This window comes from Zootoca vivipara, chromosome 15 (assembly GCF_965207765.1).
Source record: "Zootoca vivipara chromosome 15, rZooViv2.hap1.1, whole genome shotgun sequence".
Classification (NCBI taxonomy): domain Eukaryota; kingdom Metazoa; phylum Chordata; class Lepidosauria; order Squamata; family Lacertidae; genus Zootoca; species Zootoca vivipara.
The window spans coordinates 1,405,251-1,476,200 of NC_142598.1; the positions used below are offsets into that span (position 1 = coordinate 1,405,251).

Genomic DNA, 70,950 nt, shown 5'->3' on the forward strand with positions numbered 1-70,950 from the left:
GGGGATGCTTTCTCCAAGCCATGGGTAGGCAACCTAAGGCCCAGGGACCGGATGCGGCCCAATCACCTTCTCAATCCGGCCGACGGGTGGTCTAGGAATCAGCGTGTTTTTACATGAGTGGAATGTGTCCTTTTATTTAAAATGCATCTCTGGGTTATTTGTGGGGCATAGAAATTTGTTCACCCCCCAAAAAAAATATAGTCTGGCCCCCGACAAGGTCTGAGGGACAGTGGACCGGCCCCCTGCTGAAAAAGTTTTGGTCTAAGCCCTCACTGGTGACATAAGGATGCCACCTGTAGAAAGAGTGGGTAGCACCCCCCTCCCCCAACAAATCTACATCCATCAGCTATAAAAATTCAAGACTCTGGACTTTTGAGAGATCTGTGGTCATGACGGCCCTGCACCTTGCCTTCCTCTGCCTACTCATTTTAGCACCCGAGTCCAAAAAGTATCTAAAATGTGAGCTGCATGATGAATTAATACGACGAGGACTGGATGGTTATCACAACATTGGAGTAGGACACTGTGAGTTCTGATATTTAGGTGCTTGACTCCCTTTAACTTCTTTGAATTAATTTAGGTCCAATTTAACTGCCACTTGCTATGGTTTTGTTGAAGGCTTTTATGGATTGAGTTTGTTGTAATTCATTATTTTCTTGATGTTTAGAGCGTCCTTTAAAATGTTTATGATTTCTCTGACATTGTTTAATATTTGCAGATGTGCCACCTTTTCAAAATGGGCCCTGGTAACACATAGAAACAAAATTGGGCATTGAGAACATTTTCAAAAAATGTCCTGTTATTTTCAGAAGTTGTGATTTTTACTTTTTGGGGTGGGAGTGTAACAAAGCAAAACAGTTCTGGTACTATGTGGCTAACATAAAAAAGGGTTTTCAGGTTCTAGTCCCATTGTGGTTTGTCTATTAAATGTTATTAAAGGTGAACATCCTCAAATATGGGTTTCAGATTGTGCATTTATTGAGCTTTGCAAAGGTCTCTATTGAGAACAACATGGAAACAGTTGAATCTGATGGGAGGAATTCAGTGCAGCACTAAGCAGTTCTTTCTACTTGCCTGATGTGCACTCCCCGCAGGGTTGTTGTTGTTGTTGTTGTTTTGCCCCACGAAAAACTTGGGGGGCATGGGAAGCCCAGCTGTGCTAGAGAAAGTCCTTGCTCAGGCATTTGCTGGTGGTACTACTCCGTCAAATCTGCCCTGATTAAATTAACAATTATTCTAAAAAAAATAGAGAAAATTATCATGAGGAATTACATAAAGCAAGTATGGTAACAGGTTACATAAAAAATGGAATTGGGAAGTGTTAAGAGTAGATTATTTATTCCTTTAAAACTGTGATCAATTTGTGAGGAAGCTCCGTTAGTGGAAATAATCAAGTTTTCTGGTTCTCATGTTAAAACTAAGCATTTATAAAAATAAAAAACAAATAACATAATTAGCATATCTATTTTGTATGTATATGTGTTTCATGCTATGAAAAACAAACCTTTATGTGTCCTGTGCTAGGTGAAACACTGAATCTTGAAATGGTTAATGTCAAATTTGAGAATGGTTAATGTTTAGGGCTGCCATACATCCTGGATTTCCCAGAGATATCCGGGATTCCACTCCTGAAAATGGTGTCCAGGGGAATTTTCAGAACTTGGCAAATGTCCAGGGAACAAACATTTCTTTCTCTGCGCGGGGCTGGCTGAGCTGCCTCCCTTCCTGGTGCGCTCTCTCTCTCTCTCTCTCTCTCTCTCTCTCTCTCTCTCTCTCTCTCTCTCTCTCTCCTCCCTCCCTCCCTCCCTCCTTCGCCTGATGAAGATGTGCGATGGTGGGAGGAGGAGGGGCCCCGGTGGTGGTGGTGGTGGGTTGTCTGGTTTTTGGCTCTTTGGAATATGGCAACATTCTGTAAACATTTAGATTACCTGAAATGTTGAGTCATAATATGAAATTTCCTGTTTTGAAGTTTTGCACTTGATATGTAGGAAACAAAATGCATTCTACCTTTCTAATCTGTGCTTTCCTCCCAGGGTTGTGTTTGGTCCTGTTCGCAAGTCAGTTTGACACGCAACACTATGAGTACACAGATGGTCATCCATACTACGGCATGTTTTATTTGAGTGGTCTGTTATGGTGTGACAATGGGAAGCACCCCACAAAGAACCTCTGCAGTATTGACTGTGAGAGTAAGTGGCGACTCTTTGCTTTTGCCTTCTGCAACTCAAGGAGAACTATTTATTTCAGGGGAGGGAATCTGCTCCCTGGGGGTCGCCAGCTTGGCATGCCACGCCACTTCCCCTGAAACAAGGCTGCAGAAGCCCCACGCTGCTGTCACTTGCTTTTTTTAAAAAAAGAAGAAAAAATGAGTTTGTGTGTTTATTTCTTTTCTTTTTTGCCATATAATATTTTATTGATTTTTAATTAATCAAATTCAACTCATTATTTTTCACATTTTATCCTTTTGGCTTTTTTAAAGCCTTGACTTCCGTCCACCCCTTTCTAATGGTTTTCTAACATTTATTCTAACATCTATACTTCACTTATCAATCATTGAATTAAATTATAACAAATACTTATCACTAAAATCTATTTTACAATGATTTTTCTCTTCTATAACTTACAAAGCTTCTTGCAATCCTACCAACGTAGTACATTGAATGCAACTATCTTTCAAATAGTCTATAAATTTAGTACAGTCTTTGATGAACTTCTGGTCATGCTGTTCTCGGATTCTTCCCGTCATCTTGTCCAATTCCACATACTCCATCAATTTCACTCTCCATTCTTCTTTTGTCGGTAATTCTTCTTGTTTCCATTTTTGTGCAATTAATATTCTTGCTGCTGTTACTGCATATTGGAAAAGTTTTATATCTTGCTTTTTAATTCTTTGCATGCTCAATGCCACCCCTTTTTTTGTTATTTGTATCTTTCAGTATTCAAAAAGGGGTTTTGTGGAGGAGACTTAGGGAACTTTATTACTGCAGTTTCTTGTTCTTTGCAGTATGACTAACGGGTGGCACTGTGGGTAAAACCACAGAGCCTAGGGCTTGCCGATCAGAAGGTTGGCGGTTCAAATCCCCGTGATGGGGCGAGCTCCCGTTGCTTGGTCCCAGCTCCTGCCAACCTAGCAGTTCGAAAGCATATCAAAGTGCAAGTAGATAAATAGGAACCGCTACAGCGGGAAGGTAAACAGTGTTTCCGTGTGCTGCTCTGGTCCACCAGAAGCGGCTTTGTCATGCTGGCCACATGACCTGGAAGCTGTACGCCGGCTCCCTTGGCCAATAACGCGAGATGAGCGTGCAACCCCAGAGTCGGTCACGACTGGACCTAATGGTCAAGGGTCCCTTTACCTTTACCTTTAAGGTTGCCATATTTCAGAAAGTGAAATCCGGACACAAAAGTTGTTGAGCTTATAATTGCATATACATGCCTAGACTGGTTCACATCATTAAAGCCTCATTCATCACAATGAAAGAGGCATTTTTCAAAGACCAAGCAGAGCTTTGATAGACTCACTTGTAGCAGTGACAGGAGACAGGAATGGGAGGCACTAGGAAACTATTTGGATCCATCTGTTTTGGGGGGCAAACCAATTTAATGGGTCCTTCATTCCTGAAGATTTTTCTGAGGCCAAGTAAGTCTCAATCCCATCAGGGATGAAGGACCCATTAATGGAGCAGGAGTAACTTGATGCAGACTCATGATTGAGACAATGAGGTGGGCTGAAGTAGCTGCCACAGGGCATTGCCCCTGCAACCCCCCTGGCTGCTGTGGTTGTGGCTTCCAGTGAGATAGAGATGACGCAAATGTTGAACCATGAGCCTGGAGGATTTCAGCACTGCTGCTGAGACCACGGCTAGCTCAGGAAGGCAGATGGTAGGTAGCAGGGTGGAGAATACACCAACAGAGGCCCCTCTTCTATCTTGATTTGTACTTCAATGCCAACTTCAATAACTTTCCTGGCAGAGTTTCTGGATGACAATATTGCAGATGATGTTGAGTGTGCAAAGAAAGTTTCTGCAAGCAAGAAGGGGATGTTAGCTTGGTAAGTGGCATCAGCTTGGCAATGTCTAAGAATGAAAATATAAATGACAATATCATATAATCAAATTGAGCACAAACTTTTTCTGGCAGAGAAAGGCAGAGAAAAGAGAACTGCTTTCAGCCCCATACCCTTTGTGTATTAAGTACATTTCAAGAGTCCTTTACAATAGGACAGTCTATTATGAAAAATGGTGGAAGAATTAACTCAAGACTAAATGAAGAACTAGTTGATCACCAGGATGGTCTGCTCAGCTAGTACATATCAGGCAGAGATGCTGCTTAAAGAGTTTAGAGGCGGCTGCTGTTGTTTTTCCTTGTGGGGAACAGCAGAGTATCTATTGATCAAAAGTTAAGATAACGGGTGCATTCCAATGGTGCAAATTCAGCATAAAATTAGAAACATAAAGGAAAGGATGTAATAATGAAAGAGAACAGTGTGAAGCTCATTCTACACTTTGGTGCTTTAAAAAAAAGCCTCTTAAGGCAGTGATGGGAGCCTCCAGTTGACAGGCCTCATTAGACCCCCAGGCCTCTCCATTTGTCTTAAGAGGGCATTTGGCCCAAGTCATGCCCACCTGTTCATCTCTTGATACCATAAATAGAAATATGACATCAGGTGTGGGACATGTAAAGCAACTGCCTTATTTTTAAAAGGAAGAACCTGGAGCTCACTTTAAGTGTGCTCTCAATTCTTCCTTTTCAGCCTCTGCTGAACTTGGTGCCGAATCCAAAGCACTTTGCAGTGCTGGAATTATTTTTTAATTCAAAATGCATCTGCAAAGGAATAATCTTTTTTTGAAACTGTGGCTGAAATTTTAAATCGCCTGATATAATTGTTGGGAGATAATGCCAAGGCCTTGTGCCTTCCCCCAATGCAGCTTCACCGGGCATTATTCACTCTGGTCTCCCATCACACTGATGCAACCCAGACCCTCCTGGGACAGAAGCGTTAGCCTTGAGGTGTAACATCTAACCCTAATTTATTGCAATGAAATCAAATATGGCTCCTCTTTCTCTCTCTTCCTCAGAGAGACCACTGAAACAAAACATCATTGTGAGAGAGCAGTGGGAGGAAAGGAGCAAACAGTGTATCTCCCTTTCTGCTTATATAGCTCTAACAATCAGCAGCTGAAATGCATTACAATAATCCTATATCTGCAGCGTAGGGAGGGGTGAAATCCTAACAATTATGTGACAGCAGGTGATGTCCAAAGTGTTTCTGTCCAAAGTAGGGTTGACCATTTCTGGATCTGGTCATCCAGCTGGTAGCATAGATGGTTAAGGCAAATGCCAACAGCCCCAACCTCTCTCTCATAAATGTTGTTTCTTTTTCTCTTCTCTTTTAGGAAGCCCTTTGAAGAATACTGCCGTCATCCTATGCCTTCCATACTCTATTGGGAATGCAATAAGCCTTGAAATACAGGGATACATTTATTATTATTTTCACCACAAGCTGTTCTGATTGGATAGGGTAGTTAGTGGTACTACCACATCTCATTCTGGGTCAGCTGTTTGATGAAGGCGGCAGGCCCAAAACCTGAGGACCATTTGATCAAAAGTCAAGATAATCTTCAAAATTAACAAACACCTTTAAAGAGAGAGAGAGAGAATCTTCCTGAAACCCACAACTTGGATGAATCCTATAAACATGTCTCAATTGATTCCATTCAGACAAAAATTATATGAAAATTTTACATCAGAACCAAGTCAATATAGTTGGCATAGAGTACTCTTCTGAACTTGAAAAAACAACAACATTGGGATGGATCCAGGTTAGGTTAGTTACACTTAATTCCCACTGAAATAAATGTGACTTCAGTCAGCCATGACTAACGTCTTGCACTGATTTCAAGGTGACTGCTTCAGCTAGGTTAGCTGGGGGCAGCTCTGCATAAGCAGGTCCCATTCCCCTCTGCAGACACAGGCCAGGACCACAGAGCAGGGCCTTGGCTTGTTTGTTTTAGCCAGGACATTCAGTGGTGCAAGGATCCCTTCTCGCTGCTGCCCATCCCATGTGATTCCCTAGGTTCTGAATTGTGCTGCTAGTCAACCTCTGAGTAAGATGAACTCACATCTTCTATGATTCCACGCCATCTAGTTTCTGCCATGGCTTCCAGCCAGGAAAAAACAGGCTACTGCCATCAACTAGGTCTACCTCTTGCTTGGTCCACAGTCAACCTGCAGCAGCCCTCACCCTCTGCAGCCAGGTGCCAGTTCCTTTTTCTTCCTGCCTCCTCCTTAGCCTTTACAGCACCCTCTTTCCCTGACTCCCTCATCATTCCAATGATTAAATTCTATATTTATAATCTTCACCTCTCCTCTCCACCCCAATCCCCTATTATCCCTCCTCTGTTGGATAGCCCCTGTCCCAGCCCCATTCTAGTGTAGTATCTTCAGATTCTCTTATTTACAGTCCGCAAGATGCTAAATGTGACTAACAGTCAAATCCAGTGCTCCCATTCTGCTTGCAAAATGGCTTTTGGCTGAATAGAGGTATCTGATAACACATGAGAAGAGGGTTTTCAGCCCCCTTGCACCCTGAAAATGTGTTTCTGAGGTTTGGGGGGCCCTCCAGAACAGCATGGAATACAATATTAGTTAGCAACATCATCACTATTCATCTTACAGTCATCCACAAGTATCTCCAAGTATGGCTATAATGGTTACCGTATAAGGCAGTTACCGTAGGCCAATCAGAGTGATGTAGAGAGTATGCTGAACAAAGGGTATGGAATATGGAAGACCCACACTAACACAAGAGCCAACTCCTGGGGCCGCCCCAATAAAATATTTGAGGGGGCCGCCCCCCAAGTTGTTGGACATTGCCATTCAAATGGCATGCTTGCTCTGTGTCATGTGATCAATTACGCAGGGCAGGGCTTACTTGGGTCTCATTATTTTATTCAAGTTGGCACCCCTGCACCCCACACTCCAAGTGTTCTCAGAGCTATGGCATGATATAAATGGGCCTCAACATTGGGGGGGGGGACTCTCTAAGGAGAGGACATGAGATTCTGAGCAGCAAGCTGGATCTGAGTCCGGCCTGCCAGCATCAGTACCATTCTGCCAGCCACGTCAAAAGATGTGTAGCACATGATACAAAGCTAATCAAGAATGGGATCATTCACAGACTGACTCTGTGGATATGGCAGATGGTGATTAAGGCAGGACTCACACCTTTTTAAGGGACCATCCCAAGTGAAGACACCTTCAAATGTGGGGAAAGGAGAGGACTTCAATGGCCCTAAAACTCTACTTCCTCTGTCTTTCTTACCTATTTTGGCCTGCACGAAATGCCTCTTGCCTACAAGAGATGTCAGTTTTCCAGACATGTAAGGTGTATCTGCCCTCATGAAGCCGAGCCCCTTTCCCCCTAGATTATTGCTTATTACCTCCCTGAACCATCTGACCTTGGGGAACCAGAGAAGGGGTGACTGTCTCTCTCTACAGAAGGAACACTCCTGCCCTAATTACATATGCTCCTGGCACAAAAGCCCTTGAAGCTATACTTTTAGGGCAGCAGGCAGGGTTCAACTGCTCCCACCCTGCGGACTCAAGAGGCAAGTGTGCTAGTGGCTGGCAGGGCAATAATAAGCTCACTATCAGTTCCATCACCGTGAATGGGCTAGACAGGAGTCATGAATGGCAATCATAGCTCAGGCGCCTCCCCAAATGTATAACATCAAAGGATCAGAATAACCCCACTTGTCCACGTCTTCAGTTTGATTAGCAGCATCACCCATGCCTGCTTCAAGAGAAAGGCACTGCTTGTGTTCTTTCACCTCTTCATTTGAGTGAACAGCAAAGCTCACACTCTGTATGAGAGTTGTTGTTGTTGTTGTTGTTTAGTCGTTTAGTCGTGTCCGACTCTTCGTGACCCCATGGACCAGAGCACGCCAGGCACTCCTGTCTTGCACTGCCTCCCGTAGTTTGGTCAAACTCATGTTCGTAGCTTCGAGAACACTGTCCAACCATCTCGTCCTCTGTCGTCCCCTTCTCCTAGTGCCCTCAATCTTTCCCAACATCAGAGTCTTTTCCAAGGATTCTTCTCTTCTCATGAGGTGGCCAAAGTATTGGAGCCTCAGCTTCACGATCTGTCCTTCCAGGGAGCACTCAGGGCTGATTTCCTTAAGAATTGATAGGTTTGATCTTCTAGCAGTCCATGGGACTCTCAAGAGTCTCCTCCAGCACCATAATTCAAAAGCATCAATTCTTCGGCGATCAGCCTTCTTTATGGTCCAGCTCTCACTTCCATACATCACTACTGGGAAAACCATAGCTTTAACTATACGGACCTTTGTCGGCAAGGTGATGTCTCTGCTTTTTAAGATGCTGTCTAGGTTTGTCATTGCTTTTCTCCCAAGAAGCAGGCGTCTTTTAATTTCGTGACTGCTGTCACCATCTGCAGTGATCAAGGAGCCCAAGAAAGTAAAATCTCTCACTGCCTCCATTTCTTCCCCTTCTATTTGCCAGGAGGTGATGGGACCAGTGGCCATGATCTTGGTTTTTTTGATGTTGAGCTTCAGACCATGTTTTGCGCTCTCCTCTTTCACCCTCATTAAAAGGTTCTTTAATTCCTCCTCACTTTCTGCCATCAAGGTTGTGTCATCTGCATATCTAAGGTTGTTGATATTTCTTCCGGCAATCTTAATTCCTGCTTGGGATTCATCTAGTCCAGCCTTTCGCATGATGAATTCTGCATATAAGTTAAATAAGCAGGGAGACAATATACAACCTTGTCGTACTCCTTTCCCAATTTTGAACCAATCAGTTGTTCCATATCCAGTTCTAACTGTAGCTTCTTGTCCCACATAGAGATTTCTCAGGAGACAGATGAGGTGATCAGGCACTCCCATTTCTTTAAGAACTTGCCATAGTTTGCTGTGGTCGACACAGTCAAAGGCTTTTGCATAGTCAATGAAGCAGAAGTAGACGTTTTTCTGGAACTCTCTAGCTTTCTCCATAATCCAGCGCATGTTTGCTATTTGGTCTCTGGTTCCTCTGCCCTTTCGAAATCCAGCTTGCACTTCTGGGAGTTCTCGGTCCACATACTGCCTAAGCCTGCCTTGTAGAATTTTAAGCATAACCTTGCTAGCGTGTGAAATGAGCGCAATTGTGCGGTAGTTGGAGCATTCTTTGGCACTGCCCTTCTTTGGAATTGGGATGTAGACTGATCTTCTCCAATCCTCTGGCCATTGCTGAGTTTTCCAAACTTGCTGGCATATTGGGTGTAGCACCTTAACAGCATCATCTTTTAAAATTTTAAATAGTTCAGCTGGAATATCATCACTTCCACTGGCTTTGTTATTAGCAGTGCTTTCTAAGGCCCATTTGACTTCACTCTCCAAGATGTCTGGCTCAAGGTCAGCAACCACACTACCTGGGGTGTACGAGACCTCCATATCTTTCTGGTATAATTCCTCTGTGTATTCTTGCCACCTCTTCTTGATGTCTTCTGCTTCTGTTAGGTCCTTACCACTTTTGTCCTTGATTATGGTAATCTTTGTACGAAATGCTCCTTTCATATCTCCAATTTTCTTGAACAGATCTCTGGTTTTCCCCATTCTATTGTTTTCCTCTATTTCTTTGCATTGCTCATTTAAGAAGACCCTCTTATCTCTCCTTGCTGTTTTTTGGAAATCTGCATTCAGTTTCCTGTATCTTTCCCTATCTCCCTTGCATTTTGCTTGCCTCCTCTCCTCCGCTATTCGTAAGGCCTTGTTGGACAGCCATTTTGCCTTCTTGCATTTCCTTTTCCTTGGGATGGTTTTCGTTGCTGCCTCCTGTATAATGTTACGAGCCTCCATCCATAGTTCTTCAGGCACTCTGTCCACCAAATCTAAATCCTTAAACCTGTTCCTCACTTCCACTGTGTATTCATAAGGGATTTGATTCAGATTGTATCTTACTGGCCCAGTGGTTTTTCCTACTTTCTTCAGTTTAAGCTGGAATTTTGCTATAAGAAGCTGATGATCTGAGTTACAGTCAGCTCCAGGTCTTGTTTTTGCTGACTGTATAGAGCTTCTCCATCTTTGGCTGCAGAGAATATAATCAATCTGATTTCGATGCTGCCCATTTGGTGATATCCATGTGTAGAGTCGTCTCTTGTGTTGTTGGAAGAGAGTGTTTGTGATGACCAGCTTGTTCTCTTGACAGAACTCTATTAGCCTTTGCCCTGCTTCATTTTGAACTCCAAGGCCAAACTTGCCAGTTGTTCCTTTTATCTCTTGATTCCCTACTTTAGCATTCCAATCCCCTGTAATGAGAAGAACATCCTTCTTTGGTGTCATTTCTAGAAGGTGTTGTAGGTCTTCATAGAATTGGTCAATTTCACTTTCTTCAGCACCGGTAGTTGGTGCATAAACTTGGATTACTGTGATGTTAAAAGGTCTGCCTTGGATTCGTATCGAGATCATTCTGTCATTTTTGAGATTGCATCCCATTACAGCTTTTGCCACTCTTTTGTTGACTATGAGGGCCACTCCATTTCTTCTACAGGATTCTTGCCCACAGTAGTAGATATGATAGTCACCCGAACTGAATTCACCCATTCCCTTCCATTTTAGTTCACTGATGCCCAGGATGTCGATATTTATTCTTGTCATCTCATTTTTGACCACATCCAGCTTACCTCTATTCATGGTTCTTACATTCCAGGTTCCTATGCAATATTTTTCTTTACAGCATCGGACTTTCCTTTCACTTCCAGGCATATCCGCAACTGAGCGTCCTTTCGGCTTTGGCCCAGCCGCTTCATCAGCTCTGAATCTACTTGTACTTGTCCTCCGCTCTTCCTCAGTAGCATGTTGAACGCCTTCCGACCTGAGGGGCTCATCTTCCAGCGTCATAACTTTTATATGCCTGTTGTCTTTGTCCATGGAGTTTTCTTGGCAGGGATACTGGAGTGGCTTGCCAGTTCCTTCTCCAGGTGGATCACGTTTAGTCAAAACTCTCCACTATGACCTGTCCATCTTGGGTGGCCCTGCATGGCATAGCTCATAGCTTCTCGGAGTTATTCAAGCCCCTTCGCCACGACAAGGCATTGATCCATGAAGGGGCTGTATGAGAGTATAAAAACCAAAACTGGATGTCCATCCATTGTGTGCTATACAACCCCAAAAGCAAAGGCTAAGGCTAAGGCTAAGGCTAAGGCTAATAATAATAATAATAATACACTTGTTTCACTGTTTAAGGCATAAAACTGTGGCAAAATTTCTCCTATCCTAGACTACATCGCCCTCTCAGCATGGTCTTTCCTTAATAAAGCAAGCACACAAAGAACTCTCTCTAAGCAGCACCTCGCTGCAAGTGATCTCTTTGCATTCCTTCCCTTAGATGGGTTTACCTGGAGAGAGTTAGGACACCTGCAGTACAGCATGTCTCCCTCTCTTATGCAGGCACTTTGGAATGTGTTTTAGCATAGAAACAATAGAAGGAAAGCTGCTCCTGGTTTAGGCTAGCCTTCTGAAGGTTTCTATATGCATCATCACCTAAACTTGGATCCACAGACACCATGGCCTCATATACCAGATCTACCATTGTCATATTCAGAACAGCTCTGCTGCTCGATGTTTCAAGCATGGACAAACAAGTTCAAACGTCACTAAGCTTTAGAATGAACCTGCTGCTCAGCAGCCTTAACCTTAGACCATTTCCGCATTGCTTTTTTCTCAGTGGACAAAGCTGGCCATTTACTCAGACCCTAAAGCATGGGTAGGCAAACTAAGGCCTGGGGGCCAGATGCGGCCCAATCGCCTTCTCAATCCATCCCGCAGATGGTCCGGGAATCAGCGTGTTTTTACATGAGTAGAATATTTCCTTTTATTTAAAATGCATCTCTGGGTTATTTGTGGGGCCTGCCTGCTGTTTTTACATGAGTAGGATAGGCACTTTTATTTAAAATGCATCTCTGGGTTATTTGTAGGGCATAGGAATTCATTCATATTTCCCCCAAAAAATATAGTCCAGCCCCCCCACAAGGTTTGAGGGACAGTGGACCAGCCCCCTGCTGAAAAAGTTTGCTGACCCCTGCTTTAAAGACTCCCAATGTTCAAAAATGGTTGCCAAACCCAACCCTTCCCCATCAGAGGAAGTTTAATAAAACACAAAGGGGGGGAGGTGTGCATGGAAGCCTTCCCTTTGCTGTTAGGACCCCACTGCTCTGACTATATAATGAATATAATTATAATGAATATAATAATATAATAATATAATGAATAATATAATATAATATAATATAATATAATTAATATAATATAGGAAAAAAATTAATAAATTGAGGTCTATATACTTCTTGCTTTGATTTATGTTTTCCGTGTTTCACATGTTTAAAGGTTTTATATTTGTAGTGGACATTAGCTAAGAGTCTTTTATTTAATCAGCAAAAAAACTGCATCCTACTTTACAGGTTCATCTTTCCCAGTATATCTACTCCGGTTGGCAACTGATCTCCATGGTTGGTCTCAGATGAAGTCCTTTTCGACTTCCGGAAAGATGGTGTCGGTTCAGAAAACAGGCTTTGGAGCTCCGCAGGACAATTGAATTTAATTGCTGCTCAGGGAAGTGATTTTCCTTTTTCTACTTTTAAACTTATCAATTCACTAAGAACTTATCAGCACTTTCTTATCTATTTTATAAGAAAAAGAAATAAATAAAATTCCTTCCAGTAGCACCTTAGAGACCCACTAAGTTTGTCATTGGTACGAGCTTTCATGAGCATGCACACTTCTTTAGATACCCATGACCGAGAGCCATGCAGCCCTGTAAAAGCCCTGTAACTATGTTATGTAAAAAACTATTTAAAAAACTATGTAAAAGCTTACCTACCTGTAACTATGTTATAAGAAACACTCTGAGAAGGCCATTAGCTGCTAGCTGTTAATTGCCAGCTCCCTTTTACACTTTGTTTTTTTACTTCCTGGCAGTCATTACACAGAGAAGCTCTTCAACAGAACAAACTGAGCACTTTTTTCCTTTCCTTTCCTGCTAAGGAATTATTATTATGCCTTTTTGCAAATGCTACAGGGATACAGAGGAGGCAGTCCTTTCACCAGCTCCCAAACAATCAAAAATGGAGGACTTCTTTAACAAATCTGTTTTTACAGTTTCAACAAAAAAAAACCTGTTTTCTCCTCCTGAAGTTGATTGTGAATGTGAGGATAATACTGGGAGTGGGGGTGTAGCAAACTGACTTTGAGCTTCAAATAGAGGAAGAAATAACAAGTAGGGAACGCACCAAGAATGGTTGAACACATCTTCCAACAAATTTGAGGTATTGCCTCCCAAATAACTCAATTATCCAAAGAGGTCCATAGATTATCTGTTAATACTAAGCAGGTACCAATAGACCACCAAAGCACCAAAGTGAAATGGCAGAACCCCAACCTCAACGCAGAATGTGTAGAGGTCCTTAGAATTAACTCTCCTCATCTAATCTTTCAACCAAAAAAGATCTGCATGACAATCTGTGGAAGTTCAGATCAAACTTCTAACTGGAAAGGCGCTCAGTGTGCCAAATGACATCTATCAGACTTACTTAGAATTCAACTTACAGAGATCAACCTAGTTGGGACTGAATCCCTGAATACCACAAACCAATTCCCAAAAATCATGTTAACTTTTTCCTGGATCACACTACTAGTATAAATGATACCCTGCTGCCTCAAAAATTGGCAAACTCTAAAAGCACAATGACCAGCAAATCACTGTAAAACAATCAAACTTCTATCATGGAATGTAACAGGGTGGCTGAACAAGATTCAAGACAGCGATTTCTGTCTTGCCTGCAAGAAACCTGGGCGAAAGAAGGTACTACGGTTGAATTATAGAGTTTTACAAGTTACACCCAACCAGCACTTAAAACTGCAAAGCACGGAAGGCCTAGTGGGAGGCTGGCGGTGCTGGTGTCAACATCTCTTAATGTAACAGCGCCCTTCGCTGACCACCCCTATTTTTTTAGTGTTGTCTCTCTCCAATAGTCTTCTGATAAATATTTACTGTATTTCTGATAGTCTTCTGATAAATATTTACTGTATTTGCATACTTCTTCAGTAATGTCCTGTGGGGAACTGAGTTCATATTGGGAAAGACTTGACCAACTACTTGAAAGCATAGACTCCTTGTTGCCCAACCCTCGCTTTGCCTTGGGGTGTGTGTGTGTGTGTGTGACTTCAATGTCCGGATTGGCCTTGTCTCCCCACAAAATACAATATTATATGGACTAAACTTGGAGGATGAGCCCGAAATCTGCCAGAGGGCAGCAATGGACACCACATCTAACCACACTGGGAAATACCTCTGTGAACTTATAATTAAGCACAATCTTTTGTTATGTAATGGGCACGGAGGGGCATTTTACTTTTATTTTCCCCAGCATTAGCACCATAGATTATAATATCCTAACATCTAATAATGTAAAAAAATTCCTTCCAGTAACACCTTAGAGACCATGGTATGAGCTTTTGTGTGCATGCAAATGAAAGCTCATACCAATGACAAATTTAGTTGGTCTCTAAGGTGCTACTGGAAGGAAGTTTTTTATTTTGTTTCGACTACGGCAGACCAACACGGCTACCTACCTGTATCTAATAATGTGCCAGTTAATCGAGACACCTTTATGATAATCCCCAGAGCTGAAAGTGACCACTTTCCACTTGAGTTATCACTTGCACCATTTCCTTCCATTCTATACAAGATCTCAAAGCAGCTGTTTTATTACAGAAAAATTTCAGAAACAGACTGGAAAGGGAAGTAGCTGAATTGGAACTCATTATCAAGCTTAAAACCATGGAGCCACCTGGGATGAATAAAGACATCGGATTCTTATCTCATTATGCATGATCAAGCTTTCTTTAGCGCCTCAGCCCTTGCTTTTCCCCCGCAGGACCTATTGCAGTCATCATCAGTCGTTAACAGCCATCAACAGGTTTACCACTCCTATCAGCCCATCACCCATTCCCACCCAGCCCCCCCCCCACCCTCTGAATATACATAAGGGTCTGGTTACTTCTGTTTCAGTGTTTCTGTGTATCTGAAGAAGTGTGCATGCACACGAAAGCTCATACCAAAATAAAAACTTAGTTGGTCTTTAAGGTGCTACTGAAGGAATTTTTTTATTTTTGCTTCGACTCAGACCAACACGGCTACCTACCTGTAACTAGAACATTTTATCATTAACACTCGAATATTCTATTCCAAAAATATCTATTCTCCACCAATAATTAATCAATTTATCCAAATCAAAAATTATTTTCCCTTCTGTTTCTCCCCTTAGCCTAGAAATTTTTACCAAAAACTTTCCATGAATTTAAATATTAATTCTTATATCATACTAACATTTAGACACATTATAGCAAATTCAACTGCCCTTCCCCTGAACTCAGGGTCTCCCAGATTCTTCAACGAGTTCCACAAGTCATTCCAGTTTCGGACCGTCTAAATCAATCAAGAAAGTTACACCCATTATTACCCTTCACCCCACTCCCACCCTGTCCCTGCCTACCCACCATTCTTCCTCAATCATCCCCTGGTGCCTCCCCAATTCTTTAAATGCTGTAGTACAAAACCATCCAGCAATAATTCAATTTCCAGCCCTTTCTCAGTTTTTATTCCCTTTGGATTCTGACCCCAGTATGGATCCTGCCCTCCTCTCTCATTGGGAGGACATTACCCCATGCTGGTTCTTCTTTGGGGATTCCTTGGATCAAGCAGATGTTCTGTCCCCCCCCCACTAGGGGAACAATGTTCCATGTATCTTCCTCCTTTTTTTAAGTTCAATTACACTGTCCAAGACTGATGATTGTTCCTCTTGCTTGACTTCGCTCTCTGTTAGAGTTAATCCTTTTTCTCTGTCCTGACAATTCTGATTCCTTTCACGCCATTCACACAACTGTGTATTACTTTCATGCAACAATATGTTATTTTGCCGCAATTCCATAAGCAATTCCAAAAGTTCCCTCTGAAAGTCCAGGCCATCAGGTGATGTGGCTACAGGCATTGTCCATGTCTGATAATTGTTCATTTTGCTTCTCTTCATTCTCTGTTGGAGTTAGTCCTTTTTCATTTCCCTTGTAATTCTGAGTTCTTTCACTCATTTCGCGTATCAGTATATTGTTTTGCATCAAATCATTTTAAGGTCCAAAAGTTGTTCCAAAAGTAGTTTCTGAAATTCAAAGGACTCAAATGCCTCAGATGATGGTAATCTCAGATTTCATGGGAAAAGAGCAGATAACCCAGCAGGAGGCGGTGCAATTCGTATTTCCAAACCAATTTTATGTTCGATCTGGTTATTAATCTCATTTTCAATTCTTCTTCATGTCTTGAAAAAATCAGGTGCTCATTCATGAAAAGAGCATATCAAACCCCTTGTCCACAGCCTTATATTTTGCACTCTCTTCAAAGTTAACAAATCTCAGCCTCAAAGAGGTAAACAAATTCCTTCTTATTGTGATGTCACAATGGCAGCTCACTAATCCTTCTGGTGACCCGAAGCCAGTTTCTTGATTAATAATCATTGCAAACTGACTTTGTAACATCTTGATATTCTGATTTAATTTCACATTGTTTGTATATTTAATTTGCTATTTCTCATCCTCCATTATTTCTTTTAAGATTTCCATTTCCCCTTTTCCCCGTTTTGTTCCTAATGCTATTTTGCTGTATGAATAATCCTCGCATCACAGCCTAACTGTCGTCCCAAACCACATCCATAAGGGTGAATATACATAAGGGTTTGGTGGATTCTGTTTCAGTGTATCTGACGAGGTGTGCATGCACATGAAAGCTCATACCAAAATAAAAACTTAGTTGGTCTTTAAGGTGCTACTGAAGGATTTTTTTATTTTGCTTCGACTCAGACCAACACGGCTACCTACCTGCAACCACATCCATTTTCGTTCCCTTATTAGAATTATTTACAAAATACTCTGTTAACATCTTCTGTGCCTTCACATTTATTACCTCATCATTTAATGAACTGTGTACACAAAGAGTTTTTCTTCCAAAGATTTATAAAATTCCATCTTACTACCATTTGGTACGTAAATTCCGACAATTAGTAGTTTTTTTGCCTTGCCACACAATTTGTACTGCAATGACCCTTCCATCTTCGTCTTTGAAGATTTGCTGTGCTTCGAACTTATTTTTAATATACTACACATCCCTCCTCTTTTTCTTCCTGTCTGGTGATATAAATTCATTTCCTAATTTTTTGTTAACTAAGACTCTTCTATGTTTCTTCGCTACAAGTGTCTATTGTTAACAAATAATGTCCAGATTCTTTTTCAACAAAAAATGTCCAATTTTATTCCTTTTGTCCTTATTATTTACACCATTAACATTCCAAGTCCACAATTTTAATCCCATCTTGTTTTCTGTTAAAGTTAAAAGTAAAAAAAGTATTTAAACCTCTTCTTCTTCTTCTTCTTCTTCTTCTTCTTCTTCTTCTTCTTCTTCTTCTTCTTCTTCTTCTTCTTCTTCTTCTTCCTTATTACTTATTACTTATTACTTATTACTTATCTTTATCCTCTTCTGGAGTTTAAATTCAATCCCATTTTTTCTTCAGAATCTGTGTCAATGTCTTATATTGTTCACGTTTTTTCAACAGATGAAGTGGCACGTCCTTAAATATGATTGTAAAAACACCATCAATACATTTTATTCTCTGCTTGGTGCCAGGTGCCCCCTGTGGATCATTTTAAAATAATTTTCCTTTAGGTCATAGCTAGCCGTGAATTTCAGATTTTTTTCATAGATGATTTCACTAGTTCTTCTTTCGTTTCCCACTCAAGCAATATTTTATACATTTCAGAGAGATTTTTAACCTTAGATCTTAATATCTCATTTTTGAATTGTGATTGTTGGTAAATCCCAGTTTTTTGTCTGCCTTAAACTTGGAATTAATTTGATGATAGTTTAGCCAATCTGACACATATTCTTTAATTTCCTCTAGTTTCCTCTATTTTTTGTTTCCCCTCTGAGAAGTCTTAACAGATCTTTGTAGGTACCCCATTGGTCCCCCATATTGTTTTTCCCCCCTTATCTCTCCTTCTATTGGGGATAACCACCTTGGTGTTTTGTTTCCCATTTTTTATACTTTCCCCAAACTCCAATTAAACTTTTCCTGCTAACATGATTAGAAAAACCTTTTATGTATTTTGGCTTTCCCATATCAGATACATGCATGCCAACAATATTTAACATCATGCCCCTCTAGATGTGCCTGTAGCGGTTTAGTCATGCTGGCCACATGACCTGGAAAGCTGTCTGTAGAGGAACACTGCCTGAAAGTGGAGATGAGTGCTGCACCCCATTGTTGCCTTTGACTGGACTTAGCTGTCCAGGGGTCCTAAACCTTTACCTTTTACCTGTTGTGTAAATGCCTTCACATTTGCCCCGCTCCCCCACCATGACTTGTGATGTAATGCACAACTACCAATCCTCCTAAGGGTGCTGCATGATGATATTCTTGCATTTTTATTATATCGAGAGTTATACACATACACAAATAACACAAATATACGCTCCCCCATCAAGAGAATTATCTTAACAATAGAGAAGCTCCAATTAACAGCCATTGAGGTTCTCAGGGGCAAAATTTGGATTTTTCAAGAATGACACAAGACATAAGCTCTTGTGGAGGTGCATTTCAACCTTTTGAGGTGGGAAGAACTTTGGGACACCATGTTCCTCCAAATATTAATTTTGGCCCTGTGACGTTGGCATTCTCAGCACCACGCTGTAACCAACTGAGCTATGCATGCACCTTGTCTTCCAACAAAATATGCCCAGAGGCAGCTTGTGTTTGTAAAGTGGCGAGGCAGAGATGACTTTCTGCACATGCTCAGAAGTGTGCTTACTAGTTTCCAAGGGCTCAAATCAAGCCATCCTTGCTCCCTAATCCTTCAAGAATGAGCACAAATGCAAGATCTCCCGCCTCCCTCAATCTCTTGCTGAGCTCAGCCTTCCTCAATAGGAGCAGAGCCATAAGGATGGCTGAGCAATGTTCTCCGGCTTGCTAGGAAAACATCTGGGATTCTGGAGAGACATTTCGCAGAACGTTTCACTGCCACAAGCTCTGAGCCAGTGGAGGGAGCCGGCAAACAGCCAGAAATTTTGCAGAAGGAAAACAAAGTCTAGCCCTCAAGGCAAAACAAAATGTACGCAGGGTGGGTTTGGCCTGTTCGTCATAGAATCATAGAGTTGGAAGAGACCCCAAAGGCCATCCAGTTCAACCCCCTGCCAAGCAGGAAACATCATCAAACCATTCTTGACATATGCCTGTCAAGCCTCTGCTTAAAGACCTCCAAAGAAGGAGACTCCACCACACTCCTTGGCAGCAAATTCCACTGCCGAACAGCTCTTACTGTCAGGAAGTTCTTCCTAATGTTTAGGTGGAATTTTCTTTCTTGTAGTTTGAATCCGTTGCTCCGTGTCCGCTTCTCTGGAGCAGCAGAAAACAACCTTTCTCCCTCCTCTATATGACATCCTTTTATATATTTGAACATGGTTATCATATCACCCCTTAACCTTCTCTTCTCCAGGCTAAACATACCCAGTTCCCTAAGCCGTTCCTCATAAGGCATCGTTTCCAGGCCTTTGACCATTTTGGTTGCCCTCTTCTGGACACGTTCCAGCTTATCAGTATCCTTCTTGAACTGTGGTGCCCAGAACTGGACACAGTACTCCAGGTGAGGTCTGACCAGAGCAGAATACAGTGGTACTATTACTTCCCTTGATCTAGATGCTATACTCCTATTGATGCAGCCCAGAATTGCATTGGCTTTTTTAGCTGCTGCATCACACTGCTGACTCATGTCAAGTTTGTGGTCTACCAAGACTCCTAGATCCTTTTCACATGTACTGCTCTCAAGCCAGGTGTCTCCCATCCTATATTTGTGCCTTTCATTTTTTTTGCCCAAGTGTAGTACTTTACATTTCTCCTTGTTAAAATTCATCTTGTTTGCTTTGGCCCAGTTGTCTAATCTGTTAAGGTCATTCTGAAGTGTGATCCTGTCCTCTGGGGTGTTAGCCACCCCTCCCAATTTGGTGTCATCTGCAAACTTGCTCAGGATGCCCTCAAGCCCATCATCCAAGTCATTGATAAAGATGTTGAACAAGACTGGGCCCAAGACAGAACCCTGTGGCACCCCACTAGTCACTACTCTCCAGGATGAGGAGGAGCCATTGATGAGCACCCTTTGGGTTCGGTCAGTAAGCCAGTTACAAATCCACTGAATGGTAGCATTGTCTAGCCCACATTTTACCAGCTTCTTTACAAGAATATCATGGGGCACCTTGTCAAAGGCTTTGCTGAAATCAAGATAGGCTACATCCACAGCGTTCCCTTCATCTACCAGGCTTGTAATTCTGTCAAAAAATGAGATCAGATTAGTCTGACATGACTTATTTTTCAGGAACCCATGCTGACTTTTAGTGATCACAGAGTTTCTTTCTAGGTGCTCACAGACTGTTTGCTTAATGATCTGCTCTAAAATCTTTCCTGGTATTAAGAAGAGAATTAATATTTGATCCTAGTTTGGAAAACTGGTTCAAATGAGGTGTTTAATCTTCTTCTGAATAACTTTTCTCTTTTTCTTTGGATGGGGAACGGAGATGTTCAGAAGGACAAAAGTGGCATTTGTGATAATGCAAAGGCTAGTTTCACAGGTCTATGTAATCTTAACATAATAATAATAATAATAATAATAATAATAATAATAATAATATTTATTTATACCCTGCCCATCTGGCTGGGTTTCCCAGCCACTCTGGGCAGCTTCCAACAGAAGTATTAAAATACAATAATTTATTAAACATTAAAAGCTTCCCTAAACAGGAAGATGTCCTTCAGATGTCCTCTAAAAGATGTCCTTCAGATGTCCTCTAAAAGTCTGGTAGTTGTTTTTCTCTACGACATCTGTTGGGAGGCCATTCCACAGGGCAGGTGCCACTAACAAAAAGGCCCTCTGCCTGGTTCCCTGTAACTTGGCTTCTCACAGTGAGGGAACCACCAGAAGGCCCCTCAGCACGGACCTCAGCACGGGCAGAACAATGGAGGTGGAGATGCTCCTTCAGGTATACTGGACCAAGGCCGTTTAGGGCTTTATAGGTCATTCTGTGAGCGGCAAGTGGGGAAGCAAATGTTCTTTGCCTTGTGAAGGCTGGCATCTGGGGATTCTCCTCGATCTGGCTTTGAACACTGATATCTAGATGATGGCCATGTCCTAAAGTGCCTTGGATGTCTCAGCTAAGCCTCTTCTAAGTAAATCTAGCCATGGTGATAAACACTTTAGTACCGGGAGGTTTTTAACGCTTGATGTTTTATGTTTTTACATACGCTGTAAGCCACCCAGAGTGGCTGGAAAAACCAAGCCAGATGGACAGGGTATAAATAACAAAATGATTATTATTATTTTATTATTATATCATGATCTATATATTAATTACAGGGTCTTTGAAACTTGTCCAGAAACTCCAGTTGATTGTCATTACAGTAGCTTAACAGATAATGTCCAAGAGATTGAAAGAAGTTTTAAATCAAATAATACATAAGGATCAGGCTGGTTTTCTTCCTGGTAGACAGTTAAAGGATAATGTAAGACACATAATAGATGTAATAGAATATCTGGAGACCAAGATAGATAAACCAGCTGTTTTGATGTTTGTAGATGCTGAGAAAGCTTTTGACAATATATCTTGGCAATTTATGAAGAGGAATTTGGAATCAATGGTTGGGAAAAATACATTCGTGAATGGGATCGAGGCGATTTATTCAGAGCAAAAGGCAAGATTGATAATTAATAATACCCTAACAGAATATTTTGAAATCACAAAAGGAACTAGACAGGGCTGCCCTTTATCACCGTTATTGTTCATCATGGTCCTGGAAATATTATTGATCAGATTAAGAGACCTATCTACAATTAGAGGTATTAAGGTAGGTGCAAAGCAATTTAAAGTGAAAGCCTTCGCAGACGATTTAGTTTTAACATTGGAAAATCCAAAGGAAAGTGTTGCAGAAGCTATAGAAGTAATGGAGAAATTTGGCCAATTGGCAGGATTCAAATTAAATAGACAAAAAAACAAGGTTATGGCAATGAATATGACGAAAGAAGAAAAACAGGAATTACAGTTAAAACATGGACTCGACGTGGCTAAAAAGGTAAAATATCTGGGAATATGGATGACAGCAAAGAATATTAATCTTTATAGTGATAATTACGAACAAGTATGGAAGGAAATAAAGAAAGACCTGGAAAGATGGACTAATATGAAAATGTCATTCTTAGGAAGAATCGCAACAATAAAGATGAATGTATTACCTAAGATGTTATTCCTATTTCAAACTATACCTGTGGTTAAAGGTACGAGGCAATTCCAAGAGTGGCAAAAGATTTTATCAAGATTTGTCTGGCAGGGGAAAAAACCTAGAATAAAACATAAAATTTTGGTAGATAAGAAAGAAAGAGGTGGATTCGCCCTGCCAGACTTGAGACTTTATTATGAAGCGTCTTGTATCTGTTGGATAAAAGAATGGATAACTCTAGAGAATACGGACTTGTTAGATTTGGAAGGTTTTAACAATAGATTTGGATGGCATGCATATTTATGTTATGACAAAAAGAAATCACATACCGGGTTTACGAATCATGTGATAAGAAGATCTCTGTACGAGGTGTGGGAAAGAAATAAAAGGCTGTTAGAGACTAAAACACCCTGGTGGGTCTCACCAGCAGAGGTATTAACAGTTAAGAAAGTAAATATGGAGAAGAGGCGGGCCACGTATGAGGAAATCTTGATGAAAACTGAAAAAGGATGGAGTTTAAAACCTTTTGAGGACATTAAAGGAGTGTTAACAGGATGGATAGAATACCATCAAATAAATGATGTGCTTAAAGAAGATAGAAAAATAGGTTTTGAGGATAAAAGATCCAAATTTCAAATAGAAGTGCTAGAAGGCAAAACAAAGCTTTTGGCAAAGATGTATGATTTGTTGTTGGAGTGGTATACAAAAGATGAGTTGACAAAAGAAGTGATGATTAAATGGGCAAAAGATTTGGGGCATAATATTGAATATGATGCGTGGTTGAAATTATGGAATCAAACTTTAAGATTTACAGCATGTACTGCCTTGAAAGAAAATGTATATAAGATGATGTACAGATGGTATTTAACTCCAGTTAAATTAGCTAAAATGTATAGAATGAGTGACAAAAGTTGCTGGAAATGTAAAGAGAAAGATGGTGAATTTTATCATATGTGGTGGACATGCGAAAAAGTTAAAAGATTTTGGGAAAGTTTATATAACGAATTGAAAAAGATGTTTAGATATACTTTTCCAAAAAAACCAGAAGCATTTTTGTTAGGAATAATGGGAGGAGAGATTAGAAAAGAAGATCAAACACTGTTTATGTATGCAACAACCGCGGCTAGGACTTTGTTAGCCCAAAAATGGAAATTACAGGAATTACCTACAATTGTGGAGTGGCAGACAAAAATGATGGACTATGCTGAACTTGCTAGATTGACATGCAAGATTCGTGACCAGGGGGAGACAAGGTTTCAAAAGGACTGGAGTAAATATGTGGACTATATGGAGAAAAACTGTAGATCATTAAAAACTCTCGCAGGATTAAAATAAACCTTACGAATTGACCAATATGTCAAAAAAGGAACTGCAAAAAAGGGAATTAACAAGAAACCCGCATGAAGGGAGGGGGGGAAGTCATAGCTCGGCGGAGCAAGGTAAAAGATGTGAATATAAGATTTTGTATAAAAGATTGGTTTTGTTAATTTGTTGAATTTGGAAAATTGGAATAAAATGTATTTAAAAACAAAACAAAACAGTAGCTTAACAGATTTGTCATCTGTTTTCATGACCAGTCATCAAACATGTGGAGAACCATAGATCCCTCATCCCTATTCTAAGTGATGCAGGGAAAATTATAAGCACACAATATAGCAGATGGATTCTGAGCAAAACTGTGAGGGGAATAATGATCTTAGCAGCAAAATACTGGAAACAAAATGATTTTTACATGACATGTTTATGAATAAAGAATTGTAGCATAAAAATACAACAAGTGACCAAGAATCAACAGTTATCAGTCTGGATAGCTCAGCTGGTTAGAGTATGGTGCTGATAATGCCAAGGTTACAGGTTTGATCTCCATATAGGACAGCTGCATATTCCTGCATTGCAGGGGGTTGGACTAGATTCTATGAACATTTCAGTGTCTATTAAAGACCTAACATTTTACAATTGGTCTACTGTAATCATCAACTGTAACTGATTTTAAAAAACACAGGAAACCAGAAGTATTGACCATCATTTATGAACCTTTATGTGTAGTGGGTTCTCTTGCTTTTTCTTCAGCAGTTGTTGGAACCATTCACTCATTGGGAAAAATATTACACACCGTAAAGCAATTATGGTGATTGCTTCCACACCACAGTGCTTCTCATAAAGTGGCCTAAAAGGGCAAGGGCGGGGTGGAGAGAAAGAGTTGGTGAGCAACACATCAAGATTCTTTTTGAACACATGTACACTCTCAAAAAAACACAGACCCTTGATAAAACCATTTGTACAATCATATCAAGTTTGCTTCTCTGAATCTTAAACTTTTGATAAAGGTAACACAGTGTTTATATGTAAACAGTTTATTGTATTTCTCCTTCTCAACCAGTAATCACTCAGGGCTGGAAAGACACGTCATGGTCCACCCTAGATAACTGGTTCAAGAAACAGGTAGATAGCCATGTTGGACTGACACAGTCAAAATAAATAATAATAATAAAATCTGAAGAAATGGGCATGCACATGAAAACTTATACCCAGAACAGACTTAGTTGGTCTCTAAGGTGCTACTGGACAATTTTTTAATTTGGTTCAAGAAAGTTATGTTCATCGCTATCTCAGAGAAACTGGGAAAGATCATCAGGGGGTTTGGGCTGGGTGCTCATCAGTATGCAGATGAATCTCAGCTCTACCTCTCTTTCAAATCAGAACCAGTGAAGGCAATGAATGTCCTGTGTGAATGACTGGAGGAGGATTGAGGTAATGGTTTGGAGGGACAGGGGACAGGCAGGTCCTGAATGGGGTAACTGTGCCCTTGAAGGACCAGGTGCGTAGCCGGGGAGTCATTTTGGACTCACAGCTGTCCATGGAGGTGCAGGTCAATTTTGTGTCCAGGGCAGCTGTCTACCAATGCCATCTGGTATGCCAGCTGAGACCCTCCCTGCCTGTGCCCTTGTCTTGACAGAGTGATGCATGTTCTGGTTATTACCCACTTGGACTACTGCAATGCGCTCTATGTGGGATTACCTTGGAAGGGGTCTTGGAAACTACAACTAATCTAGAATGGGGCAACTAGACTGGTGACCAGGAGTGTCCACTGCGAACATATCCTAAAGGATATTTGCTGGCTCCCATTATGTTTCCAAGCACAATTCATAGTGTTGGTACTGACCTTTAAAGCTCTAAATGGCCTCGGCACAGTATACCTATAGGAGCGTCTCCACCCCCATCACTTAGCCAGGACACCTAGGTCCTCTGGCGGTTCCCTCACTGCAAGAAGCAAAGTTACAGGGAACCAGGCATAGGGCCTTCTCAGTAGTGGCACCCACCCCGTGGAATGCCCTCCCATCAGATGTCAAGGACATAAAGAACTACACAACTTTTAGAAGTAAAATAAAAAAAATTCCTTCAGTAGCACCTTAAAGACCAACTAAGTTTTTATTTTGGTATGAGCTTTCGTGTGCATGCACACTTCTTCAGATACAGTGAAATGGAAGTTTCCAGGCACTTATGTAGAGAAGGGGTGGGGAGGGGTGGGGATGGGGAGGGGGGATCACTCAGAAGGGTGGTGGAAATGGGTGATTGACTGACTGATAGCTGTTGATGACCGCAAACGACTGCAAATGGTTTTGCATGAAAAAGCAAGGGTTGAGATGGCTGAAGATCGCTTATCATGTATAATGAGATAAGAATCCGATATCTCTGTTCAAACCAGGTCCCTCCATGGTTTTGAGCTTGGTGATAAGTTGCAATTCAGCAACTTCTCTTTCCAGTCTATTTCTGAAATTCTTTTGTAGTAAGACAGCTACTTTGAGATCTTGTATAGAATGTCCTGGGAGATTGTCTACCTAATTGCTCCATTTCCATTCAGGAGTGGGGTTTCTGCCAGCTGAGATGGCCAAAGGCTAAGTCCTGCTGGGTTGCTAGGTCATGTGCCTGTGCTGAATGGAGTTTGAAATAGTGGTAAGAAACATTGTCCTGTTTCAGGCTTACCAGCAAGACCCATAAACTGCAACCCAGGGATTAGGCACACAGCAAGAACACAGGATACAGTCCAAAGTCTGGGCACACTGAGACAATCAGAAGATGTTGCTTCAGCTGCTCTTGCAGCCTCATACTGAGACATAAAATCGTAGCACTGTAGAATTGGAAGGGACCCCCTAGCCGGAACAGCACTGCAGAGCTCATTAGAGCTCATTAGAGGTTGATGCAGAAAGTCCCCATTGTGAGTAGCCCTTTACTCATGAGGAGTCCACCACTGCATCTGAGCACTTCTCCTGACTAAGATAGCCTCAGCCTCCCAGGGGCTCAGGGATTGTTCTGTTTCCACTCCAGAGACCAGGGTCATGAGGCAAAGTGAGGAGATCACGCCAGGCAGCAGGATCCCCAAGGGCAGCAGATCCCAAGGTAAATCTTTCTTTCCCCCTTGTTCTCAATGCAGATCTTCACTTGCCCCTTCTTCTGTGCCAGGGAGGGGAGCGCCAATTGGTGGTTCACTTCAGGTGCCAATATGTATTGGGCTGGCGCTGCAGCTAGGAACCATTGCCAGTCTCTTCCAAGAGTCCTTTGGGCTGTTCCTGAGTGCTGCCAGCATCTTTGGCCCCATCCTCCTTGGAAGAGGCATGGCAACTCACCCCCCTCTTTTTGGGTCCTCACCCTGGTCGTGGCTCAGCCTGCTTCAGCTCAGTGGATGAAACCTTGGCTGAGGTATCTGAACTAGGGTTGATTACTTACAGCAATGGATCTCCAGCTGACTTCAGCATGACTTCAGGTACTTTTTCGCTCCTTGGTTTTTTCTTTTTAAAACATACATGTAAATGCAGGGAAGCGGATGCAATTACTCACCACTCAGAGAACTGCTTTGAACTGATTATCTCCTTGTCTCCAATAACTTTCTTCAGACACTCGGTGTCATCTTTAATATCCTCATCTAGGAACTCTGTGGAGGATGTTAATAAAAGCAAGTCAAGGAAGAACAAATCCTGGTCCAGGCAGATTTCCTGTCTATCCAAGAATTGCATCTTTGATTCTGGAGGCTGTGTATATGTGGAATGTGAGATTTTACCTTAATTCAAAGCAACCATCTTTACTCTTTCCAGTTCGCTTTCCTCAGTTGAGGAACTGTTGAATGTGATATGTAGTAATGCTCCAGAGCAAATATGAATGTATTTTGTGTTGCAATATATACCGGTATGTGTAAAGGAGCAATCCTACACGTAAGAAGCTGATGTTAAGCAAGCTGGTATAAAGTATCAGATCTAAACTCTAGGTAATTATAGAATTGTAGGGTTGGAAGAGACCACGAGGGTCATCTAGTCCAACCACCTGCAAAATCTTTTGCCCAAAGTGGAGCTAGAACCCAAAACCCTGAGATTAAGAGTCATACTGAACCATCTGATTCAGGAGCAGGGCTACCGCTAGTTGAGCTAGCCTAAGCCTAAGCCTAAGCCTAAGCCTGGCAGAGGAGAAACAGGCCTTCAAAACAGACTTTAGAGTTACACTACATCACCCTTCTCACCCCCTTAACTAACACCAAGTTGCCAGGTCCCATGATAGAGCTGAACAGGTTTAGGATTCACCCAGAACACCCCTTTTTCAGGGCTTAATCTGTTTTAAGATCTGACAAATTTGGCTAAACTGGCTGCATCGTGGCTGTGGAAAATATGCTGTAGTATCTCCAGCTGGGTCAAGGACAGGGAGCCCAGCTGCACTGGGAATTTCTCAGCTCTGCCAGAGATCCATCCTGTTCATCCTGGTGTATCTTATAGGATTGTTTCTCTAATAGCTGCAAAAGCAACTGCAATTTAGCAAAGGATGATAAATATTTGAAGTAAGAAACTACTTTGAGCATCTATAAAATATATGAATAAGCTTATTTGTTCTTTCCAAATATCTCTTCATAGTATTGTCTATGAGTCTCCAGGTTGTCTCAGAGTCTAAGCCTTTGGCCCAACAGTCACAAATGCCTAGTGTGATTCTGATTAACAAGTCTCCAGTTTAAACTGGGACTGAGACAGCATGTTCTGGTGCATGCATTCCAAGTGAAATGGATATGGCCAGTCAGTCTTAATTTAGGGAAAGTTCTTCATGCCAGGAAGAGCCACCCAGAGGTTTCTTGTTCCTGTCTGCCTGAATGGAGGAGTCTCTCTCAACACTGCAGAGAGACGCAGGTGAAGAAGAAGGGAATGAAAGAGGTTAAATCAGGTAAAGTCTGTTTCGGGGCCTAATCCAGCCCGCTGGTCGTTTTAGTTAAGCCCCTGTGGCAGTTGATTTCCTGGGGTAAAATCTTTTTAAAAAAACACCTCAACAGCTTCCGGTTTCGCTCGTGGGGGGAAATGGCTGACCCCTGTTCCACCTCTCCGACCTTCATGGGGAATTTGGCGGCTGCTTGGGGAGTAAAGCAGTCTCCCCCCCCCCCGGGTTTGGACGGGGGGATGCTGGCCCGTGGATGCCCCTTAACCCACCCCGACGCTTTGAGGGGGGGGGCCTGGGCTGAGCATGGGGGCCGGAACTCCTGGAGGCCACCCTATGCGAGCGCGATCTCCATGATTAAGGAGAATAATTGGATTTAAATTCATGGACATGCTTCAAAAGAAGGGGGAAAATATACTGCCAGGACTTTATCAGCTTCAGAGCGAGAAGAGAATCGAGGGAGTATTTCATCAAGAAGAAAGAATGATTGGGACGGAACAAAAAGGGAAGTGAACTTTTTATTTTTATACTTTAAGATGTACCTACCACCTTCCCGGACGGACTGTCTGATTATTTGGGACAAATGAGAAATGGAAACGAACTGTGTGGCATCGGAATTCATATGAATATCGGAATTCATATAAATAGAGGGTTGTCATCTGGTATGATTTTAGAAGTTGCTTTGTTAAACTGTTAGAGTAAAAAACCTCCCCAGTCAGTATGCTTATTGGAATGGCCTGGAAGCCGCTGGTGAGTTGGATTTACGAGCTGTGGTGTATTTGGAATTTGAGAGATAATAGCAGCCTAATTGGAGTCTCGGAACGCAGAGGGCAGCTAAAAGGCGAGGAAAGCCATAAATCAGCTATAAGAGACTGTGCATAATGTGAACCGGCTGTTCCTCGCCAAAAAGCTGTACTCTTGCGATCAACGGACAGTTTAGAAGAAGATGGAATACGATCTGAGGCATTCAAGATGGCGCTGGCTTGTGTCGGACTGTTGACGCGGTAAGAAAGGCACTCCAGATCAAGAGAGATTTATGGGGAGGTTGGACTGGATAAAAAAACCCACACAGGAAGAATGGATATGTGTTAAATCTTGTTTGATGCCTATCTCAGAAGCTGCGACAAAAGACAAAAGAGAGAAGAAAACATCTAGAGGGACTGTTGGAAAAAAATTGGGACTATTGTGGACTACAGCAAGATTTTGATATCAGGATTAGGATGGCAGTGCGAATAGTTATCTAGAATCCCCAGACATTGAAGCATGGGAAGCCTAATTTTTTTTATGATTTGGCATAATATTTGGCTTAATTGATATGTATGTGTATAATTGGATATAATTGAAATAATTGAATTGTGTTTTAATTGGAAAATTTAATAAAAGTATTTTTTTTAAAAAAAAAAACACAACCTCAACAACTCCAACCCTAAAAAAGCTCAACAACTTCAAAAGTTACCCATTGGTTGGCCCTCACGGCCCTTCACTTCATCAAATCTGGCCCTCTTTGAAAAAGGTTTGGACACCACTGGGTTAAATCATTCCCTGGAATTCCCAAGGCATGGGAGGAACAGACGTTCCCCCATGATCACTTTGATGCCTGGCTCCTGCTCCTGCATGCAATATGGGGGCAGACTGAGGCACTGGGTGCAAAAGCATTTCACCTGACGCAAACCCCCACGCTGCTATTTGGAAGCAGAGGTTCTCCTATTAATTGGATTTTAATTGGCATAAAGTAAGGCATGCACTGGAGGGGATGCCATCATTAAAACTGCTGCATTGATTTGAAGTTTGAAACTGAGGAAAAAAAATATTTTATGTTAGAGGTGGTTGAAGGAGAGAGAAGCCTTTGGCTATTGTTTATTCTGAGTTTTTACATTTACATTTACCCTCTCCAAATGCAAGTTTTAAAGATATACAAGTGAGGATGGATTATTGTATTTGGCTAAGCTGGCTGCGTTGTGGCTGTGGAAAATATGCTGTAGTATCTCCAGCTGAAGCTGAAGCTGAAGAACAGCTGAAGCTGTGTGTAACCTGTGTAAAGTGTAAAGTGATGGAAGGGGGAGGGAGTTCTATTGTTTGAATGGATCATCTTGGGAAATTAGAGCCGATCCCCATTGTTTTCCCTTAAAAACAATGGGAAAAGAGACCAAGAGGAGTTGAGATACAACCTAAGAGGAATCACATTGGCCAGAAAATGCAGTCATAAAGATGAAAGGAATTTGGTGGTTGTGGACAAACAGCTGCGCAGAGGCTTTAAGGATCGTGATGAATCAAAAGGAAAGAGCTGCCAGACCACCTGCAGTTACACTTGAAACGGCTTCCCCTTCCCAGGCTGAGGAGGAAATGGCAAAGCTTCAAGACTCCAACTGATCAGCATGAAGGAATAGACCGCTGTAGACTGCTGTTTGTCTGGAGAAGCCAAGCAGTATGGGAGCATTGTGGGATGGAGCTAAACTGAGAAACCTCAAGAAACTCTGGGATTATAGCTCCGCCCAAGAGCAGAAGAAGAACCTCAAGGACGTGGCAGCAAGCAAAGCCAAAGGAACGAACAGTTGGCATTACTAGACTGGCACATGCAGACTGAAAAGAAAAATGTCAGAGCTCCTCACTTGAAATTCTTTGAAAAGTTAAATAACATAATAACAAGAACAGAAATCATTAAGAATGCAGCTGCTATCTAAGTGATTGTTATAGAAATTGGAATGTTACTAGAAGCTAAAAGGAATATGAATAGCAGTAATATAAGAATTAATGCACTGACTATGGAGCACAGCAAACCACTTTAATTAAATTGCATTACGTAATTTGGAGTCAATTGGAATCAATTTGGAATCCATTGGTATTTGTATAAGTTGTATAATTGCATTAATATAGGAAAATTAATAAAATAATATATGAAAGAAAATGGAATAGCCAAATAATATATGAAATAAAAAGGAAGGACGGACGGACTGGTTGTCCAAGGAATTTGAGCTAGAGCTCCATTAAGCTCTGCCCTCCAATGAAAACAGGAGTGCCTTATCACGATCACTGAGGAAGTACAATGAGACTTTTCACACCTGAGATTAGAGGGGAACAACGTAGGATGGAATTCAACAAAGTTTTACTCATATTTCAGCTCAGTACATGACAGTAGACCTACTGAAATTAATGGACCTAACTTAGTCATATTAATTAATTTCAACTGGCTGTGAGTGTCTGGAGGTGATTGGAGGATGGATGGCAGTTAACAGATTGAGGCTGAAGTACTGTTTTGGAGGGATAGGTGGTGGACGGGGGCTAAGACCCTACCTGCCCGCAGACTGTCTTGTCAGAGTGGTCCATGCTCTGGTTATCTCCCACTTGTACTTCTGCAAGGCACTCTATGTGGGGCTACATTTGAAGGTGACTTGCAAACTAAAACTAATCCAAAATTTGGCAGCTAAACAATCTTCACTGGCTCCCAGTACGTTTCAGAGCACAATTCAAAGTGCTGCTACTGAACTTTGAAGCCCTGAACAGTGTTGACCCTGTATACCCGAAGGAGTGTCTCCACCCCCATTGTTCAGCCCAGACACAGAGGTCCAGCTCCGAGGGTCTTCTGGTGGTTCCCTCACTATGGGAACCAGGCAGAGGGCCTTCTCGGTAGTGGCGCCTGGCCTGTGGAATGCCCTCCCATCAGATGTCAAAGAGATAAATAATTATACAACTTTTGAAGGCAGCCCTGTATTGGGAAGTTTTTATGTTTGATGTTTTATTATGTTTTTATATGCGTTGGAAGCCACCCAGAGTAGCTGGGGTATAAATATTATTAAAATTTTAAAATAGTATTAGTAAAGTTAATGAGTCCCACCAGAACAACCGGCTCCACTGTGTGCTCTCGATTTGGCTTGAAGAGATCAGGAGAAACCCCAGGACAATGCATGAGGTTAGGAGAAGGGGAATCATTCCCCCTGGCAAGCTGAAATGCATGCCCTGATGGAACAATTGCCATAGCACTATGTTAAAGTCCTCCCATAGGGTTCATTCTGGTTACATTCCCACTAGCTTAAGCCTTTAACACTTCTTAATAATAAGAAATAACCTGGTGGTCTTGAGTCACACATGGCAAAGGTTTATAAGGAGTCACTTACTATCGCAGGCAATACTGCACTTGTTCTTTGAGGCTTGCTTCCCATTACTGCACCATTTGGCACCATTCAGTTGGAATAATCCATAGTATGGATGGTTGCCTTCACTTGTAAAGTAGTTGGTAGTCAAGTTACTTGCAAATGTAGCCAAACAGACAACTGGTTATAGAAGCACAGTATAAAAATCAGAAATGTGGAATATATTTTGAATATATATTTGAATATATATAAAGCCAGCTCTAAGGGATTTTAGGATGGGATTTTAAAAATAACTTCAATTTCAGCTCCAGATTCAGTTTAAAAGCTTTAAAATAATTGATATTAACAATTCTGCCTCAACATATGTGATTTATTCAATCTTTCTTGTAACATTATAAAATAGCAAGTAGTATATATCATTTTATTCTATTTGGTTTATATTCTGCCTTTCAAAGGGTGACTATAAGCATTTCTAACAACTTCTAAAACATTTCAAATGTTGTGATGCCTCCTTTGAATCTTGCTAGTTGACATTTCACAATTCAGAGTTTTGAGAGCTAGCGATTCAAAATTCTGCATTTCCTGTTGTAACCTTGTAAAATAATAGGGAGTACACATTACTAACAGCTTTTAAGACTTTGCTACAATATTCCAAATTTCTTTCCAATTTCCAATTTCACCACACTATTTGAAAATAGATCATAAGTGTTAGTAAGGATAATTACTTTTAAGCAAAGAATAAATAAATGCATGAATTTCTTCAGAAAAGAGAAATGGAAGGAAATTGAAATAACATACTGCAAAATGCATCTAAGTTAATAATACCAGTAGGGTGGAAGTTTTACACCCCATGAACTCACATTGATGTAAGCCAGTCCATGTAGAGGAGTCCATTCCATAACTTCTCAGTAGATAAAACAGTTCACAGGGATCAAACACTTTGGTCTCACGGCCTACAATGAGCAGGTAGAATACGAATAGGAGAAAGGCCTTCATTGCTGCTGGTCTTTGCAGAACAGTGTGTCCTCCAGAGCCCAGGTTTTATAGTCCCTGGCCGTAGGCTGTCCATTCCATCTGCACGTGTTCTTCTTCTCCTCATTGGAACATCAAAACCTGCCTTAGATGGAGTCAGGTGCATGGGTCCATCCAGCTCAGTACTGCTCACAGTGACTGGCAGTGGCTCTCCAGGGTTGCAGACAGGGGTCTCTCCCAGTTCTTCCAGGAGATGTGGAGGATTGAATGCAACCCTTTGGCACACAAGGCAGATGCCTGCTCTTATAGGGCAGCTAATGGCTGTAGCAACAGCCTAGCCTTTCCCACATTACGTACATGGAGCCAGTTCCACTTCTAAAGACTGTCAAAGGAAGCACTGGGTTGACAGCTGCCATCAGACACGTACCTACATCCACCTTCAAAGTACTTGTGCAACAGGTCCTACAGGTCTGGGAACCTAGCTGAGCCTCGTTCCAAAATAGCTGTACATGAGCATTCAATGCCTATGTACTATTGTGTGTGACAGTGAGTGGCAAGCAGGCATGATGTATTTTCTGAGGGACACGACAGGGCAAACCTGGGCTCATTTCAGCAATGACAGTATGATGCTCTTCTTGATGTCATTTGGCATCAAGAAAACTCTCTTTCTCATCTGGAAGCATTTAATCTTTACCCTTCTGCTACCGGTACCTCCTAGGGGCTGAGGGTTATTCCCCCCCATAAAAAATCTAAGTGGGCCAGCCCCCCCCCCCGTGATTAAAATTGTGTGCATGCACCATACCATGTGATTCATTATGTGGGGCAGGGCTTACTCCCCCCCCCATTATTTTATTTAAGTTGGTACCCCTGGTGTCGCTCAAATATAGTAATTTTACATATTTACTTAAATATTTTGAAAATATTTGTATCCTGCTTTCTGCTTAGCTAGGGGTAGTCTGGGTGGCGCGGGGCGCCGGCTTGGTAGGGGAGAGCCGCGCAGAATCCATGCTGTGCGCTGCGCCTGCCCACCAGCCACGGCAAGAAACGGGGCGGGGCGGGGGCGCCGCAGCGATCTCCGCATCACGGCGCCAGGGCGCCCGACATGCTTGAGATGGCCTTGCTGCTTAGCAAGCTTTGAAAGCAGTTTGCAACAACAGCAATTAAAAATGACGAACATACCGGTAATTTAAAGAATCATAAAATCACAGCCAATATATATAAAAATTATAGAGCAGTAACGAACAAGGAGAAAGTCACAACAAAATAGAGCTAGCCCTCTTCCCAAATTCCTTCAGAAATGGGATACTGTTTGCACCTTCTCTGGCTCCACCTAACTTCCTTGCTGCCACTTTTTTCAGGTGCTGCACACCTGACCTCCTCGTGAGGGGCAAGGTGGCAGAGAAGATGGGGCTGTGCAGGTGCATGTCTGCACAATTCCAACCTCCCTCCCTCCCTTCCTCCTCTCCCTCCGGGCTGCTTTCCCTTTCCCTTTTTCTAGTTGAAACTTCTGAGCACTTCTGATACTGCTGGACTACAGTTGCGAACATGCCAACATTCCTTTGCATACTCATCCTTTATTTAAAATTCTGATGCAATTGATTTACTTGTGCAAGTATTTCTTCCATTTCATTGTCCACAATGTTCTTCTTCTTTTTTACATATAGTGTATACACACATAGCTGAGCCATCAAAAAATATGTACATGCTGCCTTTCAGTTGCAGCAAAAATAATGAGTCTTGTGGTACCTTGACAAAATCATCTCTTTCACTATCTTGATTTATCAGTCCAGTAGAAGCAGGTCATATTCTCTCACTTCCATCATCACATAGGCATCAGGGAAGGACAGTTTAACACTCTGTGGACATTTTTCACCTATTATCTTGGACTGTAGAAATTCCTCTGGGCATACTATACATTTTACAGGCACACTCCTCCACTCAGTCTGATGCCACATGTGTGATTAAGCCACCCTTTTAATGGAATGTTTTATTTCATAACTGTGTGTTTTACACACACAAAAATCATCATGTGTATGCATCTGCTGAAATAACTCTCAAGCTAATTTATTTTTAAATGTATTTGCAGTAAACATGAATTTGTGTTTGACAGCTTAAAATCCTTTTTTTTGTGTGCCAATGTATTTCTGCGGGAGGCAGTGGAAGACAGGAGTGCCTGGCGTGCTATGGTCCATGGGGTCACGAAGAGTCGGACACGACTAAACAACAACATTTCTGCCATGAGGCCTAGGGCTTGCCGATTGGAAGGTCAGTGGTTCGAATCTCTGCGAGCGACGGGGTGAGCTCGCATTGCTCAGTCCCAGCTCCTGCCAACCTAACAGTTCGAAAGCATGCCCCAACAAAGTGCAAGTAGATAAATAGGTACCGCTCCGGTGGGAAGGTAAATGGCGTTTCTGTGCGCTGCTCTGGTTTCGCCAGAAGTGGCTTAGTCATGCTGGCCACATGACCCAGAAAAACTGTCTGTGGAAGCGGACAAACACCAGCTCCCTCGGCCTGTAAAGCGAGATGAGCGGCACAACCCCAGAGTCATCTGTGATTGGAGTTAACTGTCAGGGGTCCTTTACCTTTATTTCTGCCATGGTTGATTGATTGGTTCATTTTTAGATTCACAGTACAAAAGGGACTGATTGAGTAGATGCACACAGGCTGCCTCCAGCAAAGAACAAGTTCTCTGGAGAGAGGCATTGTATAGAAGTGAGAAGCTGTGCTAGTCCCGGGGATTTACCCAAGGGGGGAAGTCCAAGTCCGGTCCGTGGTTCGTAGGTTCAGGGTAAAGACAGTCCGAAGAAGCCGAAGCTGGGAACAGGGCAGGGTGTCAGGTGAGGTCAGGAACAGGTATGTAGGCCAGGAACTAAGACAAGTCAGGATCGCAGGCAGGGAAGCGAAGCAGGAAAGCAAGGCAGGTCGAAGGCAGGAACACTAGCAGGGTCTGGCAACCAACAATGTTGCTCCCGCAACCCGGGGCGGGGTTTGGCTGCCTTTTCTCTTGAATGGGGTAACGGACGGACCTGATCCTCTGGCAACTCACTCCCTCGCCTCGCCTGGAGGCGAGCACTCCTCCTGTGAGTACTCAGGTCTCTCCTATATCAGCCCTGAGTCTCTGCAGCTCAGGAGATGCCGGTGGGTTACTGGACCCAGGAGCTGCCTCAGCCCCAGCTGGCAGTGGGCCAGCTGCTGGTGACGACTCGGCTGATGACAACGAGGTATCCCCTGCATCTGGAACCAAGGCAGGCTCAGGCCCCAGACTCGGCTCAGCTGGTGCTTGTTGCAGAGGAGGCTGAGCGGCTTGAGGCTCCTCGGGACCAGAGCCCAAAGTTGGTTCAGCCGGTGTTCCAGGCAGAAGGTCCGGTGCAGGCTGCGATTCCTCCGGCTCTGGCTCCGGCTCCGTGCCTGAGTCCCAGACCATCACAGAAGCCTTCACACCAAGATGGGATAGCTGGAGCATCTGGTAAGAGGAGCATGTAGATCAGGCATCCCCAAACTTCGGCCCTCCAGATGTTTTGGACTACAATTCCCATCTTCCCCGACCACTGGTCCTGTTAGCTAGGGATCATGGGAGTTGTAGGCCAAAATATCTGGAGGGCCGCAGTTTGGGGATGCCTGGTGTAGATTAAGGTTACAGACATTCCCATTTCCTGGAGACCGTCCCCGGATTTACACATCAGTCCCCATACAAAATCCATTGAAGTTGAAAAGTGTCCTTGGATTAACTGAAAAAAAATCTGGTGAATATAACAGAAACCTTGTGAAAAGGAGTGAACAATCCATGCACACAGCTGATCAGAATTAAGAGGTCCAGTTTGGTGCAGTCATTTTGTATGACTTTTGGCAGGCCAGCAGAGCTCATAGCTGCAGTGGACCGTGAATGCAATACTACAATGCCTTTGGGAAATTGTAGTTCATGATACAGGCAGCAGAGTTTCTTTTTCAAGGGGGAATGTATAGAAAATGAAATGGCTGCCCCTCTTGGCACTATGGGATTCTAGTGGAGAAATTCAGAAAAGAAAAACAAGTTTACCACCTGCTGGACACTAGGAATGTGTCTGGACACTATTTCACTTCATTTCTGGTCCGTCTCCTTTTCTTTTTTTTTACATCTCATTGCATTCCAGATCCATTTCTATTTTGAGATTTTTTTTAAAGAAAAAGAAAAAGAAAATAAAACTGCACTTAGATTGCAACTTACGTTATTACCAAACTCATGGGTGGGGAACACAGGGATTCTCACATTAACCTCAAGCCAGTGTGGATAATGGTAACAGTTTATGGGAGTTGTAGTCCATCCAGCAACATCCGAAGGGCAGTCATAAGGTGTCCATCTCTGACTTACAAACTACCTGATGCTTCAAGCTACTAGGAAGCTGCTTGCAGTATGGATGGAATTGTCTGAAAATGTTGAGCTTGTCCTTGTGCCTTTATAGTTTTTGCATATTGTACACATCATTATTACATGAATATTACATGCATGCACTCCAGGTTTCCTAAAGTAACCAGCACATAAACAGATATGTGCAGCAATGCATATAACTGTAGAAACTGTCGGCAAATGAGTGTCTGAGCGTCTGCCGGTAGGCACGTCTCTGGAATGGCATGTCCCTTTACTCCAGAGTGCCACTCTGTGACACTTTTCATCTGAAAAGTGCACACAAGTCTTCTAGCATCACACAGCAAGAAGAAAGAAACATCTGTAGATCTACACTATGTTTTATTTACATTCTATAACAGACAATCCATAAGCACGTCTGTGTTCTCCAAGCTCTGGCAGAACAACTTGCATACTGCAAAAGTGAAAGTACAGTACAATAACACGCTCAGACGGAAGAGATAAGACTGTCTTCCATTCCCACACTCTTCTCAGATGTAATTTATACTAATCACACTAGCCAGCATCGGCTGCATAAAATCCCAACAACCTCCCCCATTTTAGGTAATCGATGCTTTAAGTGACACAAACAAACAGTTGTCATACACATAGTATACTCCTGTTGTACCTGTTCCACCTTTGGAACTCCCTGCAACTGGATTGACCAGTTCATACCTCTAGTTACCTCCGGCAGACTCCCGGCAATTAAGGCTTGCATTTCTCCGAGGTTTATTGGCCTCATAAATCAAGGGTACTCACACAGTCCTACGGCACACAGCCAACTTCATTCTCTCCTCTGGCAGGAACGCAGCTTTGAGGCCATAAGCTCCCCCAGAACGAAGAATCGCCGTCGCCAATGGATCGCAACAACCATCCTCTGCTAACGCTCTTGAGAAGATGGTGACCCCCCCCAACCTCTGAGCGTCTCCCGGTAGGCTCATCTCTGGAATGGCATGTCCCTTCACTCCAGAGTGCCTCTATGCAAAGTGAAAAGTGTGAAAACTGCACACACGTCTTCTAGCATCACACAGCAAGAAGAAAGAAACATCTGTAGATCTAAACTACGTTTTATTTACATTCTATAACAGACAATCCATAAGCACGTCTGTGTTCTCCAAGCTCTGGCAGAACAACTGTTACATACTGCAAAAGTGAAAGTACAGTACAATAACACGCTCAGACGGAAGAGATAAGACAGTCTTCTGTTCTCAGACTTCTCATGTGATTTATACTAATCACACTAGCCGGCATCAGCTGCATAACATCTCAACAGAAACACCTATGTATTAGTTTGCTTCCTTGTGTTGCAGAAATATAGTACCAGGTGGGGCTTGATTCTTTTACATATATTATGTATTTATGTATTATGTAATATATGTATTATGGGGGGTTGCAAATAATTCTGCATATAATTAGTTGCTGTTTCATTTATTTATTTTAAATGTTATCACCTTCAAATAATGGGTGGTGGTGGTGAAGGGGGTGCATTTCAGCTAACTAGTAGTAATTGAGTTCTGATTTGAGCCACACTACTTTGAGGCAGCAGTGTGGTGCCAAATTTAGAAGTGCTGGGTCTCTTCTTGATAGTCCCAGCAGTGCCCTCAAAAGCCACACCCCTTCTAAGTAAAATATTCTCAGAGAACATAAGATGATGCAATCTTCAGGATGGTACAAAATATTATAGTTATATAATAATAATAATAATTAAGGGTGCAATGTGATGATCAATGCATATAACCATCTCAGCTGCTATTTTCTGTGCACATGCATGGGCAAATGATCTGGAGTACTCTACTATCTTCAGAAGAGTAGCAAAGATGTGAGGTCAAGCTGTACTAGACATCCTTAGCATAAAAGCCCGAGTTTACAAAGATGAGAGAAGTCACCAAACACTTTTATCATTTATTGGCTTTTATTTCTTTTGGGAAGAGATTTAAAACACAATGAAAGAATTCCCAGTTAGTTTTTTAATTAAAATGGATGTGGACTTCCTTTTTCTTCCCATACAATACTAAGTTTTTGAACCAGGACTGATATTCCAAAAAATAAGAGCATGAGAGATGCAGAATGCTGAGGGCTCCTCTGCTGCACTTGACTTGATAATGTGTCCTAAAGGCACAGAAAAAGAGGGGAGGGGTTGCACATCAACATTCTTTATGAGCAGGATGTGGCCAATGCACACAGGAACATTACAAACATACAAAGAATATTGATGACACAATCACATCAAATTTACTATTCTGTCCACTGCTTGATCGATCCACACATGCATTTTGGCAAGATGCTCATAGTGGGAAAGTAGAAATCAAAGAAAGAAACTGTGGGAAATGACAGATAATAAGAAAAACTGTGAACTGCAACACAAAAGTACTGCAACACAAAACTAGAGGTAAATAAATTGGGACATGCTCCCCACAAGTGGCATTTAGCAGACATGCTGCCTCTGATAGTGTAGTTGTCATGACTAGTAGCCATTGACAGTCCTCTTATCTTCTGTGGGCCACTGGGCCAGCCCTGATGTAGAACCATAAATCAGGGCAGGTCCAGGCTTAGCCTAGCAGAACAAAACACATTGGGGGTGATTTGTGAGTGCCTGGTGATATGAAAGGTGAATTTAGCGGAATGAAATAATAACCTCAAATTATTATTATCTCCCCAAAGCTTGAACCTACTGACTGGATAGTGTGACAAAACCCACTGAGGGAAATTTATATTTTGCACTCAGAAATAAAACCCTGCGTACACTTGTAACCCCCCCAAGGGAAAGAAGGCAGGTGCAAGAGATTTAATAGCAAATAAATGAGTATCCATGTTTATTTAATACTTAGCAAAATAATTGTCCTAAGCCTCACAGTGGGATAAGGCTTGGGTTATCAGGATCTGACACAAAAGAAGGAGGAAACACAGGGGGAAACACCCTGGACTTCAGCTGACTTTCCCTCACTGACACTCCCTTTGCCTGTGTCTTTTGGGCCTGAGGCAGGGCAATAAACACCCTCATCTTGCACCTGTTCCAAAATAAACCCCAAAATAAACCCCCTGTATGGAAATGCCCTTAATATTCATCCTGTATCATATTTCCTCAACACTTTTCATAACAGAATGACCCAAATCAAATTCTATGGGTGTGTTGGTGTACCTTCCTTAAGCATATGAGGATTTTGAAGTCACAAGATTGCAGATTTACTTTATCATGAAAGACCTTGCACATATCTCTTAAACCATATTTACTTACTACAAAAAGAATGATTTTTGTTTCTTGCTTTCATCCCTTAATAAAGGGCTTCTAAATACAATTTTTTGTTTTCTGCTTTGACTTGATTACTATTTTCCCCTGCTGCTCATTCTGAAAAGCAGGAAAGCTGACGTCACTCACCAATACTCCAGCCCTTTCTCAGTGATAACTTTCTTGAGGCACATTACATCATCTGCAATGTCATCATCGAGGAGATCTGTAGAGGAGAATAATGAAGACAAGTTAACCAAGAACAAACCTGAGCCCAGATGTAGATCCCAGCTGAGGCCTCAAAGACACAAGAATTGTATCTGGTGATAGGGGTCAGAGACATGGGGTCATAGACATGCATTGATTCAGAGAAAGCTCTTGGTAGGCTTTGTTTCCTCCTGTTGAGGAACTGGTTGATGTGATAAGGCATGATGCTTCATAATAACAATGAACATAGCCTCCAACATGTTGAGCCCCAAAACCAGGATGCGTTTCTTCCTGGCTGTGCTCCCACACGAGTTACATGAACACAGAACCCAAAAGACTCACTTTTTCCAGTGCTGTGCTCTCCTGGCATGCAAAACGTGTGTGTCATGGTGCTGCAAGAGATTGTGGCCCCCAAAAAGCACTTTTTTCAGGATGATATTGCAGCACTAAAAATGGCCGTCATTCTCTTGCGCAAAAAAAATGGGATGTCCTGGGACACTTGCAAGGTATGAACAAATATCATAAGAATGACAAATGGATTAATATGCAGTAAGAAACCACCCTGCATGTCAACAAGCATAGGGTGGCCACATGTCTTACCTTCTAGAGCAACATTTTTCAGCCATGGGCTGGTTCACCATCCCTCAGAACATGGGGGGGGGCAGACTATATTGGGGGGTGGGGGATGAATGAATTCCTATGCCCCACAAATAACCCCGAGATGCATTTTAAATAAAAGGACTCATTCTACTCATGTAAAAACACGCTGATTGCCGCGGGCCTTAGGTTGCCTACCCGTTCTAGAGGACATTTCTCTTACTTGATGTTCTCTATTTGAGGGCAGTGGCGTAGGAAGGTCAGTTGGTACCCAGTGCGGGAAACTTCTTGTCAAACCCCCCACCCACCCACACTGATTTTTTAAAAATTTTATTTTATTTTTGCCTGCAAAAATGGTTTGACTTTATTACATATTTTCTTACAAAGGAATGTGGATTCTGAGAGACTGTGGACAGATACTTAAATCTACAGCTTGGCTTGTGTTTTGGCTTGTATTATTTTATATTTATTGTTTTCTTATTTAATAAAATTTATTTTTAAAAACCTGCAAAGTTGTTTACCAAAACAAAAAACACCAAAGCAGTAAAATAAAATAAAAATTAACAATCCTACTTTAAAACATACAAAAGCTAAAATATTAAGATTAAAATTACTTCAACTTCAACATCTAGGTATGCTTGCCTAAAGAAGAATGCTTTTAGCAGGTGCCCGGAATGAGTCTAGGAAAGGCACATGCTTTGTCGCAATAGGTGGAGAATTCCAAAGTGCAAGTGCTCTCACAGTAAACAATGCAGTACAGATAATATGTGGAACCTGTGGTAGTGCTTGAAGGGGAGGTTTTATTTATTGTGATTTCACCATGCTCTGTATTATCTGAAAAGGAAAACACTTATTTAAAAAACAGGACTGCACAGCAGCAATCTACTCGCCTGTGAGTCTCATCATGATCAGTGGGACTTCTTCCCGAGCCGGCGATGCATAAGACGGGCTGCAATCCTATGCACCCCTTGCATCCAACTTGTACCTTAAAATCTGCACAAACCTGCACCAGAGAATTGTAGAGTTGGAAGCCAAACCCCTGAGGCAATGCAGGAATCTCAACAACAATGGCGACTGGAAGTAGGGGGAAAGATAAATTTTGACAATGGGGCAGATTTGTCAGGCGCATGCAGGCACAGCTTGAAGACTTTACACAGAGAGGAACCCCCCATCGCCCCCCCTGCTATGCCCCTGCTCTGTATCACTGAAAGCGTGCACACACACACACATACACACACTTTTTGTGCACAATTTGAATTACTTGAAGGCCACTCTGAGAATCTGTATAAATACTTGGTCATTGAAAATAACATAAAACAAATGCCAACACACAATGAAAACTCTGCACAAAAGCATGGTTTTATAAATTTTGTCACCAGCCTTGGGGAGAGGGGTGGGAATGTACAGTTTGCTGTACTTTAGCCTCGAGATGGGAGAACGAAAGGGTTTAAAAAATAAAAAATAAAAGTATTGTGTCTAGGAATATTTTTCTGCAAAAGCATCAGACTGGTTGTCAAAAGTGTGAACTTCATTAATAGATCCTATTTAAAGGAATTGGTCAGTTAGCCACAGAATTGCTTTGCTGATTTTTCTCATCTTCTTTTAAATACACAACTGCTTTGGGGGTGGAAGTGTGGTCAAGCACACAGCATCCTGGAACTATTAATCAGCCATCACCAGGCTCCTTTGAGTGTCTGTCAGCAAAAGCAATAAATGCAATAATATTAGCAAAGCTTTAAAACCCTACAGGTGAGAAGGCAGGTCTGAAAAAAATCACTGAGGGTCACTGGTGTTTACCTCTATGGATGTTGGTGATCTGACTTTAAATAAAAGCGAAATAAAAGAAGTGCCATGGTCAGATCACTTTCTGGTGCAACTGGACTTCTCCGCGACCCTTCCCCTCTGCAGGGAGGTGGGACCGATTCGGATGCTCCGCCCCCGCTACTTAATGGATCCATTTGGCTTCCAGAGAGTGGTAGGGGATGTTTTATCCCATGTCGATGGCCTTTCAGCTGATTCCCTGGTGGCCCGCTGGAATGTGGAGTTAACTAGGGCTATTGACTGTTTGGCTCCGAAGCGCCCTCTCTGATTGCATGGAGCCCGGACAGCCCCATGGTTTTCCCCGGAGCTGAGGGCAATGAAACAGTCGCTGAGATGGCTAGAGCGCCGGTGGTGGAAAACTCATTCTGAATCAGACCGGACACGGGCTAGAGCTCAACTTCGAGCCTACCAAGTGGCAATGGCGACGGCAAAGAGGACCTTCTTCACCGTTTCCATTGCATCTGCAGAAAACAGCAGGAGGAGACTCTTCCAGGTGGTTCGCAATTTAGCGGAACCACCTGCTCCATCCGGGCCCAGTACGGGCCACATGATCTCCTGCAATGCTTTTGCAAAGTTTTTTGCAGATAAAGTCGCTCAGATTCGGAGGGAGGTAGACTCCACCGTGGGAGCAGGGCTGGGACGGGAGAGTGCTGGAGCCCTGTCTAGTCACGTTTCATGGGATCAATTTCAATCTGTGACCTCCGAGGATGTGGACAGGCTACTTGGACAAGTGAAACAGACCACCTGTCTCCTTGACCCTTGCCCATCCTGGCTAATAAAAGTGAGCCGGGAAGGGCTGGGCGATGGGCTCCGCGGGGTGGTAAATGCTTCCCCCTATGAGGGAGTATTCCCAGACCCGCATTAAACCGCTTCTTAAAAAAACATCTTTAGACCCAGCAAATGTGGCCAATTATTGCCCAGTCTCAAAACAACCATTCTTGGGCAAGGTGATTGAGCTGAACAACTCCAAGCACGCCTGGAGGATGCGGACCACTTGGATCCCTTCCAATCGGGATTCAGGCCTCATCATGGGACTGAAACTGCCTTGGTCGCGCTGGTTGATGATCTCCGGCAGGCTAGGGACAAAGGTGAGAGCTGTTTCCTAGTTCTCAGCGGCCTTTGATATGGTCAATTGACCATAACATCCTTCTGGACCATCTAGAGGGGTTGGGAGCTGGGGGGGACTGTCATACAGTGGTTCCGCTCCTGGGCCGTGTTCAGAAAGTGGTGGTGGGGGATGAGTGCTCAGACCCCTGGGCTCTCACTTGTGGGGTGCCTCAAGGTTCCGTCCTCTCCCCCATGCTTTTTAACATCTATATGAAGCCGCTGGGAGAGATAATCAGGGGGTTTGGGCTGGGTATTCATCAGTATGCGGATGACACCCAACTCTATCTCTCTTTTAAATCAGAAGGTGGTGAAGCTCCTGTGTGAGTGCCTGGAGGTGGTTGGAGGATGGCTGGCGGCTAACAGATTGAGGTTGAATCCTGACAAGACAGAAGTACTGGTTTTGGGGAACAGGGGCGGGCGGGTGTGGGGGACTCCTCTGGTCCCATCAGAGGTCAAGGAGATAAACAACTACCTGGCATTTAGAAAACACCTAAAGGCAGTGTTTAGGGAAGTTTTTAATATGTGATATTTTAATGTATTTTAATCTTTGTTGGAAGTCGCCCAGAGTGGTGGGGAAAACCCAGCCAGATGGGCGGGGTATAAATAATAAATAATAATAAATAATAATTGTGTAGATCGGCATGAAGCAAGCCATGTGGGCTAACTATTAACTTCCTGCCCCCCTCCGTTGTTTGAGCAAGCCTGACTGCATCCTATCCATGCAAGGGAGACGGAGGCAGCGGGGGAGGGAGATCCTATCCATGCAAGGGCATAGCTGCCAAGTTCAGCATTGAAAAATAAGGGATCACAGACTCACCCAGCGGTGTGGCACCGGAAGTCGTTTCTATGCATGTCTGGACATGCGCAGAAGCGACTTCCGGTTCCAGCTCTGCACATGTCTGGGCACTGAAAGAACCCAGTGCCGGTCCTTTTCTCTCCCTATCTAATGCGGAGGGTGGAGGGGTTGGCCTGCAACCCAAGCACATATAAGTTTGCACCTCTCTTCAGAAGCCACCCCCCTCCTAGGAATCCTGGTGTTGCTGCTTGAGTTTCTGAAAAATAAGTCATGTCAGACTAATCTGATCTCATTTTTTGACAGAATTACAAGCCTGGTAGATGAAGGGAACGCTGTGGATGTAGCCTATCTTGATTTCAGCAAGGCCTTTGACAAGGTGCCCCATGATATTCTTGTAAAGAAGCTGGTAAAATGTGGGCTAGACAATGCTACCATTCAGTGGATTTGTAACTGGCTTACTGACCGAACCCAAAGGGTGCTCATCAATGGCTCCTCTTCATCCTGGAGAGAAGTGACTGGTGGGGTGCCACAGGGTTCTGTCTTGGGCCCAGTCTTATTCAACATCTTTATCAATGACTTGGATGATGGGCTTGAGGGCATCCTGAGCAAGTTTGCAGATGACACCAAATTGGGAGGGGTGGCTAATACCCCAGAGGACAGGATCACACTTCAAAAAGACCTTAACAGATTAGACAACTGGGCCAAAGCAAACAAGATGAATTTTAACATGGAGAAATGTAAGGTACTACACTTGGACAAAAAAAATGAAAGGCACAAATACAGGATGGGTGACACCTGGCTTGAGAGCAGTACATGTGAAAAGGATCTAGGAGTCCTGGTAGACGACAAACTTGACATGAGTCAACAGTGTGATTCAGCAGCTAAAAAAGCCAATGCAATTCTGGGCTGCATCAATAGGAGTATAGCATCTAGATCAAGGGAAGTAATAGTACCACTGTATTCTGCTCTGGTCAGACCTCACCTGGAGTACTGTGTCCAGTTCTGGGCACCACAGTTCAAGGAGGATACTGACAAGCTGGAACGTGTTCAGAGGGCAACCAAAATGGTCAAAGGCCTGGAAATGATGCCTTATGAGGAACGGCTTAGGGAGCTGGGTATGTTTAGCCTGGAGAAGAGAAGGTTAAGGGGTGATATGATAGCCATGTTCAAATATATAAAAGAATGTCATATAGAGGAGGGAGAAAGGTTGTTTTCTGCTGCTCCAGAGAAGCGGACACGGAGCAATGGATTCAAACTACAAGAAAGAAGATTCCACCTAAACATTAGGAAGAACTTCCTGACAGTAAGAGCTGTTCGGCAGTGGAATTTGCTGCCAAGGAGTGTGGTGGAGTCTCCTTCTTTGGAGGTCTTTAAGCAGAGGCTTGACAGGCATATGTCAAGAATGGTTTGATGATGTTTCCTGCTTGGCAGGGGGTTGAACTGGATGGCCTTTGGGGTCTCTTCCAACTCTATGATTCTATGACGAACAGGCCAAACCCACCCTGCGTACATTTTGTTTTGCCTTAAGGGCTAGACTTTGTTTTCCTTCTGCAAAATTTCTGGCTGTTTGCCGGCTCCCTCCACTGGCTCAGAGCTTGTGGCAGTGAAACGTTCTGCGAAATGTCTCTCCAGAATCCCAGATGTTTTCCTAGCAAGCCGGAGAACATTGCTCAGCCATCCTTATGGCTCTGCTCCTATTGAGGAAGGCTGAGCTCAGCAAGAGATTGAGGGAGGCGGGAGACCTTGCATTTGTGCTCATTCTTGAAGGATTGGGGAGCAAGGAAGGTATCTCGCCCCTGAAGATCTGGTCTGGGTGAGGAACTATTCACGAGGTCCGCGGTGGGTGGCCGGTGTGATCACCCGGGCTAGTGGACCTGTGTCCTATTATGTGACCTTGGAAAATGGGCAAGTTTGGAAGAGACATATAGATCAGCTGAGGCGCCGGGCGCTCAGCAGGGAGGAGTCAGATAATTCATCCCTGGCTAATGACGCACAGCTGAGAGACCAGAGTGAAGATGGCCCAGAGGTGCAGTCACCAGGGGCTTTAGCAAATGAACCAGGGTCTGCTAGTCCTCAGGATGACGAGGTACAGGTAGGGGACCCTGAGATGTCTGAGACTCCATCTGTTCCTGACGAAACCCCTATAGCAGCCCCTCCACCACAGGTAACACCCAATCCAGAACCTGCAACACCTGTTGTCAGGAGATCAAGTAGAAGTCGTAGGACCCCACAGTACCTGAGGGATTACGTCTGCTGTGCTCACTAGGGGGGGAGGGGTGTTGTGTATTGAGTCAAAGGATTTTATATCTGTATTATTATTGTCTGTATTTGCATTAGGATAAAGTAACTGCCTTTTGGTTCCAGAGGGTACAGCTACTATTGGTTCATTTAAGCTGCTGTATTTGGATCCTCTGTCTTATTGGTTTCCACCAAAAGGCAGCACTGTGATTGCCTGATATTGTTCCCTCCAAAATGTATCCCTTTCTAGCTAGTTCCCTGTCCCTATAAATGTAGCCTTCCTGCCCTCACAGTCAGTCTTGTTCACTTTAATAAAGAGCTGTTACTAGAGAACTGTCTCCAGCATGTTATGTCAAGAGAGCTGAAATCACAAACCCCATGTCACAACACTTCCCGCCAGAGCGGTACTTATTTATCTACTTGCACTTTGATGTGCTTTCGAATTGCTAGGTTGGCAGGAGCTGGGACCGAGCAACGGGAGCTCACCCTGTTGCGGGGATTCGAACTGCCGACCTTCTGATCGGCAAGGCCTAGGCTCTGCGGTTTAGACCACAGCACCACCCGCGTTTAACATAAGGGGCCATAAAAAGAGGGAGAGCACCATGGGCCTTGAAGGTCTCTAATCAGTTCTACCACTTCAGGCTACCTTATATTCTGTTATGCGGGTAAACCAGATAGGAAACTTGCATAATGATCACAGTTTGCGTGGCCATGATCCTCCCCCTCTACTCAAAGTCTTGCCTGGTATAAGTCCAGTTTAAAGATAAACAACCCTAAGAAGGAAGAACTGAAGGGGTCTTGAAGTTGCCCATCAAGACCTGGTGTCTGCTGAGCACATGAGTCACCTGGTGTATTCCACACTGTGGCGATATGTTTTTCTATTTAAATTCTAGTAATTTAAATTAAATGTACATTAATTAAAGTAAATTTGATTTCTTGTAATTATACGAGTAATTTCATAACAATTATATCTAAATTTACATATATACAAATAAACTACCATATGCAAATTTTGTGCAGACTGGTAAAATTTAAAAAAATATTCCTTTTGGGATGGATGGATGCTTTTATTTTTGGAACAGGGCACGGAAACAGAAGGTCCCTCTGGCCTAGGTCTGCAACATATATGTATGTATGTATGAAATAATAGTCTATAAAGTCTCATTACATAATAACCAATGGTTTCACAGTTCATGCTCCAACCTGCATCCTGCCCTTCTGCTAAAGATCTTGCAGAGGCAGGTCATCATCCAGGATCTGAGGAAGTCGAAATCTGCTTAGGTTCTTTTCTCACCTCCCAAACTGCTCAGGTTATCTTCAACTTCAAAACCTGCTCAGCTTATCAAGTGGGGATTTAATCAGTCTGGTGAATCATGCAAATGTTGGTTAATGTTCATAGTCTCCGGACTTCCAAGCTGTCTTGGAGTATAAGCTTTAGAGTAGGAAGTGTGGAACCTGGGTCCCAGAGGCCAATGTAGCCGTCCAGCGCTAGCTGTTTTTGTCTGTCTGTTTGTTTTCCTATACTGCTTTATATTTTTAAGAAAAATCTCAAAGCAGCCATCCAGCTCTCTTTATCCAGCTTTCAAGACTTTCCGCAGACCAAGCTTTAGCATGGCTCATCATGAATGCCTGTTTATGCATGCTTTTCCCTAATAGATGCACTTTTGCATATGTTTATTGGCTGGAGTACTGCATTGCAAAATTCGGGGAAATATTCATGGCCTGTCTCTTTTTAGAAATAAGCAACATCTTGAGACATAAAGTACATACACAAGCAGGGGAAAAAGGGTCACTCACAATCACAGGAAATGTTGCATTTGTTCTGTGAGGGCTGCCTCTCATTAAAGCACCACTCCTGGCCGCTCAGATGGAAGAGCCCGTAGTGAGGGACACCCTCTTCTGTCTCGTAGTATTCAGTGTTGTAATTAGCTGGGAATCCAGCCATACAGACATCTGGTAGGGAAGCAAAGTATAGAAACCAGGGACTCAGAATGTCCTTTCTTTTCTAAAATCAGTTCCCAAACACAGAAACAGAAAAGCATTTTTTTAAACTTCTCCAAAAATCCTGCTGTTTAAATACTTTCAAAACATTGACATACCCTTTCTCTGTTTTGACATTCTGAGTTTTGAAATGCTGTTGTTTCTATTTCAGCATTCTTAAAATAGCAATGTTTCTAGCAGCTTTTAACATTTTCCTAAAACATTCTGAATTATCCAGTGCTACCTTTAATCTTGCAACTGATGAAGTTCATGAAAATTTATTATATCATAAATGTGTCAGCCTTTAAGGTGCCACAAGACTCTATTTTCAATCTTGCCTGCTCTGTCAGTTTTCATTTTCCAGATATGGCACATTATTTTAAAATGGTCAAAGGTAATAACAATAATACTGTAAACAAGAAATCCATATAAATTGCTACACAACAAATTGGATGTAAATTTATCCTAACAGTGGATTGTACAACCAACAAACAAGACTCACATTGTTTTACGTCAACACCGCGAAAGCCATCCAGCCCAAGATCTCTCAGCTTGTAAAACAATTCACAATCCTCAAACTTCCTTGTCTCGTTTGCTACCAGGAGCAGGCAGAATGACAGAAGTTGAAGTGTCTTCATTGCCACACGTCTCTCAAGTCTAGAGCCTCAGCTTTTTATGGCACCTGCCTTTGGACTGTAGGCTGCCCAATCCATGGTAAATTGCATCATGAGTTGCATTTCCTGTTAGTCCTACTTCAAGTAGCTCTTCTGAAATCAGTGGACACAGCTCGCTCAGGTCCATTACTTTCAGTGGCCTAGCCCCCTCACAGGTGTTTGTGATTCTTTTCTGTCTTTTCTTTTTAATATGAGCAAGCAGATTTTTAAAAAATTCTCAACGTATGTCCAGATGAGCCAAACCATGGTTCTTCTCAGGCATCTGATACCCTGTGGTACCATTTCTCTACCCTGGAACTAGAGAAAAAGCATGCTTCTCATTTACAGTCAAAATAAATTAAAACAATTCTTTTAAAAAGATCATTTAAAAGACTCTTCTTAGAAACCTAAAAATTCCCTTAAAAGAATTAAGTCTTCAAAAAAGTTATATCATCTAAGAAAGTCTTTAAAAGAATCCTTCCAAAAGAATTTAAAAATTATAATGTAGCAGCACCTTAGAGACCAACTGAGTAGTTTTAGGTATAAGCTTTCATGATACACTGAAACAGAAGTCACCAGCCCCTTCTTCAGGTATACCCAGAACAAACTTAGTTGGTCTCTCAGGTGCTACCGAACAATTTTTTAATTTTTTAATTTATTTCACTCAGTAGTTAGAGAAATAAAAGAAGCAAATCCTCTTTGCCAAAACAGCCCCTATTGGAATCGTTGATTAATTCATCCCACTTACTGACAGTGGTCTCTAATTGCATGCTCTAACCACTGACCTTCTTATCGGCAAGCTCTGTAGTTTAATCCACAGCGCCAACCGCATCCCATAAGGTGTGTCTAGAAATGCATAAATTAGTTTTTTCCATTGCCAACTCTATAGGGAGAGATTCGTCGTCGTTTTGTCGTTTAGTCGTGTCCGACTCTTCGTGACCCCATGGACCAGAGCACGCCAGGCACTCCTGTCTTCCACTGCCTCCTGCAGTTTGGTCAAACTCATGTTGGTAGCTTCGAGAACACTGTCCAACCATCTCGTCCTCTGTCATCCCCTTCTCCTTGTGCCCTCCATCTTTCCCAACATCAGGGTCTTTTCCAGGGAGTCTTCTCTTCTCATGAGGTGGGCCAAAGTATTGGAGCCTCAGCTTCAGGATCTGTCCTTCCAGTGAGCACTCAGGGCTGATTTCCTTCAGAATGGATAGGTTTGATCTTCTTGCAGTCCATGGGACTCTCAAGAGTCTCCTCCAGCACCATAATTCAAAAGCAACAATTCTTTGGCGATCAGCCTTCTTTATGGTCCAGCTCTCACTTCCATACATCACTACTGGGAAAACCATAGCTTTAACTATACGGACCTTTGTCGGCAAGGTGATGTCTCTGCTTTTTAAGATGCTGTCTAGGTTTGTCATTGCTTTTCTCCCAAGAAGCAGGCGTCTTTTAATTTTGTGACTGCTGTCACCATCTGCAGTGATCAAGGAGCCCAAGAAAGTAAAATCTCTCACTGCCTCCATTTCTTCCCCTTCTATTTGCCAGGAGGCCATGATCTTGGTGGCCAGCGGGAAGGTAAACAGCGTTTCCATGTGCTGCTCTGGTTTGCCAGAAGCGGCTTTGTCATGCTGGCCACATGACCTGGAAGCTGTACGCCGGCTCCCTCGGCCAATAATACGAGATGAGCGCCGCAACCCCAGAGTCGGTCACAACTGGACCTAATGCTGAGGGGTCCCTTTACCCTTTACCTTTAAGATTAGGAATACACTAGGAATTAGGAGAGAAATTCAGTTAGTTCACATTTAAAGGCAAACCTACCAAATTTGCACTTGCTGAAACAATACCAAAACTGAAACACAGCCATCCTTCAAAATTCATCTTTCTCTGAATTGCAGCTTTCCAGCCAAGGAATGGGCACAAAAATTCATATGCCAAGGTAAGGTGTGTCCATTAGGTCCAGTCGTGAGCGACTCTGGGGTTGCAGCGCTCATCTCGTGTTATTGGCCGAGGGAGCCGGCGTACAGCTTCCAGGTCATGTGGCCAGCATGACAAAGCTGCTTCTGGCGAACCAGAGCAGCACACAGAAATGCCGTTTACCTTCCCGCTGTAGTGGTACCTATTTATCTACTTGCACTTTGATGTGCTTTCGAATTGCTAGGTTGGCAGGAGCAGGGACCGAGCAACGGGAGCTCACCCAGAAATTTGTACTAAAATTATCACGAGAGCTGTTTTTAATGGCAAAGTAATATGGAAATGTGGAGAACTGAACCCAAGCTTGGGAAAATGACAAAAAGAGAGAAACCAAAACAGACGGATCCACCCATCCTTAGAACACACACAGAGAGAGAGGGAGGGGGAGGGGAGGGGGAGGGAGAGAGATTTCAAGAACAAGTGGTTCTTGAGCAAAAGGCCTTAGCAGCCTTTGAAATGATCAGGAGCAAAATTGTTTTGTTTTGTTTTAAAAAGAAACAGCACATAGGTTAGTAAGACTATGGTAAGCTCTCAAGTTATGATATTTGGAAGACTAGTTTTTCGAGATGCCTTTTCAGTAGACTTTCTGAAGGGGAGCGGGTATCATCCTTGTGCTTTTTGAGGTAATAATTTTCGGCTCGCTCTCGCTCTCCCCACTTCAGTAATGTCAGCTGACTTCATCTATTTAAAAATAACAAGCTGGTGCTGTCATATTCCCTTATCAGCATACTTCACCATTTCACTATTTATCTGAGTACTCTGTGGGATGATGCACTGGTTGTTCTCATTAGAGGAGGCCTTTCATCTCTTTTCATAATCCTCAAATCAAGATCAGTTAAACTGCAGTATTTAATCTAGATCTGTCTGCAAATGGCCTCTTGAAATTATTCACACTATCTGGGAGCAGATGCCACTTTATGTTCTGTCTGACTAATGTTAAGAGCAGAGACTCAAAGAGATAGACAGAATGTGCTGCCAATCAGATGGAATACTGTTGTGGTTCCTGGGTTTGAAATGATCACTTAAGTCACATCATGGACTTCTGGCATGACTGCTTCTCTGCAGGAGAGAAAAACTCTAATGTTTAAAGTAAACAAAACCAATTATGTTAATATGAACCACTTTGACTGAGATATGTTAACTTTGAAAAATGGAAGACGAGGAACAGACTCCATTTGAAGATCTCTCCCTCATCACAGTTGATCAGGAATATGAAGACGAGCAGCAAAGTCAGTCCTCCGGGAATATGCAGGTGACCTTGGAAGGGACACCACATGGAAGAATCCCGACCAAGCCTATTAGGAGGCATCCAGAAGATCAAAAGTGATTATGAGGCTCTGGGCAGGAAGTTGAAGCAATTAAATGCACAAATTGTCATCTCATCTGTCCTCCCAGTTGAACGACATGGCCCTGGGAGAGAGGGGAAAATAGGGGAAGTGAACAACTGGCTTCGCAAATGGTGCAAACAGGAACGGTTTGGATTCTTATTATTCTCTCTATGATTCTATGATTGTATGCCAAACTAGCAGTTCGAAAGCACGTCAAAGCGCAAGTAGATAAATAGGTACCACTCTGGTGGGAAGGTAAACAGCGTTTCTGTGCGCTGGTTTTGCCAGAAGCGGCTTAGTCATGCCTGTTATTTGCCTTACCCATGCTCCCTTCCCAGACCCAGTGGCGTAGGAAGGTCAGTTGGTACCCGGTGCTGAAAATTTCTTGCCCCCCACCCACCCACACTGTAAGGAGTTACTTACAAAGTGTCATGAAAACTTACAAACTACCTAAAATAAAGTGAACTTGCAATATCAGATTTTACTAGGTTCTTACAAATTCTTGACTCAGTTTTTTGTTTTTTGGTCTTTTAAAATAATTTCAAGAAAATTCAAGAAAAAAGTAAGTTCAACATTGTTCCCAGTAGCTGTGAGGTGCTGATGAATGGGGCCAGCGTTCTATCTCCATTTCCCCCTAGCAGTCCATCCAGTTGAGAGGCTGCTGTTTGGCTCCTGCTGGGGCCAATTTGTTGGAGTTGGCGGATAGCACAGTTTTCTGGGCTACTTCAGTAGTCTTGAGCCATTGATGCGTCTACTAGTGCTAACTGATAATTATCCAAACGGAATCTTATTAGAATCAACATAATACACTTCTAGGTATACAAAGTCAATACATATACAATCTCCCACTATCTACAAAGAATCAAATTTTATGCAAAAGGTCATAGTTATGTACTTACATATCGTTGAAGAGACAATTTCTTGGCATAATAGCTTAGCATAATAGCTTAGCAAGGAAGTAGGCAAGTAGCCAAGGCAGCAAGGCAAATAGCCAAGGCGAGAAGGCAAGTAGCCAAGGAAAGTAGGCAAGTATCAAAGGTGGCAAGAAAAGTAGGTAAGGAGATAAGATGGCAAGAAAAGTAGCCAAAACAATTAGGCAAGTAGCCAAGGCAAATAGGCAAGAGGCCAAGGCAAGGCAGCAAGGCAAGTAGCCAAGGCAAAGTAGGCAAGGCGGCAAGGCAAGCAGGCAAGCAGGCAAGTAGACAAGGTGGCTAGACAAGTAGCCAAGGCATGTACCCAAGGCAATGCAGCAAGGCAAGTACCCAAGGCAATTAGGCAAGCAGCCAAGCCAGCAAGGCAAGGAGGAATTAGCCAAGGCGGAAAAGCAAGTTGCCAAGGCACCACGGCAAGTAGCCAAGTCAACAAGGAACATGACCAAGGCAAGTAAGCAAGTAGCCAAGGCGGCAAGGAAAGTAGCCAAGGCAAATAGGCAAATCGCCAAGGTAGCATGGCAAGTAGCCAAGGCAAGTAGCCAAGGCAAATACGCTAGTAGCCAAGGCAGCAAGGCAAATAGCCAAGGGAAGTAGGAAAGTAGTCAGGGTTGCAAGGCAAGTAGCCAAGGCAAGTACTGTAGACAAGTAGGCAAGACGGCAAGGCAGATAGGCAAGGAAATTAGCCAAGGCGGCAAGGAAAGTAGCCCCTTGCCAAGACAGCAAGACAAGTAGCCAAGGCGAGTAGCCAAGCAGACATGGCAAGTACCCAAGGTGGCAAGGCATGTAGCCAAGGCAAGTAGGCAAGTAACCAAGGTGGTAAGGCAAGTAGCCAAAGCAAGTTCGCAAGTAGGCAAGGGGGCTAGGCAAGTAGGCAAGGCAGCAAGGAAAGTAGCCACGGCAAGTAGGCAAGTAGCAAATAGCCAAAACACATAGGCAAGTAGATAAGGTGTCAAGAAAAGTAGCCAAGGCAAGTAGGCAAGTAGCCATAGCAGCAAGGCAAGTGGCGAAATAGCCATGGCAAGAAGGTAAGTAGCCAAAACAAGTAGGCAATTAGCCAAGGTGTCAAGGCAAGTAGGCAAGGCAAGTAGGCAAGGCAAGTAGGCAAGTAGCCACAGCGGCAAGGCAAGTAGCCAAGGCAAATAGGCAAGGAGCCAAGGCAAGTAGGCAAGTAGCCTAGGTGTCAAGGCAAGTAGGCAAGAAGCCGAGGCGGCAAGGCAAATGGCCAAGACCAGAAGCCAAGCAGCCAAGGCAGCAAGACGCCAAGGCAAGTTGCCAAGGCAAGTGGTCAAGTAGCAAAACCGACATGAGAAGTAAGAAAGGCAAACAGGCAAGTAGCCAAGGAGGCAAGGCAAGTAGGCAAAGCATGTAGATAAGTAGCCAAGGTGGCAAGGAAAGTGGCCAAGGTGGCAAGGAAAGTAGGCAAGGAAAGTAGGCAAATGGCCAAGGCAATTAGGCAAGTAGCCAAGGTGGCAAGACAAGTAGCCAAAGGAAGTAGGAAAGTACCCAAGGCGGAAAGGAAAGTAGCCAAGGAAAGTAGCCACACAAGTAGGAATTAGCCAAGGCGGAAAAGCAAGTTGCCAAGGCAGCACGGCAAGTAGCCAAGTCAACAAGGAACATAGCCAAGGCAAGTAAGGAAGTAGGCAAGTAGCCAAGGGGGCAAGGCAAGTAGCCAAGGGGGCAAGGCAAGTAGCCAAGGTTAGAAGGCAAGTTGCCAAGCCAACATGGGAAGTAGCCAAGGCGGCAAGGCATTTAGCCAAGTAAAGTAGGCAAGTAGAAAAGGCGGTAAGGCAAGTAGGCAAGGCAAGTAGATAAGTAGCCAAGGCAAGTAGGAAGCTACCCAAGGGGGCAAGGTAAGTGGCCAAGGTGGCAAGTCAAGTAGTCATGTCGACAAGGCAAATAGTCAAGGCAAGTGAGCCAAGGTGGTAAGGTGGCAAGGCAAGTTACCAGGGCATGTAGCAAAGCAGACGTGGCAAGTAACTAAGGAAAATGGGCAAGTAGCCAAACAGCAAGGCAATTAGTCAAGGCAAGTAGGCAAGTAGCCAGGGCTACTTGCCAAGGCAAGTACTGTTGACAAGTAGGCAAGGCGGCAGGGCAGGTTGCTAAGGCAAGTAGGAAATTAGCCAAGGCGGCAAGGAAAATAGCCAAAGCAAGTAGGCAAGTAGCCAAGACGCAAGGCAAGTAACGAAGTAACCAAGGCGGTAAGGCAAATAGCCAAAGCAAGTAGGCAAGTAGACAAGGGGGCTAGACAAGTAGGCAAGGCGGCAAGGAAAGTAGTCACGGCAAGTAGGCAAGTAGCCAAGACAAATAGGCAAGTAGAAAAAAGCCGAAAGGCAAGTAGCCAAAACACATAGGCAAGTAGCCAAGGTGTCAAGAAAAGTAGCCAAGGCAAGTAGGCAAGTAGCCACGGCAGCAAGGCAAGTAACTAAGTCAGCAAGGCAGCAGGACTAGTACCCATGGTAAGTAGGTAAGTGGCCAAAACAAGTAGGCAATTAGCCAAGGTGTCAAGGCAAGTAGGCAAGGCAAGTAGGCAAGTAGCCACAGCGGCAAGGCAAGGAGCCATGGCAAGTAGGTAAGTAGCCGAGGCGGCAAGGCAAATGGCCAAGGCCAGCAGCCAAGCAGCCAAGGCAGCAAGATGGCAAGGCAAGTTGCCAAGGCAAGTACAGTAGTCAAGTAGCAAAGCCGACATGAGAAGTAAGAAAGACAAACAGGCCAGTAGCCCAGTCGGCAAGGCAAGTAGCCACAGCAAGTAGGCAAGTAGCCAAGGAGGCAAGGCAAGTAGGCAAAGCATGTAGATAAGTAGCCAAGGTGGCAAGGAAAGTGGCCAAGGTGGCAAGGAAAGTAGGCAAGGAAAGTAGGCAAATGGCCAAGGCAATTAGGCAAGTAGCAAAAGCAAGTAGGTAAGTAGGTAAGCAAGTAGGTAAGCAGCCAAGGTGGCAAGTAGGTAAAAAAGGTAAGTAGGTAAAAAGCAAGTAGGTAAGCAGCCAAGGTGACAAGGCAAGTAGCCAAGGCAAATAGGAATTAGCCAAGGCGGAAAAGCAAGTTGCCAAGGCAGCACGGCAAGTAGCCAAGTCAACAAGGAACATAGCCAGGCAAGTAAGCAAGTAGCCAAGGCGGCAAGTAAAGTAGCCAAGGCAAATAGCCTTGGTAGCAAGGCAGGTAGCCAAGGCAAGTAGTCAAGGCAAATAGGCAACTAGCCAAGGCAAATAGGCAAGCAGCCAAGGCAATTAGGCTAGCAGGCAAGGCAAGTAGGCAAGTAGCCACAGCGGCAAGGCAAGTAGCAATGGCAAGTAGGTGTCAAGACAAGCAGCCAAGGCAAGTAGGTAAGTAGTCAAGGTGGCAATGTAATTTGCCAAGGCCAGTAACCAAGGCGGCAAGACGGCAAGGCAATTTGCCAAAGAAAGTAGGCAAGTAGCAATGCCGACATGGCAAGTAACAAAGGCAAGGAAAGTAGCCAAGGTGGAAAGGCCAGTAGCCAAGTAGAAAAGGTGGCAGGACTAGTACGCATGGCAAGTAGGTAAGTAGCCAAAACAAGTAGGCAATTAGCCAAGGTGTCAAGGCAAGTAGGCAAGGCAAGTAGGCAAGTAGCCACAGCGGCAAGGCAAGTAGCCAAGGCAAATAGGCAAGGAGCCAGGGCAAGTAGGCCAGTAGCCACAGCGACAAGGCAAGTAACCATGGCAAGCAGGTAAGTAGCCAAAACAAGTAGGCAAGTAGCCTAGGTGTCAAGGCAAGTATCTAAGGCAAGTAGGCAAGAAGCCAAGGCGGCAAGGCAAGTAGCCATGGCAAGTAGGTAAGTAGCCGAGGCGGCAAGGCAAATGGCGAAGGCCAGCAGCCAAGCAGCCAAGGCAGCAAGATGGCAAGGCAAGTTGCCAAGGCAAGTAGTCAAGGACTTCCGGTCTGCCGCGCTGGAATGGAGGCGCAGAAACCTCGCGCTGCGAGGTTTCTGGCATCGCGGAGGGGGGGGGAAATCCGCGGGGGCACGCGGATCCCCGTAAATACCCCTGGTTGAGCGTCCAGGGGGCAAATTTTGCCTGGCAGAGCTCCAGAAGCGACTCCTCAGCTGCCCAGGAAGCCCGCAAGAGCCCCTGAGAGCCAGCCGAGTGGCAGTCGCGGGAGCCATTTTAGGCATACCATCGTTACCTCCAAGAAGCGAAGCTCCGAGCCTCCAACCTGCAGGCGGTGGATTCTTCCTGAAAAAGTTACGATCTGGACGAAGTAAGTTGAAATTAATCAATTTGGAACAAGAATTTGGCAGTGGGAGGCGGAGATTAAAAAGGGAAGTCATCTCCCCCCGATTGAGTAACCAAAGATCGCAGCAAGCTAGAAAACCCAGAAATGCTGTAAAAAGAACTTTTTCCTGAGGCAGAGTAAAGGAAAAAGTAAGAGTGTATTTATCTCTGCAAAAGACTGAGATCTAGTATGAGAAAAGCCCCTGCGAGCCTGGAGTCGGGTCAAAGGAAAGATCAGCCAGTTTGTTGAATGACGTCACAATACAAAGGAATGTGTCTGGCTGAATGTGAGAGACTGAGAGCTGTAAACAGTGAAAGAGGACTTGTTTTGCCTTGAGGCTGCTCAGTATTGACTCTGAGGAAAAGAAGGAGTAAAGAGAGAGATTTTGACCAAGTGGGACTAGATTCCTGGCTTTTTGCTTGTTTGTTCACTTTTCATTTATATTGGACCAAAACATCAACTCCACTGCCTGTCTGCACAAAGATGGAGGAGGTTTTAGACAAAGGACTAGGAGAGAAGGTTCCAGAGAGTGGACAGGAAGTCACACAGTGGGACTTAATATTGGCAACAATTTTGGATCTTACTAAGCAAGTGAGTATCTCCAAGCTTGATGTAAATTTCCTGAGAGAAGAGACTGTCGAGACATTTGTTTCTGACTTTAAAACACAGGAACCAATAGAAATAGAAGATCAGGAGAAGGGAGAAGAAAAAAGATTGGAAGACCAGGACCGTGCTGGAGTGACGCATGTAAAAAACCTAGAAGAGGAGAAAGATAATATTGAAGGACAATATGCTGAACCAATGGATTTATTTCCTGAAAAGAACACTGTTCTACTGGTGGGAGGGGTGGAACAGGGAGGAAAAGTAGGAGAAAACACTGTTTCACTGGTGAGAGAAGTGAAACAGGAGAGGGTAAAAGCAAAAAAGCACCCCAAAAAAGAGGCTGGGAAAATCAGCGCCCCGGTGAGAGAGGGGAGGATGCAAACAGTTGGGGGGCAGAAAGATGATGAAAAGGTGCAAAGTTATAAAGTGATGGGATTACAGAAGAGAGGGGCAAGAGTTCGGCAAAAGTTGGTATGGGACAGACTAGGGGTGGGTTGAGGGGTTCTGGATTATCTGGTATTGTCTGAAATAATATGGTCTGATCTCGGAATGTTTTAAGGATTGTATGAAGAACCTGGCTGATACATCTGGAGACTTCGATTTCAGGGAAGGGGGGGCGGGAACTTTGTTGTGTGGGTGGAAGTAAATGGGTAATGTGAGGGACGAGGGATACAGGGAAGTCCCTCCCATCTTAAGTTCCAGCCCATCCCCAAGCGCGGGAGAGAGTAAGGAGAGCTCTGCCTCCAGCGGAGAGTCAGGAAATGGTGTCCGAGGCTCAGGCAAGGTTGTGGAGCCCAGGCCGCAGGTGGGACAGGAAGTAGGACGCACAGGGGGGAGGCCAATTCCCCCAACTCCCGAATTGCGACGCAAACGTAGGGGGAAGAGGTTGGGTCTGCCAAAGCTGTGGTGCTGGAAGAAAACGCGCCAATCGCCATTCGGGAGTTCAGACACCTCACCTTAAGGATGCATTTTTACTGCTCTGAACACTGTAAATAATCAGCACTTAATAAAAACCTTAAAAGACCATGCTGGAGTCGTTACTCTAGAGTAGCCATACCAGGCCCTCTGACAGCAACTCCCGAATCTTTTTTTTGGCTACTTTGGAGTGCAGCGATGAGCGCTCAAGAGGCTGAGCATTGGAGGCTGGAGGCCGAAGCAGCGAAGCAGGAGCTGCAGAACCTCACAGCGCACGCACAGCAGCAATTGCATGCCGCTCAGGAGGAAGCGCGAGGGGCGCAGGAGGAGCTGAACAAGCTGGTGGACCAGGTGAGGACAAAAGGGGAGACTGAGAAACAGCTAAGGGGGATGGTTTTGGACCTACAGAAGAAGTTGGAAGAGGAGAAAGCCGCTAGAGGTGGGGGGGTGCCCCAGCCGCAGCTAGTCCAAGTGAGAAGGGGACAGAGCCTAGTCACCAAGTTTAGCGGCGACCCTAGGGAGTACCTAGGATTCGAGACAGAAATAAATTATGCGCTGGAATTGCATGCAGCAGAATTCCCAGATGACGCGCACAGAGTCTCCTTTATCATAGAGCATTTGACGGGGGCCGCCCGAGAATGGGTAAGACCGCTCATCGCGCAAAAAAATCCTTGCATGAAGAACGCAAAATTATTTCTAGAAGCTTTAAAAATAATGTACGCTAGTGACAGTGAAATGGAGGCCACTAAAGAGGAGCTTCATAACTTAACACAAGGAAAATCGACAGTTAGGGACTACTGGGCGAGATTCACCATGCTGGTGCACAAACTGGGGTGGGATCTGCAAAGTGAGCCAGTGAAATCAGCCTTCTACATGGGTTTGCACGCAGACGTTAAGGATGAGCTGGCAAGAGGTCCCAAACCGCGAACTATGGATGAGTTAAGCAAAGCGGCGCTAGCGGTGGGGGTGAGACAGGAATCCAGATGGAATGACAAACAAGCGACGCGCGCAGCAAAACCTTGGTTCCCACGCTCCCAGGACAGACCACATCACCAAACCCCACCCCAGGGCCCGCCCCCACACCCGCCCAGGCCAAGCCCAGAGCCGGAACCGATGGAGATCGGAGGAGCGCGCGCGCGGGCTTTTCAAACCCCGGCGGCGCCAAGACGCAAGGAGGGAAGAGGCGGGAATTGCTTTCTCTGCAACTCCCCCAGGCATCGCGTCAGAGACTGCCCTCATCGCAGAGAGTGGCAAGGAAAGGCGGGAACGGTTGTACCTTCCCCAGCTGACGCAGCACCACAGCAGGGAAACGAGACAGCCTGGCTGCAGGAGACAAGGGGGAGCGGCCAGGCACAGTCAGCAGACAACAGCCCCCGCCCGCCCACCCGCACAGAGAGGAGCACAGCCAGCCCACCCCTCCCAGAGCAGGAGTGGTTCTAGAAGTCACGCTCACGCTCCCAAATGGCTATCCCCTGACAGTCCTCGCCTTAATTGACAGTGGTGCCTCAGCCAACTTCTTCTCGAGAAACTTTGCGGAAGAGCACCAGATCCAACTTCTGCAGCTGGATTTCCCCCTGCACGTGGCCACCATTGACGGCAGAGAGCTGCTGGGAGGGGCCATCACGCATCAAACCCCCCCCATGAGAATGACGGTGGGAAGGCACTCAGAGACACTGGCTTTCAACGTCACAACCATCTCAGACCCCCCCATCGTCTTGGGCATGAGCTGGCTGACGCGCCACGACCCCTCCATAAGTTGGCACCAGAGATGCATCACTTTTGGATCGGACTTTTGTCTGGAACATTGCATGCAGCACCAACCAGGGGAGGGGCCTCCGATAGCCACGGTGGCCACCATGCACGTCAAGGGGGGTGAGGCAATACCCAAGCCGTACTGGGACCTGCAGGAGGTCTTCAGCGAAGCGGAGTCCGACCACCTACCCCCACACAGGCCTTTTGACTGCCAGATCAACCTGGTGCCAGGGGCAACTATACCCCCAGCCAAGCTGTACGCCATGTCAGATCAGGAACTGGAGGATCTGCGCGCTTTCATCGACAAGAACCTCAAGCGGGGGTTCATCAGAGAAAGCAAGGCAGCAGGGGGCAGCCCGGTCTTCTGGGTGGACAAGAAAGACACGCAACAGCGCCGTCTGGTGGTGGATTTTAGACGGCTGAATTCGGTGACAGAGCCAATGGCTTTCCCCATGCCCAGAGTGGATGATCTCCTGACAGCGGCACGCAGGGGCAAGATCTTCACCAAGCTCGACCTAAGAGGGGCGTACAACTTGATTAGGATCCGGGAGGGTGATGAATGGAAAACCACGATGTTCACGCCTCTGGGCTCTTTTGAATATCTGGTGATGCCCTTCGGGTTGCAAGGGGGCTCAGCATGCTTCCAGGCCTTCATGCACCACGTCCTGGGGTCCCTCCTCTTCAAGAACTGCTTGGTCTTTCTGGATGACATCCTTATCTACTCCAATGACCCAGTGCAGCATGTGAAGGATGTCAGGGAGGTGTTGCAGCGCCTGAAGGACAACCACCTGTATGTGAAGCTGGAGAAGTGCAAGTTTCACACCAAAGAAGTGGACTTCCTAGGCTACAAGCTGTCAGACAAGGGGCTGGCGATGGACAAGGACAAGGTGCAGGCCATCCTGGACTGGCACAGCCCCAGGACGCGCAAAGATGCCCAACGCCTACTAGGCTTCGCGAACTTCTACAGGAAGTTCATCAAGAACTTCTCTCGCGTCACGGCTCCTATCACCGACTGCCTGAGAGGCAAGCAGAAGTTCCGGTGGACACCAGAGGCGCAAGCAGCGTTCGAAAGCCTCAAGAGGGTATTCGCTTCAGACCAGCACCTGTTCCACGTGGTGCAGGATGCGCCCCTACGCCTGGAGACAGATGCTTCGGACAAGGCTCTGGGAGCGATTCTGTTGCAACTGGACGCCAACAGAGAGTGGAGACCCTGTGCCTTCTTCTCCAGGAAGCTGACCCAGCCGGAACGCAACTACACAGTGTTTGACAGGGAACTTCTCGCGATCCACGCTGCGTTCCAGCACTGGCGACACTTCCTGGTGGGCGCCAAGCACCCCATCCAGGTGTGCACAGACCACAAGAACCTGGAGTTCTGGAGAACTGCCAGGGTGCTCAACCAGCGGCAGATACGGTGGGCAGAGTTCTTCTCGAACTTCAACTTCTCCATCCACTACATCCCGGGAGAGCAGAATGTCAGGGCGGATGCCCTCTCCCGCAAGCCAGAGTACATGGAGGAGGAGTTGCCACCGGCACCCAGGCATATTTTCCCCCCATCAGCATGGTCCTGCGGAGCAACAGTGGTGAGCGAGGCAGAACTCACAGCACTGACAGCAGCTGATGAATTTGCCACCCGCATCTTCAGAGAACTGAGAGGGGGGGGGAGCAGGCCAAAGACTTTGAGGAAAGGAGGGGTTTGCTTTTTTACAAGGGAGCCCTGTACCTGCCAACCAAACAGCTGAGAGGTAAGGCCCTCAAGCAGATGCACGACAACCCAACGGCGGGTCATTTTGGAAGGGACAAAACCACTCACCTAGTCATGAGACACTTCTGGTGGCCAGGGGTGCGGGAGGATGTTCGGGATTATGTAAGGGGATGTGACACCTGCCAGCGAGCAAAGGTGGTCAGAGCGCCACCAGCTGGTTTGCTGGAGCCCTTAGCCACACCGCACAGGCCGTGGGAAGTAGTGTCCATGGACTTCATCACAGACCTGCCGTCGTCCAGGGGCAAGACCGCAGTGTTGGTGGTGGTGGACCTCATGTCCAAAATGTGCCATTTTATACCGTGTGCCAGGGCGGTCTCGGCAGAAGAGACGGCCAAACTGTTTGTTGACCACGTATTCAGACTGCATGGATTGCCTTTAAGGGTTATTTCGGATCGTGGCCGCCAATTTGTTTCCAGGTTCTGGCGGCGGCTCATGAACCTCCTGCAGGTGGAGGTCAGCTTGTCGACGGCTAGGCACCCGCAAACCAATGGACAGGCGGAGCGGGTCAACGCCATTCTGCAGCAGTACCTGAGATGTTACGTCAGCCAGAGGCAAACGGACTGGGTGGATCGCCTGCCACTGGCAGAATTTGCCTACAACAATGCGGTGCACGTCTCCACAGGGGTGTCGCCCTTTAAGGCCAACTACGGGCGCGACCTCAGATCTTTCCCGGAGAGGGAGGGGGAGGAGGAGGAAGAGGGCCCACAGGCAGAGGATTGGGCAGAGGACCTGGAGACGGTGCACCAGCAGCTCAGAGAACACTTGGAGAGGGCCAAGGAAGCGTACAAGAAGGGGGCAGATCGCCACAGGCGACCGGGAGAGGTCATCAGGGTGGGGGACAAGGTTTGGTTATCCTCGGAAGGTCTTCCCACCAGGGGGCGATGCAAGAAGTTAGCACCCAGGAGGCTGGGCCCCTTCACGGTCACGCAACAGGTCAACCCGGTAGCCTTCAGGCTAGCACTGCCGGAGGACATGAGAGTGCACCCAGTGTTTCATAGATCGCTGCTGTCGCCGTACAGGGAAAGTACCAGGTTCAGGGACAGCGATCAGCCTCCAGAGGGAGGGGGGGAGACGGGAGACGCCCGACAGCTCAATGAGGCAACTGAGATTTTAGACTCAAGGAGAGGGGTGAGAGGACTGGAGTACCTGATAGCATGGGAGGACACTCCGCCGTCCCACAATGAGTGGATACCGGCCACAGAAGTACCTGAGGAATTTTTAGTGGAAGAGTTCCACGCCCTGTTCCCCCACAGGCCCAAGCCCTGGCACATGGAAAGGGAGGGAGAGGGGGAGGGGCAGGAGGAAGGGATAGCAGGCAGCAGCTCTCCATGGAGATGGGAAGCGGAATTTGAGGACACGGAAGAAGAGGTGTGGGTTTCACCGAGGTCAACGACGTCAGAGGCAGGAGAGGACTGGCAGAACATTTTTACTCCCACCAGCTCTGACGCCACTGACTTCTTGGGATTCCCGTCTTCTCAGGGGGAAGGAGAAAGATCGCAGGATTGGGGGGAAATTTTTACACCCACAGGCTCGGATGCCACAGACTTCTTGGGGTTTCACTCGTCCCCAGCAAGCGGAGAGCCACTAGGAAGGGGGGGAGAGGAGCCTGGGAGGGGGATGGATGTGAGGGACGAGGGATACAGGGAAGTCCCTCCCATCTTAAGTTCCAGCCCATCCCCAAGCGCGGGAGAGAGTAAGGAGAGCTCTGCCTCCAGCGGAGAGTCAGGAAATGGTGTCCGAGGCTCAGGCAAGGTTGTGGAGCCCAGGCCGCAGGTGGGACAGGAAGTAGGACGCACAGGGGGGAGGCCAATTCCCCCAACTCCCGAATTGCGACGCAAACGTAGGGGGAAGAGGTTGGGTCTGCCAAAGCTGTGGTGCTGGAAGAAAACGCGCCAATCGCCATTCGGGAGTTCAGACACCTCACCTTAAGGATGCATTTTTACTGCTCTGAACACTGTAAATAATCAGCACTTAATAAAAACCTTAAAAGACCATGCTGGAGTCGTTACTCTAGAGTAGCCATACCAGGCCCTCTGACAGGTAATAAATCTGGATGCGAATCTTATATATTTTTGGGTAAGGGAAAGAGATTAGGGATTAGATAATAATAATTTTGGAGAGAAGATGTTAAGAGAAAAGAGGTCAAAGTATAAGGAGAATGGATAATAGCAATGAAAAAGTTGAAACTTAGAAAAAAGAATGTGAAGTTAGAATGGGAAAATGCGAGAACTATTTTTAACAATAAGAACTCAAGAAGGGGAAATGAGGAAGCCTGAATCTGTTTTTGTTTTTGTTTTTTTTTTGTTTTTGTTTTTATTGTTGTATTTTTCTTTTCTGTGCCTTTTTCTTTTTTCCTGTATTTCTTGTTAAAATCTAATAAAAATTATATTAAAAAAAAAAGGCAAGTAGTCAAGTAGCAAAGCCGACATGAGAAGTAAGAAAGACAAACAGGCCAGTAGCCCAGTCGGCAAGGCAAGTAGCCACAGCAAGTAGGCAAGTAGCCAAGGAGGCAAGGCAAGTAGGCAAAGCATGTAGATAAGTAGCCAAGGTGGCAAGGAAAGTGGCCAAGGTGGCAAGGCAAGTTACCAAGCCAAGTAGTCAAGTAGCAAAGCCGACATGAGAAGTAAGAAAGACAAACAGGCCAGTAGCCCAGTCGGCAAGGCAAGTAGCCACAGCAAGTAGGCAAGTAGCCAAGGAGGCAAGGCAAGTAGGCAAAGCATGTAGATAAGTAGCCAAGGTGGCAAGGAAAGTGGCCAAGGTGGCAAGGCAAGTTACCAAGCCAAGTAGGCAAGTAGCCAAGGCGGCAAGGCAAATGGCCAAGGCCAGCAGCCAAGCAGCCAAGGCAGAAAGATGGCAAGGCAAAGTTGCCAAGGCAAGTAGGCAAGTAGCAAAGGCGGCAAGGCAAGCAGGCAAAGCATGTAGGTAAGTAGCCAAGGTGGCAAGCAAAGTAGCCAAGGAAAGTAGGCAAATGGCCAAGGCAATTAGGCAAGTAGCCAAAGGAAGTAGTAAAGTAGCCAAGGCGGAAAGGAAAGTAGCCAAGGCAAATAGAAAAGTAGCCAAGGCAAGTAGGAATTAGCCAAAGCGGAAAAGCAAGTTGCCAAGGCACCACGGCAAGTAGCCAAGCCAAAAAAGGAGCATAACCAAGGCAAGTAAGCAAGTAGCCAAGGCGGCAAGTAAAGTAGCCAAGGCAAATAAGCAAATAGCCAAGGCAAATAGGCAAGCAGCCAAGGCAAGTAGGCAAGCAGGAAATGTGGCTAGACAAGTAGCCAAGGCATGTAGACCAGTAGGCAAGGCGGCAAGGCAAGTAGTCAAGTAGCCAAGGCATCAAGGCAAGTCGCCAAGGTGATAAGGCAAGTTGTTGTTGTTATTTAGTCGTTTAGTCGTGTCCGACTCTTCGTGACCCCATGGACCAGAGCACGCCAGGCACTCCTGTCTTGCACTGCCTCCCGTAGTTTGGTCAAACTAATGTTGGTAGCTTCAAGAACACTGTCCAACCATCTTGTCCTCTGTCATCCCCTTCTCCTAGTGCCCTCAATCTTTCCCAACATCAGGGTCTTTTCCAAGGATTCTTCTCTTCTCATGAGGTGGCCAAAGTATTGCAGCCTCAGCTTCACGATCTGTTCTTCCAGGGAGCACTCAGGGCTGATTTCCTTAAGAATGGATAGGTTTGATCTTCTAGCAGTCCATGGGACTCTCAAGAGTCTCCTCCAGCACCATAATTCAAAAGCATCAATTCTTCGGCGATCAGCCTTCTTTATGGTCCAGCTCTCACTTCCATACATCACTACTGGGAAAACCATAGCTTTAACTATACGGACTTTTGTCAGCAAGGTGATGTCTCTGCTTTTTAAGATGCTGTCTAGGTTTCTCATTGCTTTTCTCCCAAGAAGCAGGCGTCTTTTAATTTCGTGACTGCTGTCACCATCTGCAGTGATCAAGGAGCCCAAGAAAGTAAAATCTCTCACTGCCTCCATTTCTTCCCCTTCTATTTGCCAGGAGGTGATGGGACCAGTGGCCATGATCTTGGTTTTTTTGATGTTGAGCTTCAGACCATGTTTTGCGCTCTCCTCTTTCACCCTCATTAAAAAGTTCTTTAATTCCTCCTCACTTTCTGTCATCAAGGTTGTGTCATCTGCATATCTGAAGTTGTTGATATTTCTTCCGGCAATCTTAATTCTGGCTTGGGATTCATCTAGTCCAGCCTTTCGCATGATGAATTCTGCATATAAGTTAAATAAGCAGGGAGACAATATACAACCTTGTCGTAGCGAAGCCTATATGGCAAGTACAGTAGCCAAGGGGAAAGGCTTGTAGCCAAAGAAAGTAGGCAAATGGCCAAGGTGGCAAGGCGAATAGGCAAGGCAAGTTAGCAAACAGCCAAGTCGCCAAGTCGCCAAGGCAAGTTGCCATGGCATATAGGCAATTTGCCAAGTAGACGTGGTCAGTAGCAGAGGCAAATGGGCAATTAGCCAAGTAGGCAAGGCAAGTAGCCAAGGGGAGCGGACAAGAAGCCACATGGCAAGTAGCCAAGGCAGCAAGGCATGCAGGCAAGGCAAGCAGGCAAGTAGCCAAGGTGAGTAGGCAAGTCACCAGAGCTGCAAGACAAGTAGCCAAGGCAAGTACTGTAGGCTAGTAGCCAAGGCGGCAAGGTAAGTAGCCAAGGCGGCAAGGCAAGTCCCCAAGGCAAGTAGGCATGTAGCCTGCATAGATACAAGACAAATAAGCGTTCTATTGGTTTATTTCACATTCTTGTTTTCTCTGCATGTTCACTCCAGAAACTAGGAACTACCTAAAATCATCCGACATGAAGTGAAACACATTGTTGGTGTGTCAGAATGCTTAGATAGAAGACAAATAAGTGTTCTATTGGTTTATTTCATTGACTTGCTTTCTCTTGAGAAAAACTGCATGTTCACTCCAGAAACAAGCAACTACGTAAAATAAGCCAACATGAAGTGAAACACATTGTTCGTGTGTCAGAATGTATAGATAGAAGACAAATTAGCGTTCTAGGGGTTTATTTCACTTACTTGCAGTCTCTTGAGTAGAACCACATGTTCACTCCGGAAACAAGCAACTACTTAAATAAGCCAACATGAAATGAAACACCTTGTTGGTGTGTCAGAATGCATAGATACAAGACAAATAAGGGTTCTATTGGTTTATTTCACTTACTTGCTTTCTCTTGAGTAGAACTGCATGTTCACTCCAGAAACAGGCAACTACCTAAAATAAGCCAAAAATGAAGTGGAACACATTGTTGGTGTGTCAGAATGCATAGATACGAGACAAAAAGGCGCTGTATTGGTTTATTTCACTTACTTGCTTTCTCTTGAGTAGAACTGCATGTTCACTCCAGAAATAAGCACCTTTGAAAAATCAGCAAAATTGAAGCAGAACACATTGTTGGAGTGTCAGAATGCATAGATAGAAGGCAAATAAGCGTTCCATGGCTTTATTTCACTTAGTTGCTTACTCTTGAGTAGAACTGCATGTTCACTCCAGGAATAAGCACCTTTGTAAAATGAGTCAAATTGAAGCAGAACACATTGTTGGAGTGTCACAATGCATAGATAGAAGGCAAATAAGCGTTCCATGGCTTTATTTCGCTTAGTTGCTTACTCTTGAGTAGAACTGCATATTCACTCCAGGAATAAGCACCTTTGTAAAATGAGTCAAATTGAAGCAGAACACATTGTTGGAGTGTCACAATGCATAGATAGTTCACTCTAGGAATAAGCACCTTTGTAAAATGAGTCAAATTGAAGCAGAACACATTGTTGGAGTGTCAGAATGCATAGATAGAAGGCAAATAAGCGTTCCATGGCTTTACTTCGCTTAGTTGCTTACTCTTGAGTAGAACTGCATGTTCACTCCAGGAAAAAGCACCTTTGTAAAATGAGTCAAATTGAAGCAGAACACATTGTTGGAGTGTCAGAATGCATAGATAGAAGGCAAATAAGCGTTCCATGGCTTTATTTCGCTTAGTTGCTTACTCTTGAGTAGAACTGCATGTTCAATCCAGGAATAAGCACCTTTGTAAAATGAGTCAAATTGAAGCAGAACACATTGTTGGAGTGTCAGAATGCATAGATAGAAGGCAAATAAGCGTTCCATGGCTTTATTTCACTTAGTTGCTTACTCTTGAGTAGAACTGCATGTTCACTCCAGGAATAAGCACCTTTGTAAAATGAGTCAAATTGAAGCAGAACACATTGTTGGAGTGTCACAATGCATAGATAGAAGGCAAATAAGCGTTCCATGGCTTTATTTCGCTTAGTTGCTTACTCTTGAGTAGAACTGCATATTCACTCCAGGAATAAGCACCTTTGTAAAATGAGTCAAATTGAAGCAGAACACATTGTTGGAGTGTCACAATGCATAGATAGTTCACTCTAGGAATAAGCACCTTTGTAAAATGAGTCAAATTGAAGCAGAACACATTGTTGGAGTGTCAGAATGCATAGATAGAAGGCAAATAAGCGTTCCATGGCTTTACTTCGCTTAGTTGCTTACTCTTGAGTAGAACTGCATGTTCACTCCAGGAAAAAGCACCTTTGTAAAATGAGTCAAATTGAAGCAGAACACATTGTTGGAGTGTCAGAATGCATAGATAGAAGGCAAATAAGCGTTCCATGGCTTTATTTCGCTTAGTTGCTTACTCTTGAGTAGAACTGCATGTTCAATCCAGGAATAAGCACCTTTGTAAAATGAGTCAAATTGAAGCAGAACACATTGTTGGAGTTTCAGAATGCATAGATAGAAGGCAAATAAGCGTTCCATGGCTTTATTTCGCTTAGTTGCTTACTCTTGAGTAGAACTGCATATTCACTCCAGGAATAAGCACCTTTGTAAAATGAGTCAAATTG

General features: G+C 44.4%; 3 protein-coding genes across 3 annotated transcripts; 1 reads left to right on the forward strand and 2 right to left on the reverse strand.

Moving 5' to 3' along the window:
- The first annotated feature begins 389 nt into the window (after positions 1-389).
- LOC118097573 (alpha-lactalbumin-like) lies at positions 390-5,766 on the forward strand. The gene is made up of 4 exons (XM_035140545.3): positions 390-525; positions 2,034-2,189; positions 3,970-4,048; positions 5,394-5,766. Exons 1-4 carry the CDS (start codon positions 390-392, stop codon positions 5,461-5,463), a joined length of 441 nt encoding a protein of 146 aa, XP_034996436.1. The 3' UTR covers positions 5,464-5,766.
- An 18,286-nt stretch (positions 5,767-24,052) lies between these two features.
- On the reverse strand, positions 24,053-34,249 carry LOC148683332 (lysozyme C-like). Its single transcript, XM_088658860.1, has 4 exons — positions 33,483-34,249; positions 32,647-32,802; positions 27,188-27,281; positions 24,053-24,518 (listed from the first exon to the last, which is right to left on the reverse strand). The coding sequence occupies exons 1-4, from the start codon at positions 33,616-33,618 to the stop codon at positions 24,374-24,376; spliced, it is 531 nt and encodes a 176-aa protein (XP_088514986.1). The 5' UTR covers positions 33,619-34,249; the 3' UTR covers positions 24,053-24,373.
- A 4,832-nt stretch (positions 34,250-39,081) lies between these two features.
- LOC118097574 (lysozyme C, milk isozyme-like) lies at positions 39,082-50,585 on the reverse strand. The gene is made up of 4 exons (XM_035140546.2): positions 50,450-50,585; positions 49,765-49,920; positions 41,352-41,427; positions 39,082-40,084 (listed from the first exon to the last, which is right to left on the reverse strand). Exons 1-4 carry the CDS (start codon positions 50,583-50,585, stop codon positions 39,943-39,945), a joined length of 510 nt encoding a protein of 169 aa, XP_034996437.1. The 3' UTR covers positions 39,082-39,942.
- Between the last annotated feature and the right edge of the window lie 20,365 nt (positions 50,586-70,950).

Excerpts from the sequence above, each read along its gene's own strand:
- LOC118097573 (XM_035140545.3), top strand. The coding sequence starts at position 390 with ATGACGGCCCTGCACCTTGCCTTCCTCTGCCTACTCATTTTAGCACCC. Across the intron at positions 526-2,033 it reads CAACATTGGAGTAGGACACT|GGTTGTGTTTGGTCCTGTTC; the intron begins GTGAGTTCTGAT and ends CTTTCCTCCCAG. Across the intron at positions 2,190-3,969 it reads CTGCAGTATTGACTGTGAGA|AGTTTCTGGATGACAATATT; the intron begins GTAAGTGGCGAC and ends CTTTCCTGGCAG.
- LOC148683332 (XM_088658860.1), bottom strand. The coding sequence starts at position 33,618 with ATGAAGGCCTTTCTCCTATTCGTATTCTACCTGCTCATTGTAGGCCGT. Across the intron at positions 27,282-32,646 it reads GTGCAGTATTGCCTGCGATA|AGTTCCTAGATGAGGATATT; the intron begins GTAAGTGACTCC and ends CATCCTCCACAG. Across the intron at positions 24,519-27,187 it reads TCAAAGCAGTTCTCTGAGTG|GCCACTTTATGAGAAGCACT; the intron begins GTGAGTAATTGC and ends TTGCCCTTTTAG.
- LOC118097574 (XM_035140546.2), bottom strand. The coding sequence starts at position 50,585 with ATGAAGACACTTCAACTTCTGTCATTCTGCCTGCTCCTGGTAGCAAAC. Across the intron at positions 41,428-49,764 it reads ATGCAACATTTCCTGTGATT|ATCTCCTCGATGATGACATT; the intron begins GTGAGTGACCCT and ends TCTCCTCTACAG. Across the intron at positions 40,085-41,351 it reads GAGAAAGGGCTGGAGTATTG|GACACATTATCAAGTCAAGT; the intron begins GTGAGTGACGTC and ends CTGTGCCTTTAG.